General features: G+C 38.8%; 2 protein-coding genes and 1 long non-coding RNA gene across 3 annotated transcripts; all 3 read right to left on the reverse strand.

Annotated features, from left to right (window-relative positions):
- Positions 1 to 690: 690 nt before the first annotated feature.
- LOC124168005 (cyclin-dependent kinase 7) lies at positions 691 to 38,478 on the reverse strand. Its single transcript, XM_046546083.1, has 9 exons — positions 38,236 to 38,478; positions 38,074 to 38,133; positions 37,882 to 37,990; positions 34,124 to 34,296; positions 23,558 to 23,685; positions 16,046 to 16,223; positions 4,189 to 4,361; positions 2,144 to 2,256; positions 691 to 818 (listed from the first exon to the last, which is right to left on the reverse strand). Exons 1-9 carry the CDS (start codon positions 38,287 to 38,289, stop codon positions 790 to 792), a joined length of 1,017 nt encoding a protein of 338 aa, XP_046402039.1. The 5' UTR covers positions 38,290 to 38,478; the 3' UTR covers positions 691 to 789.
- On the reverse strand, positions 27,851 to 30,604 carry LOC124168006. Its single transcript, XR_006866813.1, has 4 exons — positions 30,320 to 30,604; positions 30,005 to 30,200; positions 29,809 to 29,890; positions 27,851 to 29,540 (listed from the first exon to the last, which is right to left on the reverse strand). It is a non-coding gene; the product is annotated as an uncharacterized LOC124168006 (long non-coding RNA).
- Positions 38,479 to 49,144: 10,666 nt separating the features above from the next.
- LOC124167953 lies at positions 49,145 to 50,304 on the reverse strand. The gene is made up of 4 exons (XM_046546022.1): positions 50,270 to 50,304; positions 49,812 to 49,889; positions 49,496 to 49,725; positions 49,145 to 49,411 (listed from the first exon to the last, which is right to left on the reverse strand). Exons 3-4 carry the CDS (start codon positions 49,718 to 49,720, stop codon positions 49,181 to 49,183), a joined length of 456 nt encoding a protein of 151 aa, XP_046401978.1. The 5' UTR covers positions 49,721 to 49,725; positions 49,812 to 49,889; positions 50,270 to 50,304; the 3' UTR covers positions 49,145 to 49,180.
- Positions 50,305 to 72,089: the final 21,785 nt, after the last annotated feature.

Raw genomic sequence — 72,089 nt, forward strand, 5'->3', positions numbered from 1 at the left:
AGAAGGTGGAAAATAAACAAAATTATTGCTCTAAAAACGATATATTTAATGAATGATTCATCTTGGAACGATATACAATACACTAGAACACGGAGCAGTCCTTATACCTTCATCGGTAAACCATAAATCTTACTGTTCAATTCCTTACATCACATTATAGAGGAGACTGGTGAATTACCTTACGAATGGTTTCTAAAAGCACAAATTCGAAATCCATTACCGTTATACCCAAGAATTTGGCAATTACGATCACTAATACCTCGCATTTGTTAACAAATCACAGCACTGTCGATGATTCCTTCATTAATATCCACGACAATCCGGGATGTTTTGATGTGTCGCCACAACTGTACGTACCGTCGTAGCCTACATCGAACTCAGGCACACAAAAACGATGCTTAGGTCGCATTATCACTTTAACTATTATTGTATACACAAAATAACACCACTATACACAACACCAAAAATGTAAACACGAAGCCACTATAATGGATTTAACGGTAATGGAGGACTTCCGCGCTGCTATGCGGCCAATTTTGGCAATATGGTACCATGACATCCCCTCCCCAAACGCTTGAAATCGTGGAAAAAAGGGATATTACACATGGAGGATAAGCTTATCCCCACAATATCTGATTTCTCCAAGGATAAGTTCAAATCTGTGCTGGCTGGGTAATACTCTATTCAAAATGCAGTTTATTTAATGCAGTTTATTCAATATTATAACATATTGCATCTCATTCAAGCTGACTCCACAATAACAAGGAAGTTCAGGATCACAGATTGTTTTCAGAATATCAGCCTCTTGGAATACATAGCTGGAATAAAAAAATAATTAATTAGACTTCTGAGTGGAAAATTTAAACACAAATATATATTACAAATCATATTATACCACAGTCCATTTTGAATTAAATTTTCCTTATTTACCAGCAAATAAATAATCCAAAGGTAAAATATGCACTAAATTTTTAACAAAATTTTATGAGATCATTGTTTTACATTGCTTGGAATAAAAGCTTAGCCTCCCTGGAATTGTTCATTAACTGAAAGGGTCGATTTTTTCAACAATCACATTTTAAAAATTCCTAGAAAAATTGAAGTCATGAGATAGGTAAGGAGAATTCTAAAGCAATTACATAGTTTCTGAAATTGGAGGGGTTATCATACAAGAGTGCCATGGCTTTTCCTCCAATTTCAATAATCAAACAGCACTAAAGAAGGCTGAACATCAGCTATCACTTCAGAAAGCAATGGTGACAAAGAAATAAGTGGAAAATGGTAGAAATACCACAGTTGGAATACTGGAAGTACTTGAAGTTCATAGGAGAAGAGAGGTGCTAAATAAAAATCCATGCATCTTGAAAAAAGTCTTGGGATTCATTGAAGAAAGAAGAATGGGAAAGCTTAAGATCAACTTCGTTACAAAAAGAACAAAGCACCCAATGGGTTGGTTCACTAAGACCCAAATTGCAAGGGAAGGAATCATTAACAAGAGTATAAAAAATAACAAACCACATGAAGCTTATGCACAAGGCCAAGTAGTAGTGTAGAATAGAAGATATTGACAGGGATCATCGTAATGAGATTAGAATGCAGAGTACAGATCCAGAATGAAGACAATTTCAGATGTATAGGAAAAGCAAGGGCACCAGAAAACCCCATTTGGCCAAGACCCAAGCAAGAGAAAGCCATTATAATTTTTCCATAGTAACTCCCCAGCTTCCAAAAAAATTAAACCAAAGAATGTTTGGCATTAATCTTACAATGTATTCTTGCATGTATCAATCCGTGAACAACATTTTATTTCTTACATACGTAAATTCATTTCATAACTTTACATTTTGGTACAACTGAAAATTTTAGTAGCGATATTTTACATAATGTAAATTCATTTTGCACAGCTTCAGATAATATATTTTACTTCTTTAACAAATTATCATGATAATACATGACAGCTTTATAGCTTTATCAGGGAAAGATTCACTACATATTTCCAAGTCTTAAATCAAACATAAAATGAATGAATAAATTACATGGTTACCAAGTCCTGACATGGTAATGGATTTAGCAAATTATTTCATTCCACAAAAAATATTGAGTAAGACTAGATTTAAAGGGCTAGGGCAATAGTCAAGAATACCTCCTTCAGCAGCTTCAAATATTTTCCTTTTTAGGTTCGGTTTCCCCTCAGGCCTGGGCTTGATGGATGAGGGCAGAGGCAACTGAGGACCAGGCGTTGGATACGGTTTGTTCCTGCAACGCATTTCACAATTCCATGAGAAGCTCAAATTTAAAAATACCCAGTGAATGATTCATACTAATCATGGTTGCACAATATAAGATTCACATCCAATACACCCACTGACCTCACTTGATGCACTGTAAAGCCATCATAAAACAAACAATGGTACAACAAAATTTTCCGATGATGAACAGATTTCTGAGGTCTAAACAACATTTACATATGTACTTGTAAAAGTATACGCAATCTTTGTCATTTTGAAATTTAACAAGCACAAGAAGAGATCAAACTTTTTTCAGTTTTCATAGAAATCATAAAAATTTTCATTCATTGAATTCTTCTTCACTTTTACGGCTAAATTCAAATAAGCTTAGCAAATCCATGATTTATGAAGTGCAGTAGACTTGCAATGTTGGCAGTTATTGATTTAAAAATTGTTAAATGACCACTATTGCAAGCCAAGTTAAGTTCATCTCTGTCTTTGAGGTCCCATGAACATTAAGAAAGTGATGGGAGGAAGAGAGAGTTGTCACTCATCGTATTTCCGAGAAATAGTGTGTGAGAATTCATGACTCACATGAGGTCAAGATGGCAGATAAGCTACACGCACACACTTTTTCCCTTACATACGCCCCTGCAATAAGTTTGCATAACTACTCAACCACACAAAGTGAGGGTACAACCATACCATTCAACCATACAAAGGTGGTATTACATATATCTAAAGCGAGATGCGTGCCAAAAAAAAACACAACAATGCTCGTCCACACAATGACAATTCGAACCCAGGAGCTCTGGGGTGGTTTTAGATGTGAAGTTTTCAATAACCCACAGTTCAGTCAGGATTTGGCACAGACTAACTACTGGAATTACCACCTGTTCCCATCAATGAAGAAGTTACTTGTTACGCAACGATTTGACATTGATGCTGAACTGCAAGACAGTGTACCTAAACCCAGTGGCGGCGCGTGCGTATACGCATGTTAGCAAGTGCACACCCAAAGATGAATAAATTATAAAAGAAAACTATTCCTTTGCAACGCGAAGGATAAAAGTACTGTCTGCATATGCAAGAAACATGAGCCTCCGAACGCTACAGCTATCTCCCTTTCGAATTCACCGCTTTACTAGTGTGCGATCCCGTGGCATCATGCCGGGCGCACTTTCGGTCTGTGCGATCGCTTGAGGGAGCTCTGGCGGGACGAGGTAAGCGGGGGGGGGGGGGGTATGTGCTGTTCAAAGGGGCGATGGGAGCAGACTCAAAACCATGCGAATGCGCACGTGCATGTTTTTGGTGACTGACTAGCAGGTAGTGTAGTGGTGTAGCCGCCACCTACACTACCTGCGCCCAGGATCCTAGTCTGTCTACAGAGCCATCTGTATAGCCGTTTTCGACACTACTTCCTCATAGGGTGTAAGGAAAAGAGAATGAATTTCAACTACCGTCACTTGTAAAGGTGTGTTGAGAATAATTATTTTCATACATGCTTATATTATTTCTGTTCATGCAATTTTAAGGTTAGAGTGTACCAGTGATATGTTTTGCTTGCTATGTATTCTATTACGACGAAATATGACGTTCATGGATTAGGATTAACATAATATAATTAAATCATCCCATATCTGCTCTAATGCACACCCTAGATAAATTACCACCAGCCGCCACTGCCTAAACCAGTGGTTGAACTCGCAGGCGGCAGATTTCCACCGCGAGGGTTTTGAAAAGCTTGTACAACGTCATGATAAATGCCTTAATACGTATATGTAAATGAAGATTATGAATAAAAATAGCCAGAGTGTGACTTCAACGTGTACATGAAAAAAATATTAATTTTCACTTTGCTTATTTTTTTATTTTAAAACGTCTGTTAATTTCTGGACAGCCCTCATACTATAGAGATGGTAAAAAAATTAATAAGTCATGGCCGAGGTCTTGGACACACCTGAAGTAAGGCATCTGAAGTGCTTCATCACAGGTGCACCTTTTGTTGGGATCCAGAGCAAGGAGTTTCTCCAGCAGCTCCAATAAGTCATCCCCAGCAGCAGAAAATATGTGCTTCAGTGGTGTTCCAATAAATGTCTTGAATTGCACAAATGCAGGAAGCTCAGTGACACCCTGGGAAAAAGGACAATTGAGTCAAAATTTCAACCATCTACATAAAAACAGGACCACTTACAAAATCTACCATATTTGGGTAGTCTCAAATGATTACAAATAGTGATGGACGACTCAAATAGACAAATTCTCTAATAGAGTAGATTCCGGTTAATGGGCACACTGGCTATTTGGACCAGATGCTTAATTGGGGCAGATCTTGAATTTTTCTTTAATAGGACTCAATAAAAGACATTCATCCAGCATCGCCAGAGGCTGTGAAAAGTATTTTTACTTTATTTATTCATTTATTTTCTTAACCCCGAAAACAGCTCTAATTGGCCTTTACATCGGTGGGATAGAACATAATGACAATAGACGATAACTGACATCCAAGCCCTGGATAGTGGTAATCTAGCTAGGCAGGACTCGAACCCGTGACCTTCAGCTTGGCAGGCGAGGACTCTGGCCCGCCGTCACCGAGGCCGGCATTTTCAACAAAGATTCATTGAAAAATGTCAATAAATAAATTATTCTGGCTGATTTATTCAGCAAATTAATAATTTAATAAGCTCAACAGATTCAGTTGATTGTATTATAAACATTCTTTAGTGTTCTTTCTATCATTCCAATGTATGTGTATGCCCATACAGGTGAAGGTTCGCCTAATTGGGACAGCCGCTTAATTAGGGCAAAGTGCACCTCTCCCGATTATGTCTCAATTAAACGGAATCTACAATACCACAAATTAAGTACTCATGACTTTGATTATTGAGGAAGGAATAAAAATGTTGCTTCAAATATATGGCTTTAAAATTTTAGTAGTAATTGGTATTACTTGATTTGCCTAAATCTATATGTACTTGATTAATAATAATATAGAGAGTCCTGTAGACCTTATTTTAGTAAGGCCAGTATAATGCCCCTACCCTCCTTGTATATTTTTGAACTCATTCTGTTTGTTAAAAATAACATGAATTTATATGAGTTATACTGCAACATTCACCAGCATCATACCAGGTCAAACCTAGATATCCACATCAAAACTAGATCTACCACACTAAATACTGAGGGTCCATACCACAAAGGAGCAAAACTCCACAATTCACTTCCACAAAATATTAAAAAAATCAACAATTTTTTAAAATTCAAAACTGAGCTAAAAAATTTTTTAATACAAAAACCTTTATATTCTACTGATGAATTTTATGCTGTATGTAAAGAAAAACTTAAATGAGTTATGTTGTATGTAAGGAAAAACTTAAATGTAAATTAATGTATTAAATATTGTCCTGATGTATCTTTAATTGTCATTTGCATACACACTGTGTTCTATTGCCATTGTTTGTTTGTGTTTTATCCTTTATGTAATGTAACTTGACGAAGCTATGCAATTGTATTGCCTTCAGCGAATAAATTATTATTATTATTATTATTATTATAAAGTCTTTATTCATCCTGAGCACATTTACATGTGGTGGATGTCATCATTTTTACATTGTACAATCAGAAAATTAAAGTTGAAACATACATAGTTTGCATTCTGATAGTAACATTTAAGTAGCGTTAAAAATAATATTTAAAGAAATGGATGAAGTCAAAAACACATGGTGGAAAAATCAAGTTCAAAGTATTCCTTAATATCATACAATGGTCTGTCCAGTAGCCACTTTTCCATCACCCCATAAAACTTGTTAAAGGTTGTATGGTGAGCAGATTTCGGCAGCATATTAAAAAATTTAATGTCAAGAGTTGCCCTTTGGGTTTTGGCCAGTCTGCATCTAGTTACCTCTATGTTATTTTTATTTCTAGTATTATAATTGTGGACATCAGCACCAGTTTCATACACTTTTAAATTCCTTTTTACACGCAGTAAGCAATAGAAAATATACAAATTGAAGACAGTCATTATTTTCAGCTTCATGAATAAGGGTTTACAATGTACATTAGGTAACTGATTTTCATTACACATTACTCTCATAATTTTTTTCTGTAGTATGAGTATTTTATGAGCTTCACAGGCATGTCCCCATAGTCTGATACCATAGAGTAGGTGGGAATGAAAAAAAGCATAAGCATTGATGATATTCATTACATTTTCATAAAAATTTACTCAAATGATTGAATATTCATTACATTTTCACAAAAATTTACTCAAATGATTGAAAAAGTATGAATTATTCAAGCTAATCATACCATAAAAGGTGATCAAAAATAAATCAAACATATTGAAATGTATTTGCTTCAGTGGAATGGGCAATGGAGCTTTGTTATTCTCCATCTGCTACACCAATTTCTCTAAATGCATAGACCCATGAAACTAAATCATTCAGTACAAGAAAAATGGGAAAAATAATTTCATCAAGCATTTTGAGATGTTATGAGATATTAAAATATTCTGTGTCCGATTTTGATATCAGAGGTAAAATTTAAATTAGGGACCAAGAAGGTATTCCACTCATGCTTAATTGCATTTTGCTAAAACTAAGTACAGCAGACTCCCAATTATCCGGCTGCGGTATATCTGAGCGTGATTTTCACTCTCGCTCAATATTTTCAGCGATCTTTATAAAAAAGGAAAATCGGACACAAAATCATCGGAATTACTGCATTAATGCTAGGATACACTGGGCTTATTATTTCGGTTAGAATCCCCTTGGTGAAGCGGAAGCAATGATGTGCTAGCTGTATTCATGGGAGCACTTCCAAGGGAGGTTTTCCAAGGCTCGCAGCACTCGACCGCGCTCCGTGATCACGGATACACGTCCCTCAGCAGTTGCAACCCGGGCAACTTGTGCGAGACGCCACTACGTGTCGTGGTGCCTGACAGTGTAGTTTCCAACGTTTTTTGTACCACTTTTCTGTATCTATGAACACAGAGCCACGGATGTGTGGTTTTCGAAACCAGGCCTTACATGGAGCATTAATAATATGATTACAACCATGTTATCACCGCTAAAAAGATCGCGAACTGGCAAAGAAAGCTCTCAACGAATACAGGAAGCACTCTAAAATAACAAAATAACAGCATAAATAATAATTTATTGCTTGTTTTACGTCGTTTATTAACATTTCAAGATATCAAAGTGAAAGTTTGGGTTATCAGAGTTCCCACTCTACCTAAATAATGAAATTCAGGGTTTTTTCTAGGTTTTCACGTTTTTTTTCAAGTTTTCACGGTTTTTTCAGGTTTTCATGGTCTCAATTTTGTCAAATTCACGTTAATAAGCCAAAAATAAAACAATCACCGGCCGTATATTAACTAAAAATTAACGTACGCGACAGACGGCGTGAATGTAAATGCAGCAATGAAAAGTGGTATCTTTTATGACGTCACCTATCGTTTACAAAATTCAGGGCCGACCAAAGGCCCAACCCAACCCCAACGCTATTGCCCCAACGCCGAATACCATGGCCTTCTTTAATATATGAATGCCCTTACGACCTTATTCCGCCTGGACACCGGAAGTCCTTTCTAATTCCTCGCCAAGAGAATGTTTTTTGCGCACGTTGTTATTACCGCGCAGTAACCAAATTTCCCTGACCGAATCTTCCTGAGATTGTGGAAAATATTTAAATTGTTTATAGAATGTAATAAATCAAAAAATCAATTTCATATAATTATAATGCACTTGGTTTGAAATACCTAAAGACAAAATAAATACCTGCTGAAACACGTTCTTTCACTTTCACGTTATTATTCACATAAACTCAAACGAGGCGAGCGCAGTCTATTGAGAGCTATTGCCATAAATTAAAAGCCTATAAGCCATAGAAATGTTTCCTTTAGTAAAATTCCAACGGCAAACTCATACTTCAAAGCAGAATATGGCATGTGCCCTCATTTTGTGTGGGAACTGAACTTCGAGTAACAAATCAGATACCTAGTTTTCAAAAATGGTTCATTATGGGTCTATTAGAAATGCAAATAATTTCATTTGTCCTTTTTCGAATATAAGTCCATCCTAAGCTATCATTGAAATTGAAACGCTCAGACAAATTAACAGACTTCCGCCATTAAAATGGAAAATAACGGTCAATGTGTCGTCACATACTAGTACGGACCGTGGTATGGACCAATTACTTCACTTTGAATATTCGTGTGCAGATAAATGCATAGACTTCGATTCTGCACGTGCCTGACCTTGAAACATGATTAATGTATCGAATTTGATCAGTCAATCGTAGTTCTAAAATCCAGATTGAGATATTTTTAAGGTTTCATGGAGAAATTCACGGCTTTTTCCAGGTTTTTTCACGGTAGACGAAATTCTAGGCTAATTCACGGTTTTAAGGTTTTCACGGTTGAGTAGGAACACTGGTTATCGTTATTTTCCCATTATTTGTGCCGTCTCTCCCCATCATTGGCCTGGATAATCGGGTTGAGGGAGTGTGCTGTACGTACTATCATTGGCTTAGTGACTCAACCAATAGTTTGGTTTGAGAAGGTGAGGGTGAATCTCAACCTGGACTAAGCATGTGATAGAAACACATTCAGGGCAAGAGGGCCAGTTCCTTTCCCTGTGAATTCTCATAAGTTGAGGATTATTTTGCGATGTCAGAAGGGTTTGCCCAGTACTTGAAGCAAAGACCAGCAGCCACCTGCTCTACCCACTACACTATGTTCCCAAAAAGTACCATGGATATATATCATATGGTGACTATTCTATTCGCACTTAGATATAAGTCTGCGTGAGTTGGCTTCCTTTATTCATGTCAAAAGAACGCAGTTCGATCATCGTTGATTCACAGGGCCAAGACAATCTCGGACAAGGCAAATCTCCAAGGAGAATTAAAACATCTCATGAAGACCCTTAGGAATAATGGATGAAGCCACTTCCAAGTCCATTCCGCCATGAAAAGGGCCTTATATTTTTAGTTATATTTTTTATAATATAATAATAATAATATCTTTATTGTTCTGTAGGTCATACATGCGACATAGAACATTGTCAGGGAGGACATCAAAACATACATGTTGTCATATACTATCAGACAAAAATTCATTTACATTGTAATAACCCTTAGGCTGTAGACATTTTTTTAAAATTCTGTCTTAAAAACATTAATACATATTTGAAATATATGTTTTATACTCATAGGCAATTTGTTATAAATAAGCGAGGCAGAGTGATATGGACCTCTTTTGGCACATAATTGTTGTAAGATATGTATATTTTCACTTCCACGGGTCTGATAATCATGAACCGAGGAGTTTGGTAAAAATAAGGTAGGGTTCTTTTTTACAAATAATGCACAGTAAAAAATGTACATACTTGGTAGTGTCATTATATTATATTTTAGAAATAATGGCTTTCCAGGAGACCTGATCGACACATTTGCCATAACTTTCAAAGCTCTTTTTTGCATAGAGAATGCCCTAGCAGCAGCACTTGTGTTTCCCCATAAAACTACACAATAAGCCAAGTGAGAATGAATTTTGGCATAGTATATCAATTTCAGTATTTCTAATGAAGTAGTTGGAGCCAATTTGCGAATCATATATATCCGTTGCCATTTTGCTAACTAAATCCTCAATATGATATTGCCAATCAAGGTTTTCAGTTAATTTCAACCCTAAAAATTTTGTAGAGCTAGACTGCTGAATGGCTGTTGATGAATTAGTCTTAAGTAGAGGACTCGTTTCTGGAGGACTAATTTTGTGATGGAAATTTAAAAAACATGTTTTATTTCCATTCAATTTTAAGTTATTACTTTTACACCAGCCAATCATCTGTGCTACTGATGAGCGTGCCATATCAATCACCTCCCCTGTCTTATTACCAAAACTCAGAGTAGTAGCATCGTCAGCACATAAAATGACTTTACTCTGATGCAGATGAGATGGTAGGTTGTTAATAAAAATGATGAATAATAGTGGCCCTAGAATAGATCCTTGGGGCACTCCACAATTTGAAATAAGGACATCTGAGTAATTCTGATTAACATCACCATTACAATTAGTGTTTAATTGCAGTACCTGCTTACGATTAGTTATATAGGATTTTATCCAAGCTAAAGCATTGCCATTAATTCCGATTTGGACAAGTTTACTGTACAATATGCAATGGTTAACAGTATCAAATGCCTTTGTTAAATCATAAAAAATCCCAATAATTGCTTTCTGGTTGGCAAGACCTAAGATAATGTCATTAACAAGCTGAAAAACAGCAGACATAGTTGACTTGCCTTTAATAAAGCCATGTTGGGAGAGATTCAATAAGTTAAATTTACACAGATAGACAATGATACAGTTGTAAAAGAGTTTTTCAAAGATTTTCGAGAAAACAGAAAGTAGTGCTATGGGTCTATAGTTATTGAGTCACTCAAAGATCCCTTTTTATGAATTGGGCATAACACAGAAAATTTTAAATTTGTCGGAAAATGACCATTGCAGATTGATAAATTGAAGATATCCGATAGAGGGGTAGAAATAATTTTAGCAGCTAGCTTAATAATGGGCATAGGTACCCCATCACTTCCGACGGACCATTTATTAGCGAGAGATTTTATGACATCTTCAACCTCGGCAGGATCTGAGGGACAAAGAAATATTGAGGCAGAAGTACTCATCGCTTTGATAGTAGATGGAATGCTATCATCATTAACTTGACAGAACTGTTTATTAAAACAATTTGCTATGTTTTTGGGCTTTGAAACAGCAATATCCTTAAACTTTATGAAAGGTGGCGACTGTTGGGTGGGTTTATTATTTGTCTGCTGCTTAATAACATTCCATGCTGCTTTGCATGAATTATTAGATAAGGAGATACGCTGGTTGTAATAATTTTTCTTAAACTCCTTGATTTGGGTTTTATAATTGTGCAAAAGTACTTTATACTCATTATAAAGAGATGGGTCAGAAAATTTACATTGACGATGTAAATCTCTTACTCCAATACTCATGCCCATCAGCTCCGAAGTGAATTTGACATTTTTCCTTTTACAGGTAGAATTTATTGTTTTTAATGGAAAGGAATGGTTAAAATTTAATAAAAATTTGTTAAGGAAGGAGTTAAATTTAATATCAACATCAGAAATGTAATTCTCGTCCTCCCAAATTACGCATGCCAAACTCTTAAGAAATTCATCAACGCTGCTATCATTATAAAAACATTTAGTGATATATATTGGTGCAGTAGATTTAAAATCGTCAAGCTTCACCTCAATATCAAGGACACAATGGTCAGACATATGACTAAATATGGTATTACACAAAATCGTCTTATTTGGTAAGTTAGTTACAACTAAGTCGATAAGAGTAGAAGATTGAGAAGTTACCCTCGTGGGGACATCGTTAATTACTGCTAAGCCAAAAGATTGAAACAAGGCACCAAGTTCTACACGTTGGATAGAGGGACTTAATAAATCAATGTTAAAATCACCAAGGATTATTAGGTAGTTAACATTACAACTTAGCACAAATTGAATTGTGTCACTGAATTCCTGTAAGAAAGAAATGAAAGAGGCACTTCTACTCCATATTTATTTGAAGTACCATTTTAACCATTGTGAAACCAAAAGTTGTTCAGTGTAGTTTTTCCTTGCCGAGAGCAGCAACATTTTTTTAAGGTCCAGCCGTGTCGCACATGCATCTTGATCAGGTTATCACCATTGTGAGTTAACGCAGCATTGTATTGCAGTGCTGCATTCTGCAGGATAACTACACTTATCGATGCCTTGCTTTGGTTTTTCAACTTACGAACAAATTCAACTTACAAAAAAGGTCTTAGAACACATCTTGTTCATATGTCGAGAACTTGCTGTACCTCACCAGGTTTTGATATCAAGCCTTTATTTTCATCAGATGAAAATTGTTTACATTGTATTTAGTGCCAATTATTTTGGCACCAATAGGGAACTTGCATACATTTCAGAAACAGTTGTGAGCTCCAAAATCATGTAGAAATACATGTTTGCGTTTCACAGTGAAAAGGTTTTATTACTTTTTGATGTCGTTAGCGATATTTTATTCATTAAAGTTCAAGAGAATTTTCAAATACGAGTGGGACTCGAAAACGCCCGATGATTGGCTAGCGGCAAATTGACGTCATAGTTCAGTACGAGGAGGCGAAGGAAGCAGCATAGGCATTTGGACACAAGCGACGGCTTGGTTGTGAGGCATTTCTTAGTTCCAGTACAGTGAGTCCTCGTTTAACGTTCCTGAAAAATGTGACGATAAACGAAATGACGTTAATCGAAACATATATCCCATAAGAAACAATGTTAAAAGTGAATATCGGCTTCTATACGCGAAAAAAATTTAGCGTATCATATCTGGGGCATTTTTTACGATGGGAATTCGATATGGTGGTCGCCCGGGCAACATCGTCGCAATTAAAGGATCCAACCGATGTGCATCTGAAATGTTTTATAGTTCATAACAAAGTGAGACTTGCGTATAACATTGGCGAAAGCGTATACTCATGTGAAATGTGTATTCTTTTGGCAGTCCGGTAGAGAGTCTTACGGTGAACTTATTTCCACCTCGAAGCTGTCGATGATACTTTCAACTTAAAAATACCTTGCCTGGAGGGCGACAGGAAGCTCTGAGGAAGCCAGACTATTAATGTTTCAATTTAGTAGCGATAATATAGACGAACTTCCAACACAATCTACCATCTTGTGACTCAAAAACCCTAAAGCCACTTCCTATTCTGCAGAAAGAATCGGTCAATCGCACTTCGATCAATATAATAAACACAACGTCTTCAGGTGTTAAGAAGTTACTTTTGTAATGAAATCCTTCCTAAATTAGCATTAAAATGTGAATGTTTTCCAAACAGAGTCTTTAATACATTTTGGGAGCTTTTCTCACGATATATCTGAAACCTACTCTAAAGGCGAGCTCATCCGTCATTGCGATCGGTTGTCACTTAAAAATTCCGTATCGGAAATCCTATAGAGGGATGACCTTCGACGATGACCATGATCACCTGCACTCTAACTATCACTGGAACCCGTGGTGAAAATATCATCCCAATCCAATTTCTATTTGGTTTTAACTGGGAAAGAGCAACATAGAACTGCACATTCTTTGGACAACTTTGGGTTTGACTTTCCCTCAAACATCCCATTTCCCCTGTGGTGCACATCAGTCCTATCTTTATACGATAGCCTAACAACCTTTAAATGGATCCTTGGTTTATCCTGACAATCAACTAAATGGAAATTGCTGATCCACACGTCTTCCTCTATCTCCACAGTTTCCAAATCAAGGGCCGCGGAACATTCCTCATTGTGACTCAACTTTTTCTGAAAAGCAAGCCGGCGTAGAATAAAATCAAAGAATGCTGCGATTCATTTTTTGTGACCACCTCTGGATTCCATTCTTTTTCCATCTACAACTTCCTTTATCTTTGGGACAAGACGATGTTTAAATATTTTCATTAATTTATAACAAAATATAAGTTCTAAAAATACCCAAAAGCCATTTTATTAATCCGCACTGACGAGTGTAAATTAATGTGGAAGATGAATGCTGTAGACGTAGTAGTTTTCCTTAGGTTGAGTTGCAAAGTTCATGAAGTTGACAAAACGGCTAATTTTTCGGTGCGCGGAGTCATTTATATTGCACTGGCCGTGTCTATACATTTTTAAATTTTTTTGTAATAAAATAAATCAGAATTTAGGATAAAATTTCCTTTAAAATGACATATAGTTCATTATTATAGCATGCAGTGAAGCCAGGGTATAAATTTGCAAAGTACTGCGGCACATCATTTTGACGCCGACAGTAGAAGAAAACGCTGTCTTCTTGGCTGGCACTCGAATGCATGAGGATCAACGTTGCTCTGTATTTTCATATTTCCTCTCTTGATTTTAAACATCATGGAATTTTCTATGTCCTTCCGTAACTGAAATTGAACAAGTGCCATAAATAATTTGAGTCCATCATAACCATCGAGAAACACCTATCTCGATTTTTGTTGTGAAGTTGAGTTTTTATTCTATGGCGGCCGAATTATCGAAAAATCTCAGTTTCAAGTTATTCAGTCAATGAAATATGGATATATTATTAATATTAAAGTTATCTTCGCTCACATAGCACACAGGTTTATCATTCCGTTTATTATACTCTTATTTTTCCGTAACGCTCATCCCGACAGACGGCATATGCATATGCATCGAGGCTTTTCTTCTAATTTCCTCCGTGGGAATGCAGACGAAAATTTTTTCTGGGGTGTTATTGCACAGAGGAACAATGCACCACTTGTAATTTTTCCTTATTTCAGCCATGTTCTCCTTTAAACGCAACGTGGCTCTTCCAAACCTGCAGTTACTGGGCTTGGATCTTGGACTCGTACTGAACTATGACGTCACGGCCAAAGATTAGTGGGGGCGGTATTTTTTAGCCCGCGAAACTCGGGAGACTTTTGGGAGTCATTTTCTAGGGTAAAAACTGAATTTTAAGCGGAAAAAAGTATATTGCGGTACTAAGTGTTTACTGTAGTATATCAGCATACTGTTTATAAAAAGTATGCAATTTCCCTATTCTTATTGCCTCTGATTCTAGGCTCATGGCACACTGGAACTGACAACTAAAAACTGAACCATTCTTGACTAAAAGACATTCTTACACCATTAATCAGCCATAAATTTCGACTCAGCAGAAGCCATTAACTAATTCTGCATCCAATTTCTGGATACTAACACCAGGCCAGCATAGGACTCTTCACTCTAAAAGGTGTATGGCACCTCTACATCTTTAGTATTTCAAGTATGGAAATACGTGGCAGAGCCCTGAATAATCTAGGATTCATCAAGAGGGGAGCTTTTCATATGAAAGAATTAAGGAGATGACCTACTTCGCAACCATCAGGACATACATTGAATGTGCGACAAATGTAAAGGGATCCAACAGAGGAAGATTAAATTTGCAAACAAATTGAAGTACAAAGAAGAGCTGTACAATTCATAAAAAACTGCTTTGACCAAACCTAGTGTTTTACAGCTTTTACATGAATTAAGCAGGAAGCAAGCTTAAACTGCTTCAACAATGAAGAACAGATATTTTTCCAAGCAACAAGAAGACAATTAGCCCACAACCTCAAGAGATTTCCAAAAGAAATTGATAAAAAGAGGGAGAAATTTTGCAAAATGATAGGTACAGGAATTTTCTTTTAGCCCGAGCAAAAAATGACTTTAATAAATTCTAGGAGTATAAGAGGCGGCTGTCGTCCACCTTGTCTCATTCCCTTTCCCATCCAAAGTCAGCGATAACTCCTTTCCTTTCGGTTCCCACGATCCCCTACCACCCAACCCCTTCGGCGACAGGAAGTGCTTGCATGGCCACGTAAGGTAAACCATCTTGATTAAAAACGTGATCCTGCTATGCACCCGAGCGAATAACGGAAACGCTGAGCAGAGGAAGACGACAGTATGCTGGGCAGTCGGCATGTGTACATGACTAAAGCAAGAATAAAGTGTGACAGTGTCCGACATGAGTTCTTTCCTTTTTCTGTACGATTTTCCCAATCAATCCACATTGGGGCGACGGCAATTGAGAGAACCATGGTAACTTACAGGAGGAACTTGGAAGTGATATCAAGCCAACACATTCTTTATTTGTACATGGCTGTTGTTCCATTTCCAACCACCACTCAGCAATTATGGTGGCTTGCAGGGAGTGTGTAGATGTGCAGCAGTCTAAACAAGATGAGCATGCATTAGCCTTAAGCTAGAAGACACATTCATATCCTTACTTTCCATGAATCATCAGTTGGTGTACCCAGCGTCTGAAAAATTCGAGTCAGCTGATCCAAGTCCGACTCTCCAGGCAAGAAAGGCACTCGAAGCAACAATTCTGCCAATATACACCCCGTTGCCCACATGTCAACACCGGTGGCATATATGCGAGCTCCAAACAGTAGCTCCGGCGACCTGAAAATACATTTCAGGCAAAAACCTCGGTAAACAAAAGAAGACATGAGTGCAAGAACCAGATAATAACCAAAGGTGGGGGGAATGAGAAACAAATAATGGTCTTTGTACTTAGGGAATAGAGCGCAAATTTTCAACAATATCAGCTGAAATTCTTCTTTGGAACTTATTCTTGAAAATAACGTCTGCTGGCAAAGGGGAGGAGGGGACTCAAGTGTTTGTGGAAATCTCATGTTTGCTAAACTTGGTCATTATCTTGTTTTTCCACTAAGGCCTTCCATTTAAAATCAATTTCTAAAATTTTTTCTTCAAATACAAATGCAGGAAAGCACATTAAGCACTCAAGTTATTTCACTTCCAAAATAGGGTGGTTTCCTATTATTTTTTTATTGCCTAAATCGAAAGATTATTACTCCTGGAGTACGTATTTCACGCTTTTAGATTTTTAAATGACGATATCTATTTTTCGCGATCAAATGAAAAGTGAAAAATTTCAAGCGCGCGAAAACGCGACGGGTAAGGAAATCTCTCCGTGTGACGTATTTCTGGTTCCCCCTCCCGCCTGGTAGGTGACCTTGATCGAGGCTCTGAGCGCTGATAGGACGCAGGATGCTAACAGGTAGCTGAGTACCTTCCTGTCTGGTAGCGCATGGCTTATAAAAGGTTTATTAATACCTTATCAAGCGAAGAAAACTTTCCGACCTTAGCCAGTTTTAATAGGTGATTATTAAGACATGTTTCCCTGAGCTCTGTGCCTCATGCATGCATTGGTAGCCTCTGACGATGCATAACTCCTATCCTCTCGTGTAGAAACTAGGTCCCTGTGACGTCACGTGGAGTGGAATCGCATGGGCGCCAATCTGGCCTTTTTCAAATGAGGTTAAAATTTGACCCTTGCCATTCGTCTAAACCGGTATTTCAAAAACCAAATAATTTGTGTATTATGAATACACTAATGGTGGGTAACGAATCGCCATCAATGCCTTTTGTTTTCTTTGATGAAGGAAACTACCCTATTATCATTTTTATTACTTAATTTTTTTGTGAGTAATAATCAATACATTTTGAATGTGTTTACTAATAATAAATCAAAATTGATTATGCATAACAATAAAAACAAAAATTCCATTAGATTTGCTCAAGAAAGTTGATTGATGAATTTGACCATTTCTACGTTACTTTGTAATCTAACTGAAATAAACTTTATTATTTATATAAAATATACATAGTACTGATTACTACAAAGCTAAAAGGAAAATCTTAAGGATTTAGCCAAAAATTTGGGTAAATACATGAAAATGATTAATAAAAAACTTGTAAATTCAAATACAGTAAACCCTTGATTTTACGAAGTCATGGGGACCGGAAAATTGGCACTTCGTAAAATCGAGTTTCGTAATTTCAATCCTTTTTCAAAATTCACGAAAAAATTTTCGCTTTTGTTTCTTCCGCCGTTTTTTGTCTTTCGTGGTCTTATTTAAACGTTTTCGGTGGTTATTCATGGTAGAATTCTTAGAAAAGGCTTTTTGTTATCGATTTATGCTGTGAAAGATCGTTAAATAATTATACCTTCATAAATTTTCCATTTCTTGTACATACTTCAATATCAACGATCGCTTAAGAAATTCCCGACCAGTTTAGAAAACGTAATCAAATAATGAATTGCAAAGTTTATTATAAGAATTTAATGTTATAAATTTGTGGTTAGGAAAGAATAGAAACTATTAAGTAAGCGTAAGATAGATATTTGTTTCCAGCACCCATGGAAATATTAGCGGCAGCCGGCCTAACCATACTCTAAGGGCCTAACCGCCATTTATGTCGCCCTCTATCGCTCAGTGACGAGAAAAAAAAGAATAACGAGGGCCTTAACCCGTTTCCAAAATAACCTTCGTAAGTTAATAATTCGAGTTACTCCGCACTTTCAGCTGAATATGCTATCTTTTCCATTAGTTTTTCATTGAGATTCAGTTACGGGCATAAATTACGTAGGATATGATTATCTTCTGGCGAATATTTGATGTAAATTCTCTTTGAGTTCTCCGTCCGGCTTCTGTGCTCCATTATCTTTACAGACGTTGCTATGAAAGACTTTATTCTTCATCAGGACTATATTCTTCATACCGGGTGTGAAGTGCTATGTTCTTATAGTATGTCTCTCTTCTTTTATGCCGACAGGAGCAAGGTTCCACCCGGAAAACGACAGGAGAAACATCTTCCATTATCGGAGAAATAAAGAGAGAAACGTTATTATCCACATTGATTGTTTTCCTACAAGATATGTTTCATCATTTCTCAACGTGTGTGAAGTATTGGTTCACTTGCGTGAATTCCCAAAAATGATACGCAAAAACCTGTACCTTCACCTCATTTAGTTTTCTTGTTACTTTCTCCGCCATATTGAAAGTGATGCAAAGGATCATTGACATAGAGAAAAGATTTTCTTAGCTTTAGCACTAAAAAATAGTCGCACCATAATCGTAAATAAATATAGTGTGGAAAGAGCAAAGAAAATAATTTCAATTGAAACGTCAGCAGAGAAGAAGAGAGACAATTATAAGCGCGGCACCATTTCCCCGATAGTGGAAGATACTTCTTGAGACTCTCTCCAGTTAATAACTTACCCCCGTTGCAGGTAAAAACGAACCATGCCCTTCTCCAACATTGGGGAACGTTCCAAGTGGGTGGGGTGAATAAGAGTGGGATGGGGATTGCCTGAGGAAAGAAGTGGTCAGCATATGGTGGGGTGGAGGGGGCAGGAGAAAGAAGGGTGGGGAAAGGGCCTTCAGCTCTGCCTCAATTTACGTTTGGGGGGCGTATTTTTCTACGACGCACTCAATGCTCCGTAACCTTAGGGAGGGAGTGAATGGGAAATGCTGGGGAAGGAGGGGTTTGGGATGCGTAAGGTGGGTGTCGGCAAGATCAGCAGAGGGCCGCAATAGGGAGTAAACAAAGACTTAGGAAAGAAAGTTCCCTCGGCATGGGAAAACGGGGAGACGCGCGAGAAGAAAGTTCATGGTTAGAGTTAGAAGTGCATCTTCATTACGAGTAGCCTGAAAAATTAGTTGGTGGTTAATAGAGCCCAATACTTATGATACATAAGTTTTTTATTCAGGAAGGCTGTTATATACACGAGAAGATATTACTAAAAAATCTGTTATTTTTTTCTTTTTGCCCTGCTCCATCGCCGCTTCCACCATGGTTTCTCACTTGCATAAATGGGAATGAAATTGGTGACCTATCTTGTGAGCCAGATCAAAATATCTTAATGTTGGGAGGGCAGCGTGTACTTCTTTTTTATTTGGTGGAATTACTTCCTCACTTTCATCTTCGTCATCACTGCTATTCTGACTAGTCCTGGCCGCTGCTTCTTCCGACGTATGTACCGGCGTCCCATTGTCGCAAGCCCGGAGATCATCGTCAAGGGCAATATAATCGTTAATGTTGCACGCTGTGCTCTTCCTGCTTTTTCCAAGAATTTTTCAAAATCATCTTTTAAGCCTCTAATCTCCTCCACGATATTATCCGCTGCAGCTTCCTGAAGGTATATAGTAACGAATCAACCATAGCCGTGATATTATAGCAGTAGAATTACACCCATACCTCGTATAGCGCAAGGGATGCGTTCCTTAGGGTCTTTGCACTATACAAATTTGCGTTATACGAGAGCGTTTTAACATTGGGAGGATAGGGATGCGTTCCTGGTAGCATAGGTCTTGGGTATTGAATTTCCTCTAAAAGATATATATTCCCATAAATAGCCTTAGAAAAAATTATTTATACAAATGTTTATAGTTTAAAACATCTTTAAAGATAGTATGCACGCATTTGAAGACTTTTATTCACGTTAAAAAAAATTCTTACGTGCTTTTGAAATTCCCTCCTGTCGTGCGGGTGGGCTAACATCTGCTATCTCAGGGGTTCGTAATGCGTTGCCGGCAGTTGACGATTTTTCAAACCAGTCTAAAAACAACTATTGTGTCACCCAGGCCCTTTTGTCGCGCATCAAAGTGACAGGCAAATGCTACTTTGAATGCCATTTCATAGCTAGCGGAGTTTATGAATGATAAATCACTTTAATTTGAAGTCCTTCGAGTCATTAGGAGCTACGTGAAACAGTCTTTAAATGCCTTGAAACCTGACCCAGGTTTTCCTTCCCTGAAAATGAATGTACGAGAATGCATTCTTTTCCAAAAGAATATCGTCTCGTCAACACTAAAAACTATTTGAGGGGGGAAAGGGGCCACTTTCAATCACAGCTTGGAGTTCATCAGAAAATGTTGCAGTGACTACGCTATCAACACTTGCAGATTCACCCGATATCGCCGCACTGAAAATACCTGCTTGACGTTTAAATTCTGGAACCAACCGGAGCTTTCACTAAATGTCTCGGAGCGATTACCACTCTCGTCTTTTTGTACTGATTCACTATGAACTTTCCGTATGTGTAGACCGCTTGGTTGAAGTTGGTCCGGCTGAGGTCACTGATGTTTTAACTTCGTCTTTATTCAGAATAAGGCATCGTGCGTTTAAACTTCCGCGCAATATCGCTTTGACGTTCTCCATTTTCAAAGCAATTGACTTATATCAATTTCTCTTCTAGGTTTATGGTTTTTCTTGATAAATTCTTGATTTTTCTACCCGCATTCCTATTTTTTGCCATTTTCTCTTGGCTTTTACTCTGCATGGCTCTATCGAAATCACCTTCTACTTCTGAACTGTATTCTTGAGACGCAGAGGGCCTATGACTGCGGGGAGGGAACGAAGCTGTTATGTTTGAGACTCTATAGGGGACCCTCTTATATGTTGATGCTATTCATGCGCAACTCGGCCACCGCTCCATTTCTCCCCCGTGAATACCAATGACCTTGAAGGCTTTAGCGTAGACCCTCAACCTGGAAGTCAATCGCTCGATAACCTATAATGGCAAAAATTACATCTCAACCAGTATTGCTAAAAAAAAGTCATTTCCACTAGCCCCACGCTTAATTAATGATCTAAATTAACTCATTCTGTTAAGGAGACGAGATAAATTACTTCGGTAGGCCGGCTATCTGGACCCAATGACGAGTAATACTTTTGGCCATTGCACAGCAATGGATTTTGATTAATATATAAACAAAAAAGAAGATTTGAGGCAAGCAATAATATTAATATGCGTAAAATGATAGAAATTTCGTGTGTAATTAGCAGAAGTTCATGTTTTATCGCGAGAGCAATTAAGATTTTTGATTAGGCTACACTGCGTTCCAATGTTTCCCCAAGGAACGAATTTGCGCTATATCGAAATTGCGCTAATCGAAATTGCGCTATACGAGACATGGGTGTCCTAGTATGCTAGTTGTATCAATTACCAACCTCGAGAATATCCTCATGATGCGCTATCAAAGGGAATCCGGTCGATTTCCAACAATTTGCGATTGTAGTGGAGGAAATTAAGTACGTCATTGAACTGTGCTTCTGCGATGAAAAATGACAATTTTATCTAGTTGGCCATTTTAGCAAAGTTAACAAAATCGTTATTTCTCATCACAGAAACACGGCTCAGAGACGTACTTGAATGCCTGATTGGCAGGAGTGCGATGCAAACAATCATTTTTTGATGATGGCATTGATTGATAGATTTTCAAAATGCAGTCAGAGCGGTCACTTTTGGGGAGGGAGGCCCACCGCTCAGAGGGTCGAGGAGAGGGGCCAGCAAGGGTGAGCTCGTCGAGGAAAGGGTCCCGGATTAGGGACCCTTCGAAGTGCTTCGGCAAAAAGTAGTCAAGTAGTCTTCGAAGTACGTCACAGCAGCCTGCCTTGCGAACATACCAGGTACGTTCACAGCAGTGCAAAGGGTTAATTACGAGTGTACGAAATACCCCGAGCAACCTTCCTGACATGTTAAACTACAAAGTATTGTTGATGCGATGTTGATGAATAGGCACGTAAATAGCGGCATTATGTCAGTTGCGATATTTAACTGAACTCCTACATCCCCTAAATTCCCACCGTGAGGTTTTAGGCGAACCCTTTCTCTCCAAAGTTGCACTATAATTTATGATTTCACACTTTTAATGGACTACAGTCAGAAACACTGATTTTTTTAGCTAACTGCGCCGGCGTAACTAGTTTTGTTGACAAATATTTCGCCATAGTTCGTATAAATGAATGCCTTTCGCTCCTGGGGACCGATCCGAGGTTCGTAAATTCAAAACATTTCGTATAATCGAAACTTTGTATAATCGAATGGCGCCAAGTATTTACCATAGGCTTTTCGCCAGGACCGCAATATCACTTCGTATAATCGAAAACTTCGTAAAATCCTGCTACGTATAATCGAGAGTTTACTGTATAGAGTTTTTTTTAAAACCTGTGGAAATTGCAATATAGCACCAAGTGACATCTTTGGATCTTAAATGGACTTTTTCCCCCCTCAATGACGAATACCATATGAAATTCTCATTTTGAACTTGATACATGATTTCTTGGCGTTTCTTATATCTCCCTTTTTTAAGTCATAGGATAAAATAAAGTGACTACACTATGATCAGAGATAAAAGAAATGAATACCAAGATGATGGAGATGGAGGCATCAATGAATGCAAGGACATGGAGTGGTAGGACGTTGAGGTGGGCAAGTAAGCTAGAAAATACAAAAAGGGAGATGGAGACAGGGACAATACGTATACGTTTTGGTAACGTGTGAAGTAAGATGGAAGGACACAGGGATCAATGAGGAGTCGCATCACATTATTATTTTCATAAGGCAGAGGTTTAGGAATAGCATGAAAAAGTCATGAAAATCATGAAAAAATCATCAGGAAAGTTGGGGCAGAATATAGTGCTAATGAGATGCTGCACAAGCTGCAAAAGACTTAACAATATGAGAAGAGTGAGGAATTGGAATGTAGAAGCTCTGAAGAGTCCAATAAGAGAAGGGAATGTGTATCAGGAAGTAGTGGAGAATGCAGGAGAGATAGGAGACATGTAGATTGTAGAAGAAGGATGAGATAAGGTTAAACTAGGAATTGTTCAAGCAGCAGAAATTTCAATGGTACATTAAAAGCATAAAAAAAACTGAGGGAGGAAAACAACAATCCATTTGCTATGTGAATGTCCTGCAGTTGTGAGTATTGCCTGTAAGCACCCAGGCTCTCCTTTCCGACATTAGAGGTTTGTTTACCCACTGGAGAGACCTACTGACCTTATGCAAGGACATTGGTGTCCATGGGTGATCATTTATTGGTAGCGGGCACTACAGATCACTTGTTCTAAGTGCCCAGGTAGCACAGCCACCTCTCCTTGCTCTCAATCTAATCTAAAATGGCATGAACCATGGATCAACTCACCTATACCACCTGGTGACAACCTGATGAGTGTAAATCCTATTGGGTGAGCCATAGAACTTTGCTAAACCAAAATCACCAATTTTTAGAATACCTTTCGAATTCACCAATAAATTATTTGGCTTCAGATCCTGAAAAATGACAGAGAGAAAAATGGTTAAGCTTTTTTATAGTGAAAATTTTGTGCAGACATTTCAATAACCTAGCATACATACACCATAAAACACAGAGCCTGATTGACCAAGTTTAACATTTGTCTGTAAAAATTTGTATTAATTAATAATGATTGTAGACCATTCAAAAGAGGATGGAATGTCCGATGGGACAACTGAGAGAAATTGAGCAAGCCACGGATCACTCCACTGAACAAGAGCATGCTCTAAATGGATTTTTTATGTGCTTTAAAACAATGCCACAATACAATACAATATGAATAATAAAATCTGAATGAATAAATGTAGTGGAACTGTTTTGGAAGGGGAAGTTCATTCAGTCAGTGAGAAGAGACCCATCAGGCATAGCTAAAGCCAACCAAACACCATAGTATAAGTTCGAAGATTTTCGTGGCGTTGATCTGAGGATCTCTGCATTCTCTTCGGGTTTTCACCGCATCCATTGGGTTTTGGCGACAACAGTTTCGCTGACATTGCAGTCAGCATCTTCAGGTCGAAGGTGAAGTAACTCGGAAAATTTTCTGCCTTATATAGGCTTCTTAATCCCGCTGCTGCTCTATCATAGGTCGGTAGTTGTCCATCTCTCATTGTTGGTCTCCCATTGGTTGGTGGTCGGAGAATCCTTTTCCATGCGATATGCAGGCGGTAGCCTTGATCCCTGTTGACATTCCCTGGCGTTTTTGCTACGTCAATAGCTTCTCTGATAAGGCGAGGGAAGTATTTATTTTCTTTAGCTATTATTTTGGCGTCTTCAAAGAGTATGTTGTGTCCAGGTTCACTCCAAGCATGCTCAGATATGGCTGAGAGTTGGTGCTGTTTGTTTTTAGTAGCCCTTTGATGCTCTTGCTATCAGATTTTCATTGATCTGCAAGTCTTGCCGATGTAATATTTTCCGCATGAGCAAGGCACTTGATATATTCCCTCGTAAAGGTCCATTGGGATTTTTTCCTTCCCTCCGGATAGTTTGTCTGATATTTTTGTCACCCAATTGAAACGTGTTACGACGCTATGCTTTCTGAGCACTCTGGCAATCTTTTCTGATGTACCTGCCACAAAGGGAATTGTGGCGTAAGCTTCTGGCTCGGGCCGGTTCTCTTCCTCAGAGGTTCTTTTCAGGGCTGTGTCTTTGTTCTCCTGCTCCTCAAATCTTCTATTCACCATGCTTCTGCTGTAGCCGTTCCTTCCCAACGCTTCAATGAGATGGTTTTCTCCGCAGATAGTGACTCGGTGTCTGAGATGGCATAGGTACAATGTGTAAGGGTACGCAGCCCGCCACCTTGAAAAGTCGCGGGTCAAACGCCTTGAATTGCGTGTGGGTTCTTGCCCTTGGTGTCGGGAAGCGAATAATCACACACGAGTATTTTAAGTTTTTAACCCAAAGTTTATTTCCATTTAACCCAATTTTCAAATCAATAGGGAACTTGCATATATTTCAGATATAATCAATAGCCCCAAAATTATTTAAAAATATATGTTTGCATACCTCGGTGAAAGTTTTTTTATTATTTTATGACGTGGTTTGCGATATTTAATGCATCAAAGATCACGAGAATTTTCAAATGCAAGTGAGAAGCGAAAACGCCCGATGATTGGCTAGTAGAAAAGTGACGTCATAGTTCAGTACGAGGAGGCGCGGCGGCACGGCCATAGTACTTTAATTGAATACATGCGACGGCGTGGTTATGATTCGTTTATTGAAGTGCAGACGTATCGGAGTTGTTCATTGTGACTTCAGGGCTATTATTTGATCTATTTCTCCTCCATTGAAAGCGATAGATTGCGTAAAGATGAAGGCATATGGTTATTCTTAGGCTGATCCTAGCAAGCTTCCTGTTACTGATTCCATCATGATAACAGGGTATTTTAGTGAAACTGTAGACTTCGTCGGCTCGGAAAGTCGATGCTGAGAAATGGAAAGGTAGCTGATGTGCATCTGTAATGTTTTATAGTTCATAACAAAGTGAGACTTGCGTATAATATTGGCGAAAGCGTATACTCATGTGAAATGTGTATTCTTTTGGCAGTCCGGTAGAGTCTTATGGTGAACTTATTTCCACCTCGAAGCTGTCGATGATACTTTCAACTTAAAAATACCTTGCCTGGAGGGCGACAGGAAGCTCTGAGGAAGCCAGACTATTAATGTTTCAATTTAGTAGCGATAATATAGACGAACTTCCAACACAATCTACCATCTTGTGACTCAAAAACCCTGAAGCCACTTCCTATTCTGCAGAAAGAATCGGTCAATCGCCCTTCGATCAATATAATAAACACAACGTCTTCAGGTGTTAATAAGTTACTTTTGAAATGAAATACTTCCTAAATTCAGTGGCGGATACAGATGGGGGGCGCGCGCCCCTCCCTTGCGGGTCCGGCCGTATTGGCAAACATGGCAGAACCACGATTGTGACTTTTTTATATCGTAAGATAAAATGTGCATGTTTTCCAAACAGAGTCTTTAATTCATTTTGGGAGCTTTTCTCACGATATATCAGAGACCTACTCTAAAGGCAAGCTCATAGTCATTGCGATCGGTTGTCACTTAAAAATTCCGTATCGGAAATCCTAGAGGGATGACCTTCGACGATGACCGTGATCACCTCCACTCTCACTATCACTGGAACCCGTGGTGAAAATATCATCCCAATCCAATTTCTATTTGGTTTTAACTGGGGAAAGAGCAACATAGAACTGCACATTCTTTGGGCAACTTTAGGTTTGACTTTCCCTCAAACACCCCATTTCCCCTGTGGTGCACATCAGGATCCAATCTTTATACGATGGCCTGACAACCTTTAAATGGATCCTTGGTTTATCCTGACAACCAACTAAATGGAAATTGCTGATCCACACGTCTTCCTCTATCTCCACAGTTTCCAAATCAAGGGCCGCGGAACATTCCTCTTGTGACTCAAATTTTTCTGAAAACCAAGCAACGGCGTAGAATAAAATCAAAGAATGCTGCGATTAATTTTTTGTGACCACCTCTGGATTCCATTCTTTTTCCATCTACAACTTCCTTTATCTTTCGGGATAAACTATGGGACAAGATAATGTTTAAACATTTTCATTAATTTATAACAAAATATAAGTTCTAAAAATACCCAAAAGTCATTTTATTAATCCGCACTAATGAGTGTAAATTAATGTGGAATATGGTCATGATCCCATCATGCTGTAGACGTAGTAGTTTTCCCTTGGTTGAGTTGCAAAGTTCATGAAGTTGACAAAACGGCCAATTTTTCGGTGCGCGGAGTCATTTATTGCACTGGCCGTGTCAACATTTTTGAAATTTTTTGTAATAAAATAAATCAGAATTTAGGATAAAATTTCCTTTAAAATGACGAATAGTTCATTATTATAGCATGCAGTGAAGCCAGGATATAAATTTGCAAAGTACAGCGGCACATCATTTTGACGCCGACAGTAGAAGAAAACGCTGTCTTCTTGGCTGGCACTCGAATGCATGAGGATCAACGTTGCTCAATATTTTCATATTTCCTCCCTTGATTTTAAACATCATGGTATTTTCTATGTCCTTCCGTAACTGAAATTGAACAAGTGCCGTAAATAATTTGAGTCCATCGTAACGATCGAAAAACACCTATCTCGATTTTTGTTCGGAAGTTGAGTTTTTATTCTACGGCGGCCGAATTATCGAAAAATCTCAATTTCAAGTTATTCAGTCAATGTAATATGGAAATATTATTTATATTAAAGTTATCTTCGCTCACATAGCACACGGGTTTATCATTCCGTTTATTATACTCTTATTTTTCCGTAACGCTCATCCCGACAGAGGGCATGCATTGAGGCTTTTCTTCTAATTTCCTCCGTGGGAATGCAGACGAAAATTTTTTCTGGGGTGTTATTGCACAGAGGAACAATGCACCACTTGTAATTTTTCCTTATTTCACCCATGTTCTCCTTTAAACACAACGTGGCCATACATGGGACACTCAATACTAAAAAACGGGACCAGCGTTTGTAGCGCCACTGTGGGCGGAAGGGAACTATCAGCAGTAGAGCGATTTAGCCCCGCCCCCTTTCGTAGTGCAAGATGCCTACTTTATAGGATACCTCAATTGCCGCGTATTTCGAAAGGGAAAATGAGAACACAAAATAACATGTACTTGTTTTATTGCTCAAAAATCACATATCATGTAGTTACAAGCAGGATATCAGAAATAAACCACAAAACATGAAAGCAAACATCCAAATCATATCGTAACACATGCAAAGTTAAAATGCGGTACAATGAATTCGAGTTAAATTTTAAGAATAACAGTAGTTCATTATACATCCCATAAAGCACAATACTAAGTTTTATCCTAGCGCATCATGAATTTAAGCGCTAATATGAATAAGACTTCTACACCAAATACAAGTAACAGTTAGTAACATTCTTTAGGAAAGTTACATATTACAATACCACCCATAAAATATCACGTATTAAAGTCAGTTATAATTATGGAAGGCCATAAAAGCATATGGATGTTTAAATACAAGGAGGTTTCAGTGTTGGAAAGTCACATCATAACACTCATTACCATTCATAAAAAATACTTTTGAATTAGGCTTATCATGAAAGCCATCAAAGCATGGATATTTAAATACAAGAAGATTTCAGTTTTGCAAAGTGGTATTTTGATAACACTTTAAACTTACAAGGTAAGTAGCATTCAAAGGAAGGCTTATAACAATAGCATCACAAAGTGGTTGTGAAAACACAACATGCAGGCTTCAGTGTTATCAGCACCAATACTAACTCCTAACATTATAAATCACCAAGTGAACCAGGGATGGCCAACCTATATGACAAATGTAACTGTTGTAAGCCATTTAATTACAAAAATTTAATTATAAATACTGGCAAAATCCGTCAGTACTCGTCAATTACCACGAGTAAATGGTGAATTATATTGGTTATCGATCATTTTCACCAGTAATAGGTGTATGTTTAAAGATAACTGATTATCTGTACAAGTTTTTTTAAAATTAGTTAATTCTTCTGTATTGATCAGTTTTTAGGTTCAATTTAGTACCACCACTAAAAATAGATTTATTAATGATATTAGATTGGCCACCCATGTTCAAAATTTATAATCCTAAGGAATGTGTCGATGCCTAAAGTTATTGATTCTCGATACCGATACCAAGTATAGGAATCAATGGTATTGAGAATCGACACATCCCTAATCGTAATCCTATGAAACAACTACTTGGGGTAGGACTTGTGAACTACATCTATGACCCACTTGTTTTACATTAGAAATTTAAATTAAATGAAACACAGATATACTCATGATACAAATGATAGTAGAAAACCACTATTTTATGAAAAATGAAATACATTGAAAACAAATAACCTTTCAATGAAATTGAAATCAAAGTGGAAGCAGAAGCACGACTTGGAAGCACGTTCGAGCATCATATCGAAACCCATAGCTTCGAATGCTCCCACACTTATTTTCAAGTGGATCTGGATTTAAATTCCTTGGGGTAAGGTTCTTAAATCCAATGCTGTGTAAAGTTTGCCAAAGGGCCTTAATATTACTTCCTAGTCCTACCCCAATTAATTAAAGAGGGAGTCCTACTCTCCTTCTGCCCACGAATGAACACTATTGACTGCAGGAGTTTCTGAGCCTCACCCCAAAATTGCACATGCTGAGATGAAGGGGACACTGCACACCGTAATGGCTTCCCAGCAGGTGGCTTCAGGGAATCACCATTTATGCTATCAAAAAGCCTGTCGAAGAAGTATAGGAGCTCAGCTGTCTCCCCGGCTTCGACTCCCAGATCTCCATTTGCAGCTGGAAAAATAGCATGGAAATTGCCATAAAAATAAGGGACATTGTTGTCTATCAAATAGATATGAGGAGAAAAGGTCTTATTTAGAGGCAGAGTTCAATTGCTACTTCATCATTACAATCCTGAATGCATGTGTGTGATAAAAATTTAATTTTATGGATTTTAAGAACATTTTGTAATTTAGCAGGCTTCCCCACTTTTTAACACAAACTAAAAACAAAACAGACTCAATAATAAACATATGTATTCAAATATCTGAATAATACTCACGCAAGAGAGAAGGTATATATCCCACTGGAGGTGGAAGGGACTTCTTTCATTATAACCTCTCTAGCGGCATCCAATGGGGAATCTAAGAGAAAAGGCAAATGGAAATTTAGCAGGCCTCCCCACTTTTTAAAACAGACTAAAAACCAAACAGACTAAATAATTAACTGATGTATTGAAATCCCTGAATAATACTCACGCCAATGCCCGAGTGATATTAAAGTTTTCTTCTTGTGAGAGCTGGGGAGTAGTTTCACTAAATCAAGCCCGATATTAAAAATTGCATTCTTCACTTGATCATGACGACATTTTTGAAAACTGTCTGCCTTTTCGTCAATTCCATATACTCCCGGCAGCCATGTAACTGCTCCAAATCGGATGGCGAATGTGATAGTCTGAAACGGTATAATGAATAATAAAGATTTCAATGACAATATTTTAGGTTCACGCTTAGTGAAAAGTACGGCCGAATTTCAACGAACCTAACATTGAAACAATACACTGGATCACTTACCTTGTTCACAAATATCTGGCCTCCTGAGATGCTCTCCCTGCTTGAATCCGCCGGCGACCGTTAACAACCGTTAACGCCGGTTCCACCACCCTCCTTCTCGGCCTCCCAAATTTGAACTGCCTGTTTGTATTACTGCGCATGCGCGAAATTTCCTTCCAAATTCCAAGAGAGCTCATGTAGTACCCTTCGATACGTGCCTACTGCCCTGGCGCTAGCGTCGCGGGGGCAACTTCGGGAAGGGGAGTGCGCCCTGTATGCAACGTGGCTCTTCCAAATCTGCAGTTACTAGGCTTGGATCTTGGACTCGTACTGAACTATGACGTCTAGTGATGGGTCGATCATGAACGATTCGATCAAAAAGATTGAATCACTAGGTGAATCAAATGACTCATGATTCATTTCGTTAAACAAGTCGATCATCAATCATCAATCACTCCGACTTCCGGTTTCATATCAATCATCTCGGTTTCCGGTTTGATTCAAAATTTGGAACGACCGATGCTTAATCTCTTTTCGTCAGGGCAGAAATAGTTGTGATAAAATTAAATACTAAGTTATGAAGAACTGAATACTTGTGTAATCTTTTTCTTAAATGTTTTCTAGCAGTTATCAGTATTAATAACACCAATACACGTAAAAGGAAAATATTAAGATGACTCCTGTAGGAGAACGTTAGGAAGTAGAAGTTAAAGCTGGTTATATTTTATTGTGCCGTTCATAAAATTATCCTGCAGATCAGATTCATGCATAGTGTGTGGTGTATTTTGTGTTATATTTTGATCAACTATAGTTAGAAATTATTTTATTAGTGTTAAGAAACTGTGGCAGTTTCGCCTTCCCAAATATTTTCATGACACTGCTTCCTTCATTTTTGCAATCTAATTTACTCATCTAGGTATTCACAATTAAAATAGTATATGAAATGATAATATGGATAGCAATCAGCGTTACCAATGCTCTTCGCAGGTGAGGCAGTATTTATTCGATTATTCGAAGTGATTTATTACATCCATTGATTGAGTCTTTTCGATCTTGATTCCTTTTGAGTCTTTTCGATCATGATTCCTTTTGAGTCTTTTCAATCATGACTCCTTTGAGTCTTTTCGATCATAGTGATTGAATCTTGATTTGAGTCTTTTCGATCATAGTGATTGAATCAATTGATTGAATCACTTATGTGACTCGAGTCAAAATGATTGAATCACTAAAATGATCGACTTTGCCCATCACTAATGACGTCACAGCCAAAGATTAGTGGGGGCGGTATTTTTTAGCCCGCGAAACTCGGGCGACTTTTGGGAGTCATTTTCTAGGGTATGAACTGAATTTTAAGCGGAAAAAAGTATATTGCGGTACTAAGTGTTTACTGTAGTATATCAGCATACTGTTTATAAAAAGTATGCAATTTCCCTATTCAAGCAAAAGGCATGAAGTAATAGTGAATATGTGCGTCCAGAATAGCCAAAATTTAGAACATTACCAAAGTCTCGGGAAGGAGAGGAGCTGCTGGTGATGACACTGGTGGATAGCGAGGCGCTTAGGTCACATGGGCCATACGGCCCGCGCTTCGACTCCAACTGACAGCTACATTGCTGCCTGACTGCTGACGAGTGACTCGTGACAGTATGAGTTACTGAGTGAGTTCCTGAGTGAGCACCAATAGCATCTCCACCGTGCCATTATATAGGGAAGTGGAACCAGGATGTTTTCGTCCAAGAGGAAGGGGAAAGGAAGGGGAAGTGGAAGGTTATGCGTTCTAGAAAGTGAAAAGGTGCAAATCCCGAGGCATAGTTTGTCATAGCTGGCTCTTCTGAGACGTCACACAACAACATATTTATGCATATTTTGGAAATGGAAATCTTCCATTTCCGGATCACTACAAATGTATTAGTGTTGCCACCAAGTAGATTTTTTGCACTGGGTGATTTGCACCGGCATGATAATAGATCACGACTCATTAGATGTGATTTTTTTTGCTAATTCACCTAAAATCGCAAGATGTGTGAAATTTCATTTTTATTTACTGATGTCGCGTTATTTCTTGTTATTTCGCGATACCGCACCTAGCGAATTTTACAGATCTCTATTTATTACTTCCATTCCCTTTTTAAAGCGTAGAACTTTCTTTACTTGCTGAGAAGGGATGTTTCAAGTTAACTTGGACGTCTGCTATAGTATTGCAGAAGATGATGAGTGGGGAGGGAAAAAGTCTTGATACTTTGTAGAATATATCTTCAATGGATACTCCATTTCATTTCATGTTTTCATGCTTGAGCCATGACCAGCCAAGGTCAAACTGGAGAGGAAGTGGAGGCAGGGAGGTAAGAGATTGCATGAGTCGCAGCCAGGCACTCACTCACCTACGTACACAGTTTCCTCAAGTATTAGGAGCAGAGAGAATAAGAGTACATACTATGATATTATCACAAAAAAAATAACGGGGTTGGGTGAAGAAAGCTCTCAATGAGCCCTTGAAGCAATCTAAAATAACAGGCTATGCGCAAAAATAATAACATTGTCTGATTTACATAAATTATGTAGAATATAAGAAATAAAATTGAAATGTGGATTAACTGGATTCCAATTCTTCGTGCCACCTCCTACATCATAAGCCCAGACAATTGGCAGTTTACTGAGTGGTTTACGAGGGTAAGAGCCTTCAATAAACTATGTATTCTTGTGCATTGCAGATCTATGCTAATCTAAATAAAAATCAAATAGGTTACTTCAATACTTTGTCTACTTGTTATGGACTCATTATCATTTTTTTAAATTATTTTCAATGAAAAAATAATGATTAGAACACTTATAAATTTAGGGGATACAAACTGAAAACAGATATGATACCAAACTTTCACATTGGAACTCCTTGGGTTGAACTTGAAGGTTGTTCACCAATGAGTTAAGTCAACATATGCAATGAAGTAGCTTTGCTTTGTATAGGTATAACAACATAACATAATATGTATTGGAAACATGAAAAATAGTGAAAATTAAATGAAGTTAGCAAGGTGAAGCCAGTGGATCTTGAATACTATCGCCGTTTGGCCCATCACTATGTTGAGGCCAATTACTTCTCAGCCTGGCAGGTAAGAAAGAGCATCTCTAAAGCTCTACTTTGATTCGCTCCAAGACCCCCAAATCCTCAAACCTTGTCACATAATTTTCATATCTAAGAATGAATCATACGTTTGCCAAGCAAGACAGCCAAACTTGATGCACTCTATGCCATAAAAATATCATTCACTACTGTTGTAGGTATGTGTGGCTGAAAAGCCAAGATGAGACTCAAGATGAATTAAAGCATAAAGGAGTGAAGAAGAGGATTGGTAATACTGGTATATCATCGCCTGGGCCCTGGGCAATGTCAACAGTAAGCTGTGGAGGCAATTTCTTCATGGCTGTCGAAATCACACAGCCCACTGAAAATGGCCAGTCACACCCGCACACCTATCGATTCCCTCTCCCCTCCCTTCACTTCCCCCTCTTGCTGTGCAATAAACCAAAGGTAGGGTAGGGTTGAGGAGGGAGAAAACAAAAGCTCATAGGCGCAAACAAATATAATAAAGGACATAGATCATCATTTAATAAGTTTTCACCTAAATATTGAAAACATGAAAAACCACAGCCAGTCCTACCATCACCTTCCCCAAATATCGATTCTTGGCCACCAGGAGTCATTAAATTAATTTAGATTCGCCAATAGCTCAGCATATGATTGCTTAATTGATTAAAAAACACTAATATAACAATACCAACAAAATTTTTTTTTGTAAGAGATGGACATGATGTAACTGTTCTCACCCTATGCAAAATCCAATGGATGTGCAGGTACTCCAATCCCTGGAGAGTCTGCAATATGTATGCCTTCACATTTGCAGGAGTAAGTACAATGGTGTTATCTTTTATGATCACCTCCAGATCAGTATCCATGAAATCAAACACCAGAGACACATTTGACTTGTGCCCAAATACATCTGAAATGTGAACAAATACATCAGCTCCCATTCCATTTCTCACACCAAAACACAATTACATATTGCATTTTTTCATTGGATATAAAAAAATCAAGCTGTAGCCCCATCAAGTATTAATGCACACAAAATACAAAACTAATGACCAAAGAAAAAGTACAATCACTGCTCAGTCAGATTTCAACTGTAGAAAACAACGAAAAACAAAACTTGAAGTCCAGTTGAAAATAATACAAAAAAATCATTAATTTAGCTAATGGCCTCTTCCCTGAAGTCATGAGAAAGTGATTAGTATTTCATATTTTGATTCAGTGACGAGTCTTGTCTCAGGAGACACACTACAGAAAATATGTGACAATTCATTACATATTTTTATGATACAACGATAAAACATATTGAGACTATCCTCTTTTCAAAATATTTAATCATGAAATACTCTTAAAACATTTGCTCCATAGCTGAATCTCCCTTCCTGGGCTCAGGATACAGTGGCACCCATCAACGACTCATGCCTATGTTCATTTTCCAGCCACTGCGTACAAGTGGCACCACAGAGTAAACCTGGGTGTTAGACTGAAGCCAGCATCAAAAAGAGTGCCCAGGGAGAGGCACCCAAGGGTGGTTTCCAATTATTTTTTTATTGCCTATATCGAAAGATTATTAATCCTGTAGTACATATTTCACACTTTTAGATTTTTAAATGACAATATCTATTTTTGGCGATTTAATGAAAAGTGAAAATTTTCAAGCACGCGAAAACGCGACAGCTAAGTATGAATGCTGGGTATTTCTGGTTCCCGGCTAGGCTGTGTGAGGTGACCTTGGGGCGAGGATATATGCGCCACTGCGATGCAGGCTGCTAGCAGGTAGCACTTGGCTTAAATAAGGATTATTAATACCTTATTAAACAAAGGAAACTTTCCGACCTTAAGCAGTTTTAATAGGTGATTATTAAGACATGTTTCCCTGAGCTCTGTGCCTCATGCATGCATTGGTAATCTCGGACGATGTAAAACTCCTATCTACTCGTATAGAAACTAGGTCCCTGTGACGTCACGTGGAGTGGCATCGCATGGGCGCCAATCTGGCCTTTTTCAAATGCGGTTAAAATTGACCATTGCCATTCGTCTAAACTGGGATTTCTATAACCAAATAATTTGTATATTATGAATACACTAATGGTGGGTAACGAATCGCAATCGATGCCTTTCATTTTCTTGGCTGAAGGAAACTACCCCATTGGTTCCAATCCCTTTTTTCAACTTTAGGCGTCAAACTCCACTCTGAAGGGAAGTCAGCAAGTCGGTTCATATATGTAACACTCAGAATGAATGCGTATCATATGAAGTAGCATGCTAACAGGATTTCTCTGACCATAAGTGGAGGGTTAAGTCGCGAAAGGCCAGCTATTTCATGTGGGTGCCAGCAGGTCTGCTGAGTGTGTGACCCAATGGTTACTCATGCTCTACCCTGGAATTACCGCTGGCGTCAAAATGATGTGCCGTTGTACTTTGCGAATTCATATCCAAGCTTCAGTGCATGTAATGATAGTAATGAAAAATACATCATTTTAAAGAAAATTTTTTCTAAATTCTAATATATATTTTGCTTTATGAAAAATTCAAATATGTAGACACACCAGTACAATAAATGACTCCACACACCGTAACATTAGCCATTTTGTCAAAAGCCATTTCAGTAATCTGCATTGATGTATGCAACTTACTGTGGAAGATGAATGCTGTAGATGTAGTAGTTTTCCCCGGGTTGAGTTACAAAGGTCATGAAGTTGACAAAACTGCTAATTTTACAGTGCATGGTGTCATTTGTTATACTGGTATGTCAACATTTTTGAATTTTTCATAAAGCAAAAAATATTTTAGAATATAAAATAAAATTTTCTTTAAAAAGATATATTATTCATTATTATAACATGCACTGAAGCTCGGATAAAAATTTTCAAAGTACAGCGGCACATCATTTTGACAGCAACAGTAAATGAATTGCATTCTGGGCAATGTGACCCAATGGAGGGTCACACTTAAGTTCTGGTCACACAACATATTTTATTATAGTCACACCAAGTTTTGTGTCTCAAATTTCTCATTTTGCAAATTGGCAACAGACACATTGAAATGAATACGCTGTCAGACAGGGAGGGAGTCATGTATGTGGGTAACGTAACAACAAAAGGGTTTAGAAATAAAATTTCTTCTCATTTTTCCAAATAAAAGAACATTTTAAGTCTTGTGATGTACATTTTGAAAGGTCTAGTCAACTTTTTCTTTTGCCACAGAAAAAACAATTAACTTGAGGCTACTTGGATTGTATAAACCACTAGTTCATTTTGTCTTTAAGGCACAATTTTTCAACTCTGCAAGACATCTAGGCAAAGAATGGTAATGCCAGCCACTTTTAACTTCACCACAAATTGGGTTCATTACGGAAACCAGGCTTTTCTAATGCAGCGGCAAATCAGCCATTCCTTCCCCACATGATCTTAAAAATGTTATTGCATTTACCTCCTTGCCAAAATCCACTTGATCATGGGGGTAAAAATGAGTACAAATATTAAACCATGAAAAGCATCTAATTTGAGATAGAAGTAGAGATTTTAATCCACTAAGATAACCACAAAAGCAAAAGTACTTCTTTCTGAGCATGGTGAACCAGTGAGCATTGTTTAGACAAATAATTCTGGTGGGTTATATCTTATATGTTAGGTCTTAATACTCCACATTGTTCATTCAAACTCTAAACTGAACAATATAGAGTGATGATAAGTAGTTAGCTTCAATATAATTTGAACTGACTTTTCTTTCAGTCCAAAGGCAAACAATATCACAGCAATGACATCACTGGTGAGGACCAAAAATGGCAAAAGCTTTGCTTTTGAGGACAGGAAAAGAGAAAAAATGATAGAGAAAGGACCAATGTTGGATGGAGTGTAAAACTGATAAGAGTGAAGAAAGATGAAGATAACTTGGAAGATTAAGGAAAATCTTGGAATGGGACCAGGAAATAAAAATGAGAACTGGTACAGTAATAATTGTTGGTGGGCAAAACATGTATCAAGCCGATAAAAAGAAAAGAATGAAGATGAATGGGGAATGCAGTTTTTGCAGGAAATAGAAAAATGAACAATGAGAAAAGAAGTCGATAGAAGAATTTACAGTAGGGACTATTGTATGCATGTTATTTACATTTTGCAGAGGATTTATTATTATTGTAGTAATTTTGGAATAGAGAAAAGGGTGTAAGCCTAGACGAGACTAAAAATTAACACTAACTTGTACAATGCATGAAGTCCATGATAGGGATTCGGTTTCAAGAACAAACCGAAACTTCGAGATCACAGGAGCAACCAAAACGTCAATGGAGGTGATTTCAAAAGGGCGTAAGAACCGAGTTGAATAGCTTATGTTGTGAGAGGAAAGATGAATGAGGGCAGCATACGGGACACAATGGGTGAATGAATCAGATGACTGATATAAACGCAATAACAGGCAATTTTCCTACAATTTGTTATCCAAGTTGATTTGCGCACTCTTAGGCGCTTACACGTTCTAGTTCGGAATGTCAACATACCTCTTAAACCGATGATATTAGGGTGCTTCAATTCTTGCAGAAGTTTGATCTCTCTCAAAGCTGTCCGATTGATTCCATCATTCGCTTCCGCTCTACTGCCGACTTTAATCTACACACAACAAAAAATTCCATCAAACTTAATCGGACAAGTAAATTATAAATGTGAAAATAAATGATAGAAAGTTCCAATACCTTCTTAACTGCAACTATAGTATCAGTTTCTGTGTCCTTCGCTTTATACACAGTGGCAAACTGAAAGCAAAATAATGAGCAGAAAATTTTACATAAAATATTTCGGATAACTACCTAACAATACGAAATTGATTTATCACCGAACCGAAGTGGTAACGTTACCTGTCCCTCTCCAAGAAATTCAATTTTCTCGTAACGTTTCAATTTCGCATCCATAGTATTATTTACAAATTTTCTTCCAGAATGTAAAATATTGACACCAATGTTTCATCTGACGCATGAAAATATGCAGTAGATTGCATTCATTGCCATTAAGTTAACACAATTAAATTCGCACTTCATAAATTCAAAAGGAACAGACGGACCGCAATGACAATCGATCAATATCGATTCATGTAATCGATATATGTTAGGTCGCTAAATATCGATGGTAGTCTGCTCGATACTTCCGATTTGGTGGGAGGTTGTAATCTCTTTTGAGATCTTTCGTAGAGTCGAAAAATTCACAAATTGGATTTGTTGCGGGAGCACCATCCTGGTGAAAATGAGCTGTTCTTTGGCAGTGCACAAACTGAGCAAACGGTCGACGAATTTCTTGGGTCATACATGAAGTGTTTGGGTAGCTGCAAGGTCGGTAAAAGCCAGGTCGTGTCACGCACTTGACCCATGACTTGACCAATGTAATCCGCCATCTTGAGCCTCTAGCGCGGCGGGAGTTCAAATTTTACGTGCATTTAAACGGGAGACATAGGTAAAAGGAAACACGGTTTTCTCACAACGCAATCGACTCAGGGAAGTGAAATTTTTGTTATTGATAGTTAATAAAATGAAAATTTATGATACGTCTGTATTTTGAGTCTATGGTCCACGGTTCGACTCTAGAAAAATTGTCAACCCACGCGATAAAAAAAATTTCGTACTACAGCGCTTCGGGTGTACATGTACAAGGAATCATGTCTAACTTCCTGATTAAAGAAGTCAGGTATATGAAGTTTCCCACGGCCATAGAAAATTATAGTATACTTGCAAATACGGGCGGTGTTTGACCCCGAGGACCTCGGTTCGACTCTGAAAAAATCCCCAACCCACGCAAAAAAAAAATTTCGTACTATAGCGCTCCGGGTGCATAGGTATTAGGAACCATGTCTCATTTCCATCTTTAGGAACTCAGGTTCATGATATTTTTCACGAGCATAGGGAATTATAGTATACTTGATAATACGGGCGGTTTTGACCCTGAGGAACTTGGTTCGACTCTGAAAAAATGTCCAACCCGCGCGTTAAAAAATTTCGTACTACAGCGCACCGGATGCATAGGTATTAGGAACCATGTCTTATTTCCATCTTTAGGAACTCAAGTTCATGATATTTTTCACGAGCATAGGGAATTATGGTATACTTGATAATACGGGCGGTTTTTTACCCTGAGGAACTTGATTCGACTCTGAAAAAATGTCCAACCCGCGCGTTAAAAAATTTCGTACTACAGCGCTCCGGGTGCCTAGGTTCCAAAGAACCATATTTTACTCCCTTATTTATGAAGTCAGGTACATGAAATTTTCCTCGATCATAGGAAATAAAAGCATACTTCCTAATCCGGGCGGTTCTTTAGTCTCAGGGCCTTGTTTCAACCCTGAAAAAATTTCCAACTCAAGCGACAAAACATTCCCATCATAGTGCTCTGTGTGAAAAGTTTCTAATTAATCTAGATTTTCTACTTTATTTTGAAAGTGAGGTGCATGAAATTTTCCATGGCCGTAGGCAATAGGGAAATTGCATACTTTTTAAAAACAGTATGCTGATATACTACAGTAAACACTCAGTACCGCAATATATTTTTTTTCCCGCTAAAAATTCAGTTTATACACTAGAAAATGACTCCCAAAAGTCTCCCGAGTTTCGCGGGCTAAAAAATACCGCCCCCACTAATCTTAGGCCGTGACGTCATAGTTCTGTAGGAGTCCAAGATCCAAGCCAAGTAACGTCGTAGCTGCAGGTTAGGACGAGCCACGTTGCGTTTAAAGGAGAACATGGGTGAAATAAGGAAAAATTACAGGTGGTGCATTGTTCCTCTGCATAGGCGGATCCAGGAGGGGGGCACGGGGGCACGTGCCCCCCCCCCAGACCCTTAAAACTACGCTAGATTTTTAATACGGTCCCATTATCATTTCGTTCTTTTTGTATAAAGAGGTATCCTTGTGCCCCCCCTGAACAAAATCATAGATACGGCCTTGCTTGTGCCCCTCCCAGAAAGAAATCCTGGATCCACCCCTGTTCCTCTGTGCAATAACACCCCAGAAAAAATTTTCGTCTGCATTCCCACGGAGGAAATTATAAGAAAAGCCTCGATGCTTGCCGTCTGTCGGGATGAGCATTACGGAAAAATAAGAGTATAATAAACGGAATGATAAACCCGTGTGCTATGTGAGGTAAGATATAACTACCTAATATAAATTATATTTCCATATTTCATTGACTGAATAACTTGAAACTGAGATTTTTCGATAATTCGGCCGCCGTAGAATAATTAAAACTCAACTTCACAACAAAAATCGAGATAGGTGTTTCTCGATGGTTACGATGGACTCAAATTATTTATGGCACTTATTCAATTTCAGTTACGGAAGGACATAGAAAATCCCATGATGTTTAAAATCAAGGGAGGAAATATGAAAATTTAGAGCAACGTTGATCCTCATGCATTCGAGTGCCAGCCAAAAAGACAGCGTTTTCTTCTACTGTCGGCGTCAAAATGATGTGCCGCTGTACTTTGCAAATTTATATCCAGGCATCACTGCATGCTATAATAATGAACTATAAGTCATTTTAAAGGAAATTTTATCCTAAATTCTGATTTATTTTATCACAAAAAAATTCAAAAATGTTGACACGGCCAGTGCAATAAATGACTCCGCGCACCGAAAAATTGGCCGTTTTGTCAACTTCATGAACTTTGCAACTCAACCAAGGGAAAACTACTACGTCTACAGCATGATGGGATCATGATCATCTTCCACATTAATTTACACTCATCAGTGCGGATTAATAAAATGGCTTTTGGGTATTTTTAGAACTTATATTTTGTTATAAATTAATGAAAATGTTTAAACATTATCTTGTCCCATAGTTTACCCCGAAAGATGAAGGAAGTTGTAGATGGAAAAAGAATGGAATCCAGAGGTGATCACAAAAAATGAATCGCAGCATTCTTTGATTTTATTCTACGCCGTTGCTTGGTTTTCAGAAAAATTTGAGTCACAAGAGGAATGTTCCGCGGCCCTTGATTTGGAAACTGTGGAGGAAGACGTGTGGACAGGGCCGGCCCTAGCAGGTGCGGGGCTAGGGGCAAGCCTTCAGTGCGGGACCCTTCACTTACAATATTAAACTCTATACCCCATCTACCAACTCGAGAATTTTGAATCCCACTCTCTGGCTAAGTATGTGTTCCCTTCCCAAATTCAGACTTCGTAATTATGCCGTTATGATACCTTGATTCAAAACTATCGTATATTTTAATTTTTTTTCACGAACGCGGGGCCCCCCAAAGCGCGGGGCCCGGGGCGGTCGCCCCGCCCTAAGGCCGGCCCTGCGTGTGGATCAGCAATTTCCATTTAGTTGGTTGTCAGGATAAACCAAGGATCCATTTAAAGGTTGTCAGGCCATCGTATAAAGATAGGACTGATGTGCACCACAGGGGAAATGGGGTGTTTGAGGGAAAGTCAAACCCAAAGTTGCCCAAAGAATGTGCAGTTCTATGTTGCTCTTTCCCCAGTTAAAACCAAATAGAAATTGGATTGGGATGATATTTTCACCACGGGTTCCAGTGATAGTGAGAGTGGAGGTGATCACGGTCATCGTCGAAGGTCATCCCTCTAGGATTTCCGATACGGAATTTTTAAGTGACAACCGATCGCAATGACGATGAGCTCGCCTTTAGAGTAGGTTTCAGATATATCGCGAGAAAAGCTCCCAAAATGCATTAAAGACTCTGTTTGGAAAATATTCCCATTTTAATGCTACTTTAGGAAGGCTTTCATTACAAAAGTAACTTATTAACACCTTGTTGTATCCAGGGTGGTAGCCCTGTCCCAAGGATAAGACATGTGAGGACGGGGCACGCCCGGCAGTTGTTGGCGGGACTACGCCATGCGTTCCCATATAGCATGTTAGCTTATGTCAAGCTTGATTTTTCCTTGCCATGTCAAGGTTGAATTTTTCAAGCCTCTTTCCAGCCTATGTCGAGTTGCCAAACTTGATTTTCCCTTGTCGTGTCAAGGTTGAAATATTTTCTGGTCAGAAAGCTCAGTCACTCACAAAACTCACTTACAACTCACCACTCATATATAACACTAACTCACTCACCTGTGGCTAGCAAGAGCACACAGTGTTATACCACCTTTTATTACCAGCTTGCATTGCTATGTGGGAAGGTGTCATACCCTTGATTCAGGCTTGTTTTTTCAAGCTTGCAACAACCTTGACTGGTGGAGACTAGTTAGCTTGATTCAAGCTTGAATCAAGCTAACAGGCTTGTTTTTTCCAGGTTGCTGCAAGCTTGCAGCCTTGATCAGTCAAGCTTGAATCAAGCTTGATTCCAGCTTACATTGCTATCTGGGTTGTATCGTGCATAGCCCAGAATTAAAAGTTTATTTCCTAATGGACTCTTGTGTTTTCCTGCAATAGAACAATTTGGCGACGAGGATGGGATATTTGGAGTCCGATACTGTCGTGGGTTATGTGTCGTGTGGTTGAGGCTTTACGTGAGTTTCGGGAAAAAAAACTGATCGGTCGACCGCGCCTGTGGTACGTGCCATTCTGTATCTTCACGGACCTATTGCCTAAATATGAGTATAGGAGTTTTTGATCAAAGTGTCGAGAGCATCTCGACCTACCTTCTGCGCCTAAACAGCTATATGAGGACATTACGTCCTCCTGTTGAGGATCTCGGCAAGAAGGATTTCTTAATTGGTCACATAGGAGGGGCAGCATTGGAGAAGCTAGCTGTGAATCTTCACCCTCTCACACCGGACCAGCTGACTTACGAACAATTAGTGGAGGAGCTTAAGACCATATTTACACCGGTGCGCTTCTTTCGTGCTGAGAGGCTGATCTTTCAACGTCGTGTGCGTGAACCCAATGAAAGTTTTTCGGAGTATGCCCTGGCGTTAAAGAAGTTGGCTGCCACCTGTGATTTTGGGAACAGTATGGAAGATAGATTAATTGACCAATTTCTGTATGGTCTTAATAGTGAAGAAATAACCACTAAATTGGCTGGCGAAAATGTTCCTTTTAAGAGATTCGTGGCCAAAGCGTGCTATATGGAAGGATCTGCGGAATACGCCAAAAGCACTGGGGATAGTCCTGCCTCAGTCTCGGTAATTAATAAGAGATCTCAACCTCACTGTAAGCCGTCATCACCAAAGAACATGGTGAAATGTTTTAATTGTGGAGGGCCTCACTATGCTAACTCATGTGACAAGCCTTTGAATTGTACCCATTGTGGCAAGGACGGGCATTCAGTGAAATTCTGCCGTCAAAAGAGTAAAGATAAGTTCAAAAAGAAAAAGATGGTAAAATCCGTGCTAGAACAAACACCAGAGGAATCTAGTGACGAAGACTGCCACAGCTATGTGGGGTTGTTGCAGTTGCATCAAGTGCAGGGAACCCAACGAAATCGGCGCGCGTTGACTGTTCAGATTAATGGTGCACCTGTAACTATGCAAATAGATTCGGCCGCAGATGCATCCTGTGTAGGAGAAGATATTTATAAGAAAGATTTAAGCCACTTGAAGTTGACGCCCACCTCTATGTTATACAATTGTTCCAGTGCCCCCTTATCATTACTCGGCGAATGTCAGGTTAATGTTATGTTTGAAGGATTTGAATATGTGTTACCTCTGGTTGTGCACAAAGGGAAGTTTCATTGCTTGATGGGTCTTCCGTGGCTAGAAGTGCTTCCTATAAATTGGTACAGTCTTTTCCCAAAGAAAGCTGTAAATGTGGTTGCCAATGGTAAAACTGTGTTAGAGGATCTTAAGAAAGAGTTCCCTTCTGTATTCTCTGGAAAGCCTGGGCTAATCAAGGGTTATGTCGCCCAGATTGTATTGAAACCAGATTCTGTACCAGTTTTTGTATCTCATAGACAAGTGCCTATTCCATTGCGAGACAAGGTAAGAAAAGAGTTGGAAAAAATGGTTGAACAAGGGATTTTGGAGCCCACGACCAACACACAGTGGGGTACTCCAATTGTAGTGGTCCCGAAATCCAATGGCGAGGTGAGAATCTGTGGGGATTACAGTTGTTCAGTAAACCGTTGTCTGAGTATGGATCATTACCCACTACCACTGATAGACGATTTGTCTTTACTAAAAGGTGAGTGTTTCTGTAAAATTGATCTTTCTCAGGCATATCTACAGTTAGCCGTTGGTAAAGAATCACAATCTATATTAACTTTGAGCACCCATGTAGGTTGTTTTAAAGTAAAGAGAATGCTGTATGGGATAGCTTCTGCGCCCGCTATTTTCCAGCAAACCGTTGAAAAAATCTTACAGGGTATTCCTAACTTATTTGTGTATCTTGATGATATTCTTATTTATGCTGAAAATTGGTGTGACTGTTCCTCTGTTTTAAAACAGGTATTAGGGCGATTGGCCCAACATAACATTGTCATTAACGTACCTAAGTGTGAATTTTTTGTTAACAGAGTCATATTTTTAGGTCATGTGCTAGATTCTCATGGGTTACATGTTGAAGAATCTAAGGTTAAGGCTATTGTGAATATGGGTGCGCCTTCAAATGTGTCTGAGTTGAGTAGTTTCCTAGGAGCTGTCAAATTCTATTATAAATTCCTCCCAGATGCATCTACTTTTATGGAACCCTTAAATAAACTATTGAAGAAAGATTTCCCTTGGTCTTGGGGTAAAGAACAAAAGGAAGCCTTTGCAAAATGTAGGACAGCCCTTAGTAGTAGCCAGGTACTTATTCCTTATTCCCTTAAGTTACCTATTAGACTAACTTGTGATGCCTCTCAAGTTGGGGCTGGGGCAGTTCTATCTCACATTCTCTCTTCAGGGGAAGAGCGCCCAGTGGGCTTTGCCTCAAAAACTTTTACCTCCACCGAACGCAATTATGCTCAAGTGGAGAGAGAGGCTGCAGCAGTAATTTTTGGTGTCACCCATTTTAACAAATTTCTTTGGGGGAGAGAATTTGAACTGGTTACTGACCACAGTTCTCTCACAATAATTTTTGGGTCAAAGACTGGTGTCAAGCCCCTCGCTGCTGCACGTCTTCAGTGTTGGGCAGTATTACTGCATGGCTACAGATTTAAGATTGTGTATAAAAAAGGGATAAATATCCCTCATGCTGATGTTTCAAGCAGACTTCCATTGGCAGATGATACACCAGTGGAGTCTCCTGAAAATGTAATATGTTTAGTTAAGACATTAGGTGTACCTTTGAATGCCCAGTCGATTGTGCTAGCCACAGAAAAAGATCCTGATTTATTAAAAGTACGGATGTACATCCAGCATGGCTGGCCCTCTAAATGTGATGATCTGCGGTTACAACCTTACTTTAAGAGACAGTTAGAACTCTCTATTAATAACCAATGTGTCACCTATGGTTCGAAATTTTGTATCCCAAAAGCTCTACAACGTGATGTCTTAAATTTGTTGCATGATCAACACCCAGGAATGAGTAAAATGAAAGCACTTGCTCGTGGTTATGTCTATTGGCCCACTCTTGACCAGGACATTGAAATTATGGTAGCTTCTTGTGAGCCATGTCAACAGGTCCAAAACTCACTTCCTCAAATACCATTTTCTCCTTGGACATGGCCAAAATCTAAGTGGGAGAGAGTTCATGCCGACTTTTGTTATGTAGAAAATAAGACATTGCTTATTGTGGTAGATGCTTATTCTCAGTGGCCGATTGTTGCAATTATGAAGGAAACAAGTGCTTCTGCAGTAATTGAAAAACTTGAGTCTATGACAGCTGCATATGGGTTGTTTAAAGTGTTTGTCTCCGATAATGGCCCACCTTTTCAGTCCCAAGAAATGAGTGAGTTTCTTACTAGTATGGGTGCCAAACATCTGTTTTCTCCCCCATACTTACCAAGGGCAAATGGTCAGGCAGAGAAAACTGTGCAGCATGTAAAACAGGCTCTAAAGAAATCGGTGCTTGATAAATCATGTGAAGTATTGTCCTTGCAGCGTAGGATTAACAAATTCCTAATGGCTTATCGTACGACGCCACACACTGTAACTAAGATAGAACCTGCAGAGTTATTCCTGGGGAGGAAGCTTAGAACAAAGTTGTCCCTATTAAATCCAATGAGCATTGTGGAAGACCGGGTGACTTCCTGTAATGAGAAGGTGGCCTCCAAACATAACACTAAATTACCGGAATTGAAAGAGGGTGATACGGTGTGGACACAGGGTGTTAAACACAATGTAAAACAATGGAAACCTGCGACAATAGTAAAGCAAGTGAGTGCCAAGTCCTTTGATGTCTTGTGTGATGGGAAACTAAAAAAAATGTCTCCCTTCAATTCCTTCGTCCAAGAATTGTGTCCTGTGATGATAAGAGAAATGAGTTTACCCCACCTGCTAATGTCAATACCGAGGAGGTTGCTAAAATCCCACTTCCCCAAAATGATATTTCCGAGTCAGACAGTCCACGATCTGCTACCCATGAGAATACTCATGAACCCTTGCCTAGAAGCCCTGTATTGGCTAAGCCTTGTTCTACTCCCTCGAGTCGCCCATCACGAAAAAGGCAGCCACCAAAATATTTGAATGATTTTCTTATGTAATGTATCTTATGTTTTCATGTATTTAATTTTCATGTTTGTAAAGGGTTATTTTAGTGGAGGGGATTTATTTTAGTTGTTGTATCCAGGGTGGTAGCCCTGTCCCAAGGATAAGACATGTGAGGACGGGGCACGCCCGGCAGTTGTTGGCGGGACTACGCCATGCGTTGTATCGTGCATAGCCCAGAATTAAAAGTTTATTTCCTAATGGACTCTTGTGTTTTCCTGCAATAGAACACACCTGAAGACGTTGTGTTTATTATATTGATAGCTGCAGAATAGGAAGTGGCTTCGGGGTTTTTGAGTCACAAGATGGTAGATTGTGTTGGAAGTTCGTCTATATTATCGCTACTAATTTGAAACATTAATAGTCTGGCTTCCTCAGAGCTTCCTGTCGCCCTCCAGGCAAGGTATTTTTAAGTTGAAAGTATCATCGACAGCTTCGAGGTGGAAATAAGTTCACCATAAGACTCTCTACCGGACTGCCAAAAGAATACACATTTCAAATGAGTATACGCTTTCGCCAATATTATACGCAAGTCTCACTTTGTTATGAACTATAAAACATTTCAGATGCACATCAGCTACCTTTCCATTTCTCGGCATCGACTTTCCGCGCCGACGAAGTCTACAGTTTCACTAAAATACCCTGTTATCATGATGGAATCAGTAATGCAATGCAACCTCTACTATGGCCGTGCCGCCGTGCCTCGTACTGAACTATGACGTCACTTTTATACCAGCCAATCATCGGGCGTTTTTGATTCTCACTTGCATTTGAAAATTCTCGTGAACTTTGATGCATTAAATATCGCAAACCACGTCATAAAATAATTAAAAAAATTTCACCGAGGTATGCAAACATATATTTTTATATAATTTTGGGGCTATTTGTTATATCTGAAATATATGCAAGTTCCCTATTCTTTTGAAAATTCTTGCATTTTATTGTGTTTTTTGTATTAATTCATTCGGTAAACGTGTGGTTAAAGGAGAAACTAGGAATAAGCTGCCAAGTTTATAGGTTCGAATATTGCTTCTTAGCTTGCCCTATGGTGTATTACACGTCGGCTTTCATCATTTCAAATTATCTTATGCTATAGTTTAAAACAATAAAAATATCAGGCATACAAATATTTACTAAATTTACGAGCCTATAGGCTTACGAGACTATAGTAATTTGATATCTCATGCAGAAATACCAAAACTTGGAAATGATTTGACCTAATAAGTTACATGGTATTTTATTATTTATTAATTTTAGGTGTGTGAGCTTCACATCGCACCTTGTGATATCAGAAAATAATCTGTGGCCTTGGACGAGAAGACGAGGAGAAAATTCTTGCTGAATTGAAGGTGCCCAGATTGGAGGAAGGTACTATTGCTTCACTGTTACCTGTCGCCAAGAAGACAGACATTGTGGCAGAAGTGACATATTTGTGGATGTGGATTTGATTTGTGCAAGTTGATGCTGTGATAGTGGACGTTCATCGGAGAAAGTATTGAAGATAGTTTTTATGTATCGACCAGTCCTCTTTTAAATAATTTTCTATTCGAAAGAGAATAAGAGTAATTGTTTCGCTAAATTAGATGTAGGATAGAAGAGAAAATTGGAAATATTATTATGGTTGACAATAGAAAATACATAATATCCCAGTAAACACGAAATGCTGCAGATGCGCATCAGATGCGCTTCGCGGCAGCGCTGCAGCTGCGGCGAAGGCGCTGCTGCAGCGCGTCTAGCACTCCCAAACTTCCCTTTTTTGCATGTCATAAGCGCTGCACAAGCATGTCATAAGCGCTGCACAAGCATGTCATAAGCGCTGCACAAGCATGTCATAAGCGCTGCACAAGCATGTCATAAGTGCTGCACAAGCATGTCATAAGCTGCTGCAGAAGCATGCCAGGAGCGCTGCGCTAATGTGCCACGATCGCTTCAAACACATGTCCGAATCGCTGAAAATACATTCCTAATGTGCCACTACTATCGCCGCAAAAAAAGGTAGAACGCTGAACTTTAGGCATTTGTATGAAATTCTGCCGAAGCTCCACAGGGTCGTTTCAGATATCGTTGTACTCATGATCCATTATTGTAGTCAAATAAACAATGAGTTGAACGATATCTGACACGACTGTCGAGCTTCGGCAGAATTTATACAAATGCTTTACGTTCAGCATTCTACCATTTTTGCGCCGATAATAGCAATCTTCAAGTACTACTTAAGTATGTGAGGGGCAGCAAGAATTAATTGAAAACACAGGTTTGCAATAAATGATTTTATTAATGATTACTCTGTTTTAAGTATACATTAGAGTACTGATTAATGATAGACATAATACACGAAGACACTCACCCATAATGACACTGCATATTTTCGTTCCCATAAACTTTTTCTTCTTCATCCCCTCAACTCCAGACTTTCCGGTGAGGCAGAAGTGCTTCGCTGCTTCGTCAGTGAATACGAAATATAAAATTTTGTATACTGAGGGTTGCTCCTCATCACCACAAATGCGAGCAAGTTGAGTAACCTGTAAAGAAAAATATTATGTAATCAATGGAATTCTGGTTGAAATTATCATAAAAGAATTAAACACAAATGATTGAGGCCTTACCAAATTATTGTGGAGAAATACATCCTCTGACAGTTCCCTCTCAAGCTCCTCTACATCATCCAAAGTTTTAAGAGGGAATTTCCGGTTGACGGAAATGCTCTCTTCATTCACTACAGGCTTGGACTTTAGCTCTTTCTTTAATTCTGTGAGCAAGCTTAAAGCCATGCTCACCTTCCCATCTAATCTCCTGTATCTCTTTTCCCATATCTTCTCCTGAGCTTGCATGAACCCTAAAATTTTAAATGTGGAAAGGTTAGTTTACAAAGTGACCTTTATGTCAGTACTTATATAAATAAATACATGATAAAAATACTACCATACAACTCTTCTGCTGTTGCCGGCCGCTTAGTCTCTCTTTCTTTCCCACCAGGTGCTTGCGGATCTAGTTGTTTTCCTGCCATGAGAAATGTCCATTAATTTTAACTCGTGTACTGCATAATATATCATCGCGTCAGCCCATCTCGTTAGACAATCTTTTTAATATTTTGCTAAAAAGGTTGGCTAACTAAAAAATTTTGAGCTGCGAACTTTTCCTGTGACATGCGTTACACATTTCCTATTTCATTATTAATGGAAACCTATATAATCAATATTTAAAAGCTTATATCCAATGGTTGCGAACATAACTACGACCACGTATGTAAACAAAAACACAAAGTCTTAAAATGTGTTTATATTCACCATGCTAGAATGCCAATTCTACCTAATTTCAAGGAGAATTGAATTTAAATTAACTAAAATTATACATTTTAAAAGAAGATGATAAATTCTTACCTAATAAGAATCCCCAAGGACGATCAACAGTTCCACAACGTTGGCCGCCATAGACTCAGTAAACTTCCCAAGCACCCTGGTAAACAATCGCGTAGCGGAGGATTGTTGCATTGTTGCACAAACTCGCATTAGCAGCGTTCCAGCAGCGTGCTGCAGGCATGCTTTGCGCATGCGCTGTTGATGCGCTGCAATTGCATGTTTCGCCAGCGCGCTGCGAAAGAGCGCTGCACAAGCGCTGTTACCGCGCTTCATTGAAACGGAAACGAACTTGCAGCTGTGAAACCCCTGTGCAGCGCTGCTGCAGCTATTCGTGTTTACTGGGATATGTATTGTATTTCTGTGGGTGTTTTCTTTCCTGCCTCTAAAATTTCTTGTGGTGGTGACTTCATGCAAAGTAAGTATAAAATCGGAGGTGTGATCTAAGAGATACCATGTTTTATTTTACAAGTGTTTATGCTGGTGATTTGGCAGGACTTTCATATTTTTAATAGGTTGATACATTTACTGCAGTGACCTAGAGACTTTTACTCATCCCAAATAATTTTTCAAATACTTTAGCGCCTGATATGGGTAAGTTTTAGTAGCTGAGACTGAACTATACGTTAATTTTTGCTTGCATTTTGATGAATTCGATCATACTAATAGCAGATGTGTCAGCAATCCTGTTTCATCGGCAATTTTTATTTAAAAATTTTATTTCGTCAGGCTTTAGGGTAAGCTTTTTAATGCTCGTGGGCTATGTGATGTCTTATTTAGTGTCAAAATTAATAAGAATTTACTCTTATTAACATCTCAAGGTTTCCAAGTAAGTACGAGCCACTTAAGAATGCTGGATGCTGGGGATGCGTGAATCAGCCTTGAGAATATCATTTTTCGCAGTTATTTAAGTGGCCGAATAAGTTTTGTAAGTTCTCAATAGGTAAATAATACTGTATCATGAATTCTAAATACCATGATATAGTATTATTTACCTGTTGAGAACTCACAATTCATAATGATTCGTATTAAGGTTCTCGCTACGGTCGGTAGCTATCGATTGTGTTGCGTTCGATACATTTTTCGATCGTGCGAGTTACGATATATCTAATTTTCGACCTAATCGATTGAGATTAGCCTTATGCCCCGTTTACACAACGATCGTCGGGACGTTGATCCGTACGATCGTAACCTCAAAACGTCGTGTAGACGCGCAGAGTTACCATCGTAGGCCTTAGTACCTAACACTGCCGCTGGTGTGCCAAGAATAAAGAGATCGAAATGAAGATCGATGCATATACGATTCTTTCGCGCCGTTGCAATCTTGATACAGCAATTGATATTTCATAAATATCTCTAATATATCAAAGGTATATGGCAACGAATGAAGACATTATTGAGCAGGTAATGGAAGGACGTGATGGGAAAGTTTTTTCTGATGTTCTATTTACCAAATGATATCGGATATTCTATACTATACCAGTTTTATGCATTTCTTTATTTACAAGTTTACCCATACCCATGTATGATCCTTACATTATACTTCACAGATGATGGAAAATAACAAACATGCACAAAATGTTAACCAATTAAATCATTGTATAAAGGATTTCACAATAAAATTCGCCAGAAATAACCATAACATTTAGATGAGGACGTGGAGATATCAATACTTGTGCCGAATCAAGCCGAAATCTAAGCCTTTTCTAGTTAAATTATAACAGCAATATGTACTGTCTTTAATGCGTGAATATTCTTGAATGTTTTGACATATTCTCTCGAAGAATCTAGTTTTCTAAAGACTTCACGGACTGTTATGACTAGTTTTAGTTTTATCTCATCATAGCTGGGAGTTGAAGGCATAATTTGCTCTATGGTAATTAAAAACAAGCAGGTGGGGATTTATATAGCTATGACGGGATCCATTAAAAGTTACTAATAAAGGAGATAGGAACAATCTAAATATTAATTGATAATTTTGTAGAGGAATATGCCTTTGTTGGAGGATCCTTGGTCGTGCAAGAATTTTCAAATTAACTAGGGAAAGAATATATGAAGTGCTGTAATCAGACAAAGAGATTAATAAATCGTAATTATTTAATTGGAAAAAATTATTTTGGACACGTTAAATCCGGATTGAGTCGATATTATAATAAAGTGACCAGTTAGCAAAATATTACAATTTGGAACGTAGCAAGGAGACATATCTACTGTCTTAACCGCATGAATATTGCTAAACTTTGGACAGATTCCCATAAAGAAACCTACATTCTTTAACGTTTTACCGACAGTTCGGTCTAGCTTCAGTTTTAGCACATGAAAACATTAATATTCTTTTGCTTCTTAATTTCCAGGATTTCAATTTTCTCACGCTGTGTCGTCGTCAGTTGTTATCTGACACAATTCCACAACGAGGGCAGCACTGAGTTACGATGGTAACTTTTAGACGTGTAAACGTGCAGTAGTCGCGATCAACGTCGGTACGATCGTGGTGTAAACGGGGCATCAGTGCTGTGTTCCTGCGCGCTTCGTATCCTATCGTACGTGCTTCATAGCGGACATTCACATGCTGCGTACGCGCTTCGTCGACAGGCCGCGAATGGAAATTATCCATTGACGAAAAGCGACGGAGCGGCACAGTATCCCCGTAGTCAATGGGTACTATGTACATACGAATTAGATACGGAGGGTTCTGTGCAAATTTTTTAAAGCGGAAGACGTCTGTCAATTTAATGAAAATTTATCTCAAAATATTTTTCCCATTTTTTGAAGAAATTGACTGAAGTTTTTTGCTACTGTTGCGTTATGTTTTAAAATGCCTAAATTTAAATCATTATATTATAAAATTGAATATATTTTGAATCCGTCGCAGTGATAGTTTTTATTCTAGCGATAATTTTTTTAAATTTTATTTAAACAATTAAAATGTCCCATTTTTCAAGAATTTTTAACATAATGTAGGGAAAAACTATGTTTTTACTTTGCTTCACGAAGTGTCTAGCACCAAATTATAAAATTAAGTGTCAACTTTAGGTATCAATTGAAATATCCTGCCCCAATTTCCACCCCGCCTCTCCTATCAAGTTATGTGCGTGAATGTCCAACCGCCCGACACGGTGGTTAGATGCGAACATTTGTTCAGACTCAGCTGTAGTCGAGGATAATTCGCTAAAAGTGAGACGAAATTACAGTTGTCCACACTTACATACACTGCTAATATTTAGCATGCCACATTAGTCTTATTGTTCCAATTTTTCCAAGGGCACATTACGATTTCCTTCATAACCCATACAAAAATCTGTGCTGTGACTGCACTAAATCTGCACTGTAACTGGACTAAACTCTGTATTTAGCACAGTCACAGTACACTTTTCTGTACTAGACTGTACTATGGCAGCCAGAATTTGAGAAGAACTGTACTGTAACAGTGCTGGATCACTGTGCTTGAATTGTGCTAGAGCTCAGACTGCACTGCGACTGGGCTGGGTAACATGACTGGAACTGTACTATAGCTCAAACTGGACTGTTACAGGGCTAGAAAACATGACTGGAAGTGTACTATGGCTAAAAGTGGACTGTGACTGGGCTGGGTAATATGACTGGAACTGTACTTATGGCTCAAACTGCACTTTGACAGGACTGGACTTAAACTAGTCATTGACGGGAGAAAGTATTTCCTATATTATTTCATATTACGATCAACTATCATTTCCATGAGAAAATGAATGCGTAAATTAAATAAAAAATTTATGTTGACATTACCGCGGCAATGCATAGCTCCAGCTTGCTTATTATTTTGGTAAAGTATGGTCAAAAGAACAACTTCCGCCGATACTCAGCCATCTTTGTTAGACCGCATTGGTGTTGAACTGGTGGTAACATAACTTGTTTACGTGCTCTCATCCTATGAATTCTACGCTGTACGATGGATGCATCGATGTAAGATCGACGCTAAGAACATGAAGAAGTGAACTTTACTTCAATTACATCAAAATTAGCTACTTAGCCGGGAAATTTTCTTGCGGGTGAAGTGATATCGTCGATTTTGCTGAAATCCGTGTGGTTCGCGATGAATCAACTTTCCACGATTGATTCCGACGACTGGCAATCTACTCCTTTCGAAGCACGAGAGAGTTGAAAAAAGACATATTTTTATTTATACTCTGCTGCTGGGGGTAAGTACTCAACTTCTCTAATATTAAATCCAGACAAACTCAAACAGTCAAATTTTGACGTAACACTTTGTAAGATATCAGTATGTAATGTTTTCCTTTTAATTTCAGGAAGGAAGCCAAAGAGGCAAATGAATTGAGCGGCCATGCCTTAACAAGACTTTCATTTTTATGTTTATAATCATGAGTATATTTGTTTTTAATAAATTTCTTTTATTTTCATATCTTATTGTCATTTATTGTGCTCCACGGCGGTAGTACTGAAACTTCCATCAACAAAAAATATCGAGGTGGGCATATTTGTGGCAACTAGTCTAATAGCACTGAAGTAAATTTTGGTGGTTTTTATGTTGAGTGCCCGTTGATGTGCAGAATAGGATTTGCCAATTTTTCTCATAGAACCTAAGTGCTTCGATAGCAATATTTTAGTACCATAAACTTTGTTCATATTAAGGAAATGGAACGTAACAAATTCAGTGAGTGTCTGTTAGGAGTATGGTTTATCTTTCCTTAGACTAGTCAACATTCGAATGAGTGTAGTCGTTTTGGCCACTGTTATCTCTTTGCGGTTTTCTGAGTGGATCAGGAAACCAATCTTCAAACACCTAAAAAGGGAACTATATATCTCTGCTAATTGGCCTATCTTGATTTAATTCTGCTTCTTGTTTTCAATAAGATATACAGGGAATGCAATATTCACATCAAGACTGTCAATTATTGATTCATGGAAAGAGTATTACAGTAAAAACTGTGCTATGGCAGCTGCACTGTGGCTGTGCTATGGCAACTGCACTATGACTGTGCTAAGGCAACTGTACTGCGACTGTGCTATGACAACTCCACTGTGACTGTGCTATGACCACTCCACTGTGACTGCGCTATGACAACTCCACTGTGACTGTGCTATGGCAACTGCACTCTGACCGTGCTATAACTGTACTGAGATGTTTCAATTCAAGTGCAGTTTAAGTAGAGTCACAGTACAGCCCTTTTAGCACAGTTACAGTGCAGCTTTAGTACAGCCACAGCACAGATTTTTTTGTATGGGTATTCTTGAATGTACATTCTCGTCCATTTCTCTAGAATATATAACCCCTTAGGTCAACATTCCAAGAATTAAAATATTGGTAAGCACAAAAGAATTCAACAAACACCCATACCTCATTCAAAATATGCGTCCAACTGAGACAACCACTGATCGGTAAATCTTCAAATTAATTGGTACAGTTTCAAGTTAACGCGAGAGAATTTCACTATTTCACCCACCTTCAATGAACGTACACCATCAAACTTCGACTAAAATGTAGTCCAAACAACCGTATACAGTTAATCATACAAAATGATCATAAAATGACGTGAAAATATCAGCAAATGAATATTTACTTCGCTGGAAACATCGAAGGGCATTACCAATGCACGAAGCTAATTAAAAGTGAGCTTTTATTCAGCCAACTCAGTCATTAACGTACAAAAAAATCTAGTGGGGAAAAGCTTTCAATGACGCAGTATTTATTTACATTTACACATAATATGAGAAAACGAGAAAATGCAGTTTAATAAATCTTAACAAAATACAACACGAAAACCCAGTCGCCAGAAACATGTAAACAAGTACGCATTTAATATCGTGTGTCATCTTTTTCATCACTTTTTCGCAGCGTTCATGCCAACACTCAAACATTTCAATGCATGATCGAGACTTTAGGAGCTAAAGTGCCACTTTATAAAGTGAGATCCTTGGGACGACTCCGAAACGAACTTAGTAGTATCAATATGGCGATTCTGGGACAAGGTCAAATTAAACGTTCCCTTTCACTCCCAGTGAATTCCAGACACGTGCCGAGGCCATAGCTTCTCCCACTCGAGTTGGATATGTTCCCATTGGTAGTTAGCAAGATCTCCTCATCCGTGGAGGTAACGTGAATCGTATTTCCCCGTCTCGGCATCGGAAATAACCGAAATAATACCTCTAACTACTTTGCTATTGAACATTTTTGTAAATAAATCCTTTTAAAAGAAAGAGCAAGTAATTATCAGTAAAAAAGGTCTCTTACACTTTTTCGATACCAGTCATAGTTATGAAGATAAATAGTATCTTGTCTTATAAACAATTGTTGATTATTAAAAATCGCAATAACTTTGTTAATATTTATGCTATGATCACCATTCAAATTCCTATCATCATCAAATTCAATCTAGAATACTTTAGCATTTCCAAAAATTCGTCACCACAGCGATAAATACTCATTTTCAGAACCCTCCTCAAAAACTGCACATATTGTCTATGGGATGAGGCAAGGCTATAAGTGAAAGGCGTTTCCAAGCGATCTAAGTGGGATGGGTAGGTTACGCCTAGATTTGCCCCTTCCACGATACCTTCTAAGCAGTATATAAGGCCGTGAAGACACTGAGAAAATCGTCAGCGGGCTCAGAACTAGTCTGAGTCCATCGACCCAACAGTAAACAACGTGTAGGTCTTCAAGAAGTGAATTCTGTATGAATTCTGAATGAATTCTGCATGAATTCCAGAAGAATCATCAGAGACCCGGACGCCGAAGGAGTTTGCCGCTTTAAGGTAAATATGATCCGTAAAACTGAGTTTTTCGGATTTTTTTCTATTTTTTTCTATTGCTTCTGGAACCGAGAAATTTCATGAGCATGTTATGCTCAATACCCCCCTTCGACTCCCGGTCAAAAAACATGATGAAATGTTTTAAGTATCCTAGGATACTAAGGGTATGGTAGAAATCATGGTCCTAGTACTCTCGTTTTCTCCTCTAACATTCGGGGAGATTAGTAAAGGAACAACCCCGTTTAAAAAAATTTGATAGAGCAAATAGTTTAGATTCAGTGGGCCAATATATGAGTGATGGTATTAGGAAAACAGGTTAGTAGCAGGTATCTTTGAAAGAAAATCTTTAATAACTCCCTTGTTTGAACAAATAGGACCATAGTTTAAATTTGAATGTTGATGAGTAAGTGACCACTCATCTTTTGTGTGTAAAAGAAATCACCTCACTCCAAGGGCGTGGCCCCTATACTCTGGAGATAATTCCTGCGATGGTCTATAACTCCTTTATTTGAACAAATAGGACCATAGTTTAATTTCGAATGTTGATGAGTAAGTGACCACTCATCTTTTGCGTGTAAAAGAAATCACCTCACTCCAAGGGTGTGGCCCCTATACTCTGGAGATAATTCCTGCGATGGTCTATAACTCCTTTATTTGAACAAATAGGACCATAGTTTAATTTCGAATGTTGATGAGTAAGTGACCACTCATCTTTTGCGTGTAAAAGAAATCACATCACTCCAAGGTTGTGGCCCCTATACTCTGGAGATAATTCCTGCGATGGTCTATAACTCCTTTATTTGAACAAATAGGACCATAGTTTAATTTCGAATGTTGATGAGTAAGTGACCACTCATCTTTTGCGTGTAAAAGAAATCACCTCACTCCAAGGGTGTGGCCCCTATACTCTGGAGATAATTCCTGCGATGGTCTATAATTCCCTTATTTGAACAAATAGGAGAAAATATCTATTCAGGTTTGATGGACCTTAAAGCTAAGCAATAAATAAACAAATCGAAAGCATTTTTTAATTTACTTTATTTTGATTAATTTATTTTTTTGTAAATTTCAAATTTTTCGTTTGAATAGTTATACATCATCACCTCCGCTCCACTCATTTTAAATATTTGGGGGAGGAATATTTGCCTATTCCTCCCCCGAAAAAATGCTTCCCACCAAACCCTCACCGTATCGGGTGGTCACCTTCTCCAAACGTTCCACCCGATACAATTGACCCTCCTCCAACTCCTCTTTCTTCAAATAATCGCGATCTTCCTGCGCGCGGCGTAACCTATCGCGCAGTTTATCCTCTAAGAATAAATATAAATTATAAGTAAATACATAAATTAAAATGTAGGTATAAATACACCTTTGATTAACAAATAAACATAACGAAAATAAGTTTACCAAAGAAAACGAAGAGGAGGAGCTGGCGGTAATATCGCTTGCAGTAGTGGTAGCATTGATAGGAGTGGTGGTGGTGGTAGCATTGACAGGAGTGGTGGTGGTGGTTTCCATCCTATAATTTCAAATAAATATAAATATATGTATATATGTGTACATTGCCAAAAAAGTAAGTTAAACTGCACTTACATAATTGAAGATTGGAACTACCAAAACCACCCTCCCCTCGGTCACTGTTACCGAGGGCTAGTTCCGTTATTTTGAACAATACATCCGTTCCAATTTTTTCAAATATAATTTGGCATATCCTCATGCCTCTTCTTATCAATAAATATTGATCACCGTGATTATAGAGGAGTACTACTTGTATTTCACCTCTATAATCCGGGTCAATTACACCCGCTCCCACTTCTATCCCATGCTTAACCGATAAGCTAGAGCGGGATGCGAGTCTCCCGTAAAATCCTTTGGGGATTTCAAGGGAGAAACCGCAAGGTATTAGAGCCCGCCCTCGCTTAGGAATTATGTCCCACTGAACAGCACTGATATCATATCCAGCGGGACAAGTGTAGCTAGGTGATGGAACGACTGCGAACGGGTGTAATTTCTTGAACGTGATGTACATTCTAGGTTAGAATTCCACATGAAACAATAAGGAAAAGAATATATTGTAGCGGTATTTAGGACCTTACACTAAAGTTTAAAGGCTAGTATCAGAGTATACTCACTTGCAGTAGACGACTATAGGAAAGAGAACTTTAAATGCTCGCTGGCGAAAGTCTCACTGGTAGGTTCGGAGTACGAGTTCCTTCGGATGACGATGATGACGGTAGTAGACGACGGTATCGGCGGTAGACGTTTAATGATGGAGATTGTCCCAAAGCTAAGGCTTTATATACAGGAACGCTTTTGCGGAGCTTCATGCAACATGCGGAGACTAGGAAGGGGATTTTTTCTATTCCGAAAGGAGTTTGCATTAAGCAAGATGCCTAGGCGAATGGGTTTTTTCATCCTGGTGATCTCACCTAGTTGCTAGCGCAGCGCACTCCCAACCTTATTTGAGGTGAAAGGAAATATGGAACGACTTTGCAATATACCCGGGAGAATTGAGCTAGATTTTTTCCGCGCTGCTAATGTCCTTCAGAAACTTACTCTGTATACTCCTTTGAGGTGAAAGGAAATAGGGAACGACTTCGCAATACTCCCGGGGAGAATCGAGTTAGGTGTTTTCCACACTGCTGGCGTCATTCAGTTGCAAGCTTGACGCATTTCTTACCTTATTTGGGGTGAAAGGATAGGCAGTGACTTTGCAATCCACCCAGGGAGAATTGAGCTAGATTTTTCCACGCTGCTGATGTCCTTCAGAAACTTACTCTGAACACTCCTTTGAGGTGAAAGGAAATATGGAACGACTTCGCAATATTCCCGCGGAGAATCGAGCTAGGTGTTTTCCACACTGCTGGCGTCATTCAGTTGCAAGCTTAGTGCATTTCTTACCTTATTTGGGGTAAAAGGAAATATGGAACGACTTTGCAATACTCCCGGGGAGAATCGAGCTAGGTGTTTTTCCACACTCCTAACGTCTATCAGTTGCAAGCTTGGGGCATTTCTTACCTTATTTGGGGTGAAAGGAAATGTATAACTTTACCATCTATCCGTGAGGATTGACCTAGGTTTTTTTCCACTTAGTTGGAATACCTCTGCAGCTGACACCATGCACAGTCTTCTCAACCCACTTGGCAGCCATCCGTTGAGGAGTAGGAGATTTTCCATTATAAATACAGAACGAAGACGGAAACATTCATTGCAATCTCGTCATTTGGTCCGAGAACTTACTCTTCGAGACAACTCCTCAAAGACGGCATCATCTTCTCTCTACAACATCATCACCATCTACATCTTGGTAAGTCCAACTTTTTAGCCATGTTTAAAGTACCTACCTTAAAATCTTTAACGTTAACAGCACTATTGTCTATGTATCAGCCACACTATGCTCCTCGGAATACTTGGATGACTGCAAAAAAGAATATAATTCCACCTATACGTGATCTTTTAAAGTTTCTCTCACGGCTAGGGATAAGTAAACGTGATTTTTTTACCGTTGGCTTGATTCCCCCCATCGATAAGCATACAGAATACAAAGCCAATGAAGCTCTTGCGTTATTTATTATCCGTGACGTAAGGAAAAATGTAAATGAATATGATTTTATTCTATTAATGACTCGTGGCCTGCAGGATTTCACCAATAGGGAACTGTGGGATAACTTAAGGCTCCCGGATACATCGGCCACTTTCGAGTTGTGGATCTTTCCCCCCACCCCTCAAAAACTCGGCCTAGTGGCTAGCGAGCCTAGCCGACTAGCAAGTGGCCTTGGAATCGAGGGAGGGAACATAGGGGGCAGTGTTTAGGGAAGGGAGGGGAGGCGATGTGGAGGGGATGGGGTTTAGATGACTGAAATTTTGGGAACCTTCTCGCTCGGGTTTGCGACTGTTGAACAGCCGAGTGTCACCGTGCTCAGCCTCTGCGCCGCATGGAAGTAGACGAATCTCAAGGCAACACGGTGGTCTTCGAGATTGGGAAATGGATATTATTTACGGAAGTGTAGAGCACAGAGATTGGTGAGATTTCGTCTCCAAAAACCCGGAAGTATTCAAAAAAATTTAATAATTGATTTCGTTACTAATTAAAGCAATCTCATGTAGTAGCGAGAAAATCCGGCAAGTAAGAATTGAAAGGTACAGTTTTATTATTCCTTGACATTTTTGAGAATATCGTTTGTTCTTCATGGTGTTTCAACCCGTCAAAATGTTTTAGAGATTTCGTTTTCAATGAAAAACGTAGCTCCCGATACATAAAAATATTAATTTCTTAGTTTTTCCAATTTAAGTATTTCTGGAAGAAGGTAAAATGTTTTTAACTTCTCGTCCATGAGGTTTTCCCATAAAGCCTTGTCCATCTAATTTTTTTCTTAAATCCACGTGGAGAACAAAAGAAAAATATACAATGCGTTTATATATTATTTCGTATATTTCGTGGAGTATTCTGTTTCCCCTGGATTTCAAAGAAACTTTTGATCTTCGCTTCAGATAAATATTTCCTTATCGGATTTTACAGTATCATCAAGTGTAGAATCTCGGGAGGAAATTTCTTCTTCCTGAAGGCTGCAACTGGACGTTAGGGATGACGAAGACGCATGCAATGGTATTTTAGGAGCTTATAAAAATTTCATAAATATAATCCGTACAAAAATATGTGCCAAAATTTATATATAAATACTAAAGTAACCTACCGATTAAGGTAGGTTTTTAATGAGTATTTACTAAACATTCTGGCTGTACTTCCTCCTATCATGGATTTCCTCTTCAATTCACTATGAAATTCCTTTCCATCAAATCTCTTATTTCCTTTCTATCTCTCACTTACCCAACATTCTTTCCTGTAACACAGTTTTCTCTCCTCCCTTACAATGTCCTACACTTCGTCGTTCTTCTTCGTCTACGTCCGCTTCACTTTCTCCGTTCTTGTCCACCTACTTTTATCTTGTGTCTCAATCGTAGCTCGTGACTCTTTACGAACCGCATAAATAATAAGTTGACCAATTTATTTTTATTTATCCGTGGAATCATCATTAAAAGCACATTTCAAATAAATTAGGATAAAGTAGGAATCCCATTTAGGTCTTGCCTGTAGGATACCTCAAGACAAATGACAATACGAATTGAAAAAATTAGTAAGCTGAGACCAGATACGAAACATAATAAATGCTCGAAAAAATAGCAATTTTTGTTAAATCTCAGCCTGCCGTGCAAAAAAAAATATATTAAGCATTAAACGCACTATCAACAAATTAATTTATTTGGATTTTCTACAATAAGTTACCACTTACTTAATCTTTAAAAAATATGTTAAACGATTTGATCCTCTTATAATTTCTGACCATCAAGAAAACAATTTCGTCTTACATAGATAAATGAGCGTTTGAACGGAAAAATTACGCGTCGGCAAAATTTAAATTTTTGTAGATCTTAAATTTAATGCATTGGTTTCAGCTTCTTCTTTATGTTTATATCCTCTTATGGGATAGAAAATTTTGAATACTTAGAAAAGGTTATGATGTCGTAAAGGGAGAACTGTAAATCTACAAATATAGGGAAGGACGGTTCAAATTATATTTTATAGCAATCAATCTATTGCTTTTTGGAGAATCAGCAACCAATTGCTCGAACTTTAATACCCCTCCCCAGAAGGTTATCAAGTAGTTTAATTATGATTGTACTAACACATTATTAATTGTTTTAATAAATTTTGGGTAACATCATAGAGTAAGTATATATTCTTACTCTATGGTAACATTTACTTCGGAGGGAGTAAAGCGTTGCGTGGATAATTTTATATTTCCTGGAAATTTGGTTAACTTAATTATGACTTTAGTCTTCTTGTGAGTAATCCTCATGCCCTATTCATCGCATCTCTTGTCTAATGCATCCACTATACTCTTCAGCCCTCTCGCTGACTGGCTAATCAACGCCTGATCGTCCGTGAACCTTACTGATTTTACATCATTCCTCCCACTTTTACTCCAGTTCCCAACTCATCCCACGCTTCTCTTGCCATCACCTCAGCGTATACTCCAGAAAACAATGGAGATAGTGAACAGTCTTGCCTTACTACTCGGCCAAAGCTTGCCCTCCCAGTTTCTCCCTCCGCCACCTTCACTTGCGCAGTATTGGCCAAATGAAGATTACAAATGAGTCGCCTATCCCTCCAATTGACGCCTATTTTCTTGAGAATATCCATAATTTTGTCCAGTCCACTCTATGAAATACTTTTTCAAAATCCACGAATCCACGAACGCGACCTCATAACCGCAATAGCATCTTTACTTACCGAAGAAAGATCTGAGGTTTTCCCGGCGTATGATGTTGTTGAAGTTTATTCGAGATTGCCAGCGGATAAGGTTCTCCATCTCTGCCGACGTTTCGATGGCCGAGTCGTCCATCGTCATCAGGGCTTGATGACGATGGACGACCCGGCCATCGAAACGTCGGCAGAGATGGAGAACCTTATCCGCTGGCAATCCCGAATAAACTTCAACAACATCTTTACTTACCTTTTCTGAATACAAACTGATCTTCGCCCAAGTAATCGATAGTCCTTTTCTCTATTCTTCTCTTTAATATTCTCATTACCACTTTGCCTTATTTTCCATTGTCGCGAAATCAGGGAGACGAAGGTCATATCAGGGAGAGCTCCCTTGATTTCCATGTCTTAGAAGCGGCCTCTTCCTTGGCTCAAGATTATGCCACACCACTGCTTCTTCTACATGTTAAATCTTTCCTGCCTGTTTCCGATGCCATGCAGATCCTCCTCTTTCCCCATCCATCTACTCTGAACTTCGATTTGCTCAGTTAGCATTATTCCATTTTTAGCATTAATTTTTGACATGGCTTGTCCTCTTTTGCCGCCAGATAGCGACTTCACCTTGTACAACGCGTCTACCTCTCGTTACTTCTGAATCTTTTCCATTTCCTCGCAGTGTCTCTCCTTGTTTTCCACCAATTCTTTCTCCCTTCTTAGTTTCTCACCGTAATAGATGATTATTTTTACTTAGTACTTATTTTCCCTGTACTGTGTCTACGTTCTTCCACTTCCTTATCACCGCCATTTATTTTTTAATTTCCTTCGTTATCCAAGTTTTCTTTGTCATACGAATCTCCAGAGGTTTCTAGTAATCTATCCTCACATTCCCATTAAAGTTTCAACGTTCTATTTCCTCACCTTTATTATTTTACGAGTCTTTTGAATATTACGTTTCGTTTCGTTCACCTTAGGGAGAATGCGATATATTTTTCGCCATTCCTTTACATCTGTTTTACTATTATGTGGTCTTTCTGATGTATCTCCGTATCCCTTGGACTCTTCCTGGTGGACTTTTTCACTTTCGGATAATTGGAATAGGTCTTTGTGACGAATAACTTGTTTCTCCTGCAATATTTTTTTGATTTCTCTTCCCGCTCGTTTCGCGTTTCCTAACCCAAAATCTCCTATTTCCCAGCCCTTCCTCCCTCCCCGACTGAGGCGTGCGACGCACACACGTCGCGAGAATGAATTGACGAGAATATAGGTGGTTAGGAGTAAAAAATTAACAAACAATATGGTTGATTTCCAACAGTAATAATACATTTAATGACCGAAGTAAGCTTTAGGAGCACAATACATAAAATACTAAATTGCCTGAGGATAGTGTACTCTTGCCGTTGGGAAGAAGCCGGGCACGAAAGCGAGTTCCTTCCTTGTCTGTGGTCAGTAGCAGAGAGAGCGAGTCAGGCCGCTTACCAGATCGCGGCCGCGCTCGAAGCAGGCGTGAGAGGGGAGGTGTAGGCAGAGGAGGGGAAACAGGTTTCACGCTGACGATTCACCTTACAATTGGGTAAACGGTGGCGGAAAGTAATTGAAGTTCACACATGCCGTAAAGAGGCCGACACCGTTGGTGAATTCACTATAAATTGTGAGCAGTTCACAGGACGCGAGGATCAGCGGCTCGCGTGGATCAGTCAGGCACGACGTACTCTGGAGCTTCGCGAGACTGGTACTCAGGAGCTCGCGAATTGTCTCCTCGTGGTGAAGTCTCAGAGGGGTCAAGTCTCAGAGGGGTCAAGTCTCAGAGGGGTCAAGTCTCAGAGGGGTCAAGTCTCAGAGGGGTCAAGTCTCAGAGGGGTCAAGTCTCAGAGGGGTCAAGTCTCAGAGGGGTCAAGTCTCAGAGGGGTCAAGTCTCAGAGGGGTCGAGTCTCAGAGGGGTTGAGTCTCGGAGGGATTGAGAAAGTGCCCATTATGGCACAGGCGTTATACTTCCCCATCATTACTTGGTTTTTTTAAACCAGGCATTTCACTTATTATTACCTCGTCTACTTCTATCTCCATACGAATGATAGCGGACTTGTAGACTTGAACTGCTACTAAGTCGGTGGGTTGTTCCTCAAACTCTACAACCAGAATCCATACCGCTTACCGGATTTATTAATACCGTTGTCTTACTCAGCTTCCCAATTAATACTGAAGCTACTTTTGAAGTTAACTTTTCTCTCTACCATAACATATATCCACCACAATATTTATGTGGGATGGGAGGTGGCATAACCATACTACCATTCTACCATTCTACCAGCACCATATGGGCAATTTCTGCGTCAGATTTTGTTTTGTAGGTTTGCGGAGTATCTTCTAGATCTATATTTGTAGCATCTCTGGAGTCACTGTTAATATTATCAATTTGTTCATTACCATATATTACAATGATGTTCGCTGTGAGATATATAAAAATATATATGTTGAGTTATCAGTGCCAGCAATAAAATAAGTTTCGGACAATGGTGCTATACCACTTTACCAATGCTTTCTTCATGAAAAAAATATGCTTTCTTTTCTTTGCTTTTCACTTTTATATCATATTTTTTCATATGTTAATGCAATTTGCATGGCGCTACTCTGTAAAGAAAACTTTTAAATCCCTTTTCAAATGCAATTCCCGGCAGAAGTCTTTCTGGTAAAAACTAACGAAGCATAACATATCTATCGCAAAAAATTAATTTTATAATTTTTTTTACTATTTTACTTTTATAAAATGCTACAGATAAAAAATAAATATCGATGCACGACGGACTCAATCATTTTGGCTATTTTCAGGCGGTGTATCGTTGGAGGACGTTGTTGCCAATGTTAGAATGGGCGTGAATGTTCACATAATCTATTCACGCATGAAAAGTAAATTGATAAAATTGTTAAAAATTTATTTTATTGGTGAATTTGTTCCTTTGTTCTTCGGGAGATTCTGGAGACGATTACTTATTCAACCAAAGCTTTCAGTTCTAGACGTGAGTAAAAAAAATATAGCGTTAAAAAAGATGCTTTTTGCGGCGTATTTACTGCAAATATTGGCTTCGCAGGTAAATCGACGAAATTGTGTATGGGAAGGTGCACACGTTTTATTAATAATAATAGAGTATAAATAAAATTCTAGAGTAAGGAAGGGCTGCCAGAGGTGGAAGACCAAGTGGCAACATCAATGAACACACAAACATCAAGTCAGTCTTCCGCCGCCTACGACCTAAGGCCCAGTGATGTGAACGAGCGGTTCAATAGTTTCCAAGTAAGCTTCCGCGGAGATTATGATGATATCTGGTGATTTTCCGGGTATTCTTCCGCGTTTATCCATTTTTAGGACAATATTTCCCCTACATTTCAGTTGGCTTCCTCAGGTCCACTGAAAAGATGGTAGTCCCATATGTCGTGTATGAGAGTGTTGTCTATTGTATTTAGTGATTTTTCAAATTTGTCCTTTAGGTTGGTTAGGTGTTGGGAGAGGGGAGGAATGTTTAGGTTATTTGCGATATAGTCATTTCTGAGGAACCATGGTGCATCAACAATTCGTCTGAGTATCTTGTTTTGGCTGACGTATAGTTTGCTTAGATTGGAGTATGAAGTCCCTGCCCATGCTGGGTAGCTGTAAGTGAGAAGAGGGCCTAACATGGCAAGGTAGATTGTTCTTTTGGTGTCGAGTTTCATTCGGCTTCTCCTGTTGAGCAGAGGGTTGAGGGAATTGTTTGCTGCTTGTGTCTTATTGGTGGCGTAAGCTATATGATTGTTCTAAGAGAGCTTTGGATCCAGCATTATTCCTAGGAATTTTACCTCCTTGGAATCAGGGATTTCTTCAGTTCCATAGTAGGTTTTTGTGGTGTTTTTATATTTCGCTTTTCTGGCGAAAGTTATGGCGCTGCATTTATTGGCGTTTATGTTTAGCTTCCAGTTGTCCATCCACTTTTTAACATCATGGAGGTGTTCTTGGACGTATTTGGCTGCGACGTTTGGGTTTTGGGTTTGGGTGGGGAGCAGGCGGAGTTGACTGGTACATAGAAGGAGCGGTTTGATAGGAAAGAGAGGAACAATTTTTGGATGTAGGTGGATATCGGGAGGTTGGAGAGTTTGAGGATTATTCCGGAGTGCCAGACTCGGTCAAAGGCTTTTGCAGGTCCAAGAACACCCCATGCGTTTGTTTGTTGATATTGAAGCCAAAGGATATGTATTCCACAAGGCGAGTGATTTGATGCGTAGTTGCATGGTGCTGTCGGAAGCCGGTTTGTTCATTTCGGAGGAGTTTTGCGTCTTCTATTTCGGGGTTTAATCGGGCTAGGTTAGTTCTTTCTAGGATTTTACCTAGGCAGTTGAGTAGGCTAATTGGCCTGTAGTTATTTGGGTCGTTTTGGGGCTTGCCAGGTTTTGGGATCATGATGATTTTGGCTGCGCGCCAAGGTTGAGGGAAGTGGGAAAGTAGGTAGCAGGCGTTTAACAGATTTCTAAGGTGAGCAATGGCTTTTGGGTGGAGGTTTTTAATAGCCCGATTTGATATTTTATCTGGGCCCGCTGCGGAGCGAGGTTTGAGATTGTTTATTATTTCTTGCAGTTCAGCAGGAGCTATGATTGGAAATGGTGGTGCTGGTGAGTTCTTGAGAGAGTTGGATGCCGTAGTAGCGTCTGCTTCCAGAGTAGAGGGGAGATGATTTTGAAAGGTTTCGGCCAGATGGTCTGCAAAGAGGCAGGCTTTAGAAGCGTTGGTTACAGCCGTGATGTCTTGTCTGATGAGTATTTTGGGTTGGGGGCGTTTTCCTTTCAGATTTCTGGCAAGTTCCCAGACTGAATGGTCCTTGTGTGATAGAGCTTCTACCATTGAATCCCATTTCTTGGCGTTGTATTCGCGGAGCAGGGAGGTGGCTCGGTTTTTTAAGGGTCGATACAGATTGTGGTCCGCTGGAAGGAACGTTCGTTGCCAAAGTCTTCTAGCAGCATTTCGTTTCTGGATGGTGTCTTGGATAACTGCTGGTAGGCATTCTCCAGCCATGTCCTCAGGTTTTGTTGGAAAGGTGGCAGACTTGAGGAAGTTTTGGATGAGACCGGTGAAGTCTTCAACTGCTTGGTCCAACTGTGCTTCAGTTTTCAAGGTTCGGGGATCTGGTAGTGAAGTCTTGGAGGACAGTTCTGTAAATTGCTTCCAGTTTATTCGGGGGTTAGGAGGAGGCAGGATTTTTGTGGGAGAGTGGTATGGTAAATGTTATTGGACAGTGGTCCGAGGCAGCATTATCAATGGTGCTAGGCGCGATGGTGGTGGGAAGGTTTGCGGTTAGGACTAAGTCTAGGATGTTCGGAAGGTGTGGGAAAGGGGGGAAGTGAGTCGGTGAATCAGGAGCGGAAATTTGAATTGTGTGGGAAGCAGCTATTTTCTTCAGGAGCTTACCGTGCAGGTTGGTGGTACGGCAGCCCCAGTCGGTATTTTTGCCATTGAGGTCTCCGCCCAGATGCAAGGATGTTGGGCAAGTTTTTCGATAGTTTTGATGTCACTGAAAAGATGCATAAAGTTGTTCATCTTATTTACACCCCGTTTTCAGCCTTTTTTGTGGAGGTGTGCCTTAATTGGTCGCGATCTTTGAAGACCCGTTTCCTCGCGCTGGAGAGAGTGTAGCCGTCTTCAAGGTTGAAGTTCTTTGTTGTTGTGGCGATTTCAATTGCCTCACTGATTATTCTCGGGTAGTAGCGGCCTTCTTTGTTCTTCAACGACACTTCAGTGGACCTGAGGAAACCAACTGGAACCTTGGCGAATTATCGTCCTAAAAATGGATAAACGCGGAAGAATACCCGGAAAAATCACCAGATATCATGAACAGTTCAAGATAAGCCCATAATAGCTACTCTGTTTTAGGACTTGCGTGATTTGAACTTGTATCGTCTCGGAGGAAGCGTCCAGTGCAACCATATATCCCAATGACTTCTGTCACAGATTAAAAAAATCTTCCGGCAGTTCCAATCCAAGGGAAATATAAGATTATTCCGATAAAAGAAATAAGCATTTGCCATAGTGATTTCATTCTAATTTAACCAGAGGTCCTTCACTCGATACCCATGAAAATGTAACATTATTTGAAACTAATGCCTATTTTTTCGGTTTATAAGGCTTAGTTGATAATGATGAAACTGCGAGCGAACTTGTAGTAAAAACCAAGGATCTAAGGATTGACGAGAGACGAATAGGACAGTGGGAAGATGAGAATCAAATTATCTCATTTTTATGCTGCAAAATATCAAAATATGCGGTGTTGCGTGGATTGCGATGACGCGAGTGCGGAATCCTTTCCTCATTCGTGCATCCTGTTACCTCTTTAAAAAATTATGGATCCCTGAATCAATTAACTAGTGTGCGATATGATATTCTGTTTAAGTTTAAAATAATGAGAGACACAAAACTAGTCCTAAAATATTTTATCTATTTTTAAGTTTCCAAAAAACGACACTCATTCCACAGAAAAATTAGACCATTACCCTGTATGTAGGAATTACGAATTCGAAAATGCTGCCATATCTTTTGCATTATAACTTACTCATCTAAGTTTCCGTCTCAATTGATCAAATAGACAAAAAAGAAGCCAAGAAAAATTCTATTTTAGGGACCGTAAGGTGCAAACGTGGGTTGTAAGAGACCGATGTCTTAAATATTTTCCTGGCAATTGACAAATGCATGCACCGCAGAATTAGCATTTTTTATTACAATTACCAATTTAGAATTAGCAAGTTTTTTATGAATTAAGCAAACATGTTTCCATGCATCATGCATAGTACAAGTTGTCCATGAGTTCTTGACCTGCACGTTATAAAAAACTTCAATTACAAAAAATTGAAAATTTCGGTGATAGAACACACGGATGTAAATCTGCAAGCTGGTACACGATGCGTAATCTATGACGTGACTCGAGCTATCAAGAATTATATTTGTTACATAATTTTAGGCATTTAAACTAATGTATTTCTTAAAAATAAACATTCGAGACACATAAATATAAATCTAATCTTTCATTTTTAGCAGAATTAATGTAATTGATCTTATTTTTCGTATAAAATTATGGCAAGGAAGGTTGCACCGATGAGAGGAAACTTTTAATCTCGAAATGAACTGATGTATCAGGGTAAAATGCAGTACTGAAGTGGATATAAACTGACCAGGGTCATTTGTAGCAATCCTCCTCGCTGAGAATAAACCGGCATTACCGATAGCAAATGTACGAAGTATATCTCCTCACATGCAATGTGGGAAATGCATCTTGGTTGTATTGATATGTCTTTTTGTAATTACATCGGAACAAAAGATTCACGGAAAAAATCATCAAGGTATGACAGTATTGTGGCAATAAGATCATGTACTGTTAAATAGTACGTGGCGTTCTGCGCTCCTACCGCGAAACAATTCATGTCCTTGGGCGTGTTGTTGGATAAGATTAAAATTCGGCTCCGAAGCACGCATCACACATACAAGAGCGACCCTCACGCGGCAAAGAGCAATGACACAGCATTCTCTCCCGCCATACCCGGCAGCTCGGCGGCTGCCGGCGAACTGAAGGCAAGAGGGCAAGAGACTCCGTGCAAGCTTTGTCCCCTTCCACTGCCACGATGAGACTCGCTCAGTGGCTGAGGGCGATGTGAACGGGAGAATGTCGCCGCCGTGGAGAGCGCAAAAATAGCGTGCAAAGGTTCGCATAGATTGATTTAGTGCCGCTTCTATGAGAACTACATTAAAATGGTATGGATTAATATGAAGATAAAGGATTAAAGTTTATAAAGACTGTAAAAAATTTTGGGTTCCGTCATTACACACGACGTAGCAGGCAGCCAATTTTATCGAATTTCGTGTTTTTCCGTGGTCAATATTGCAGCGTGAAAAACGAGAAATGAAAAATGTCGATGATCCTTTCAAATATCGATCTTTCTTCTTCGTAAATATGCATTCAAATGTTATGTGCATAGAATAACAGAGGCGTCAGACGAATCTGCCCAGACGTCTGCAGCGTAGTTTTTGGACTAGGTATCCGGGAGCCTTAAATATTAGGGCTCCTTTTACAGTTAGGAAAAGTTGTTATGAAGTGTTAATTCCTGGTGGTACTCAATATTTCCTTTGCTTTGATTGTTATACTGTATTTTTGATTTCAATAAAAGATGTGGATGATTATAACATGAGATTTGCTAATTACAATATATCACAGGAATATCGTAGATACATTGTAACTAGTATAGATTTTCTAATTAGAGACTTTATACAAAATTTCAATTGCTGGTGCTCAAGACGCATCACAACACCTCTTATATTTGTTGATGACAGCTCTAGGTTGAATATTCCCGCTATATTTAACAGGTTAGGATCTGTGAATATCAGAGTGAAGTTTACTAGAAAGCCCCTTGATATTAAAGACCTATTGTTTAGCAAAGTATAATCATCATTTTGATTTTTCTAATTGGGATTATAATTCTTTTTATTACAGTCATACAAAGACACGAAAATGAACACCCTATACCAAATTTGTTTGTTGCTGTTAGGGAAAAAATTTACGATATGGCGGGTAAACTTTTGAAAGAAGACACTGATTCAAATTACCATTCAAAAAGGAACATTTGGCTTTTTTTAATTACTACGTTGATATAGTGCTGTGCGAAAAAGAATTCCAAAATTTACCTGTAGGAATTTATGAAGATATTGAAAATATATCAAAATTTGATTTTTCAAACGTTTCCAGGTACATTAAACCATAAAACGTGAGCTGAATCATTTAGATTTCAATTACGCACCACCACATTTCTCCCCCAATCACAACATATTATTAATCC

This window comes from Ischnura elegans, chromosome 11 (genome assembly GCF_921293095.1).
Source record: "Ischnura elegans chromosome 11, ioIscEleg1.1, whole genome shotgun sequence".
In the NCBI taxonomy this organism is placed as follows: Eukaryota; Metazoa; Arthropoda; class Insecta; order Odonata; family Coenagrionidae; genus Ischnura; species Ischnura elegans.

Excerpts from the sequence above, each read along its gene's own strand:
- LOC124167953 (XM_046546022.1), bottom strand. The coding sequence starts at position 49,720 with ATGCAAGCTCAGGAGAAGATATGGGAAAAGAGATACAGGAGATTAGAT. Across the intron at positions 49,412-49,495 it reads TATTTCTCCACAATAATTTG|GTTACTCAACTTGCTCGCAT; the intron begins GTAAGGCCTCAA and ends TTTTCTTTACAG.
- LOC124168005 (XM_046546083.1), bottom strand. The coding sequence starts at position 38,289 with ATGGATGCGAAATTGAAACGTTACGAGAAAATTGAATTTCTTGGAGAG. Across the intron at positions 37,991-38,073 it reads CTATAGTTGCAGTTAAGAAG|ATTAAAGTCGGCAGTAGAGC; the intron begins GTATTGGAACTT and ends TGTTGTGTGTAG. Across the intron at positions 2,257-4,188 it reads CTTCAGATGCCTTACTTCAG|GAACAAACCGTATCCAACGC; the intron begins GTGTGTCCAAGA and ends AATGCGTTGCAG.